The following is a 61,863-nucleotide window of genomic DNA, read 5'->3' as shown; positions in this document are numbered from 1 at the left end:
TACCTTGTATAAGATCCTTGGATCCAGGGAGGCAGGGACAGTAACTGGAAACTCCATGAACATACAGCCAAGTTCTCCTTAATTTGGATAGTATCACCTTTAGCTGGGTGGGACATAGATAAAAGCGTCTATCCTAAAAGCAAATGGGCACACCAGGAAGATATGTTCCATTTTTCAGCACTATGCTGATGATCAGCTGAGTAGAGCAACCTTCCAGAAATGTACAGAACAGCAACAGAGATCAAGGCTCACTGGGACAGTTCACTGAAATACGCATAATCTGTGATTTCAGTAGTGAGTTCGAGCTAACTGCCTTAAGCACAGCCCTACTGCTGCTGTTTGTCAGAGAGGTGTCCCTTAGAGTACAAAGAAACCATAAGCTATCTAAGGTCACTACCGAGGAAAAAAAATCATTTCCTGGTAACACAGAACACAGCACACGGCTTAAAAATTCACGTAGGCAGAAGGAACTGCAACATTGCTTGATACATCTTGTAAGAAAATCAACATAACACCTGTTCTTCAGTTGCTTTCAAGAAATGTGTTGGTCTCTGTCACTCTCTGCCTTGGAGGTTAACAGGCCAAGGTTGTAGACACGACTCTTCTGGCACAGCATCCAAGCTGGTATCCTTGGACACATCTATGTGGATGAAGTGAGAATAGCCTCAGTGGCTCTAGACGCTAGATTACAGCGGACAAGCAGAAAGAACTACCAGGTCTCGGGCCCTGCTGAACTCAGAACTGCTGGACAGGCTGGCAAAGCTCCTAGCTCCTTCACATCACTCCCCTCTTCCTTCCCCTCCCTCCCCCCTTTTTTTAAAACATTTTTCTTTGCTTTTTCCTCTTATTTTGGGCAATGCAGATACCTGACTACACCTGCATTCCTATAAAAGGAACAGAGTGTCTTGAGAAGATGCTGCTGAAGAATTAAAAAGGGCAAATTGTAAATATGCTGACCAAGGTGACAACAAAGCACCGTAGGCTAGCAGAAAGATGATAGCCAAAAAGACATAGCTACTTTGAAGGCAAGATTTTTCCATACTGTCTGCATTGTAGGAGATCTCAAACCACAACACATTTCTACAAAAATCTGAGACACCAACAGAGCTGGTTGCTCATTAACAGTCCAGTTTATTCTACCAACTCCCCCAAAGTCCTCAAGTCCATGTAAAATAACTTTCAGAAAAGAAACAGTCATCTACTTTACTGTAGTGGTATATGAAGAGATTTAAGGAAATTTACTGCTCCGTATGCTGCTTACTGTGGTGGACAACACTTACTGCTGCATATTTAAAAAGCAAGGAAGCAAACAAAAAGAACCCCAAACCACTGCTCCAGCAGGCTTAATAAGTGGTAGAAGATAGTTTTGTAGAGAGACTGCTTATAACCAGATCAGAATTTCCAAAAGAATAATAAGCCAAAAACATTTTCATTTTGCGGTAAAAGTGAAGTCTAGACAACAGTATTTTTCATGATGTTTATCCTGCATGTAGCAGAGAAAACATTAAAAATTCAGCTTTTTCCAACAAGAGAACAGCTATCAGTAGAGTTGGTCTGTATTACAGGAAGTTATTTTTGCATGATCAGTATAAGACAAAATCCCCAGGCTTCTATCTGACTCATGTCTGTCAGTTCCAATGCGCTATGTGTGCACGCATATATATACATACACGTGTAAATATATATACACACACATATGTATGTTTTGAAATAAAAATCCACACAAGGCAATCACATGCCCTTAAGAAGCTGCTAAATTGCAAGACTACTGCTGAAACAAATTGTCAAAGAGGAGAGAAATTTGCCCGATAAGCACAGAGATAAGAAAAAAAAAAAAAACAAAAAAAAACCCAAATTTTAGGTTATTCTCCTCTTGAGAATTAAGAGAGGGAAAAAAGAAAGAAAAGAAAAAAGAAAAAAAAAAGATAACTAATCCTTTTGGAGGCCAAAAAGTGTTTCCATTAGTCATTCCAGGTATTACACTAAGCCTCCAGGTCCAATCAAGCAATTCTAGGTTGAAAGCCAACGGGAATTTTGACAGGCTAAAGAATAATACTACATTCTCTTGTCTGTATTTCAAATATACCTGTTCCCAGGAGTTGGATGCAGGATGAGAGATCTAATATATACACCTTAGCTGTCCACAGATTTCTAGAGAAGAGACTATTAACAGTCATGGCAGCCAGGCACGTGAATACAAGTTGAGAATTACATTTTAGTCTTTAATAAAGACAATCTAGTTATAAGACCTATAGGTCAATATGTCTTACTACTGAAAACAGACAAAGGGAATAAAAAACAGAAAACTACTCCTTCCCTCCCCCTCTCCTCCAAACTATAAGCTAAACATCCCAAACAATACCAGTAAGGAAAAACATGCAGCACCCTGGACAATGCAATTTTGCTATGGGACAGTCTTTGAGGTCTTTGGTCTGTGAACACTCCCTTTTTAACATTCCTCACTGGAGTACTCAGTATACAGTTTCAGAGCTACTGTCCTTTCCATGCTTATTTATGATTATCTTCTGGGCTATATAATATTAACATAATTCAAAAGTAAAATAGATTTTAGGAATGCAATATGATTCACTTAAATCCTACTAATTCCTTCAAAAATATTTAAGTTGGGTTTTATTATTATTTTATTATTTATCAGTAGAGAAAATTAGAAACATTGTTTTTATGTGTACATATAAAAAAATTAAGAGTTGTTTCAAGATATGTTCAACTCCTGTAGTTTCCTCAGTATTTAAGACCAGGATACATTTTTATCCACTGTCAAATCTGAAAATCTTAGCTAAATTAAGGTATTTCAATCCTCAGGTGAAGTAAGTGCATATCCAAAGAAACAGAAAGTCTAAGATACCAGCAATATACATGACTGTAACTGCATGGAATCACTTATGAAGCACTAAAATGATCTTAGCAGGAGATTACACTCCAAACTCTGGAGAAAGGCAGAATCTGACAGGGGAAAATTCCTTCCTTACCCATTTTGTTGAAAACCCATGTTGCCTCAAGCAACAGATCAGCCAGGCATCTAGCCATGACACTTTCTGATGTAAGTACAGGTTCTCATGAATGTGCTCTACCCAGCCTTAGGAGATTGTCTCCACTTCTAAGAATACCTAGCTACATTGTGCTTAGGAAGTCAGGTTAAATTTGAAAGCTGAAGCAATGATTACCATTGGCTTAAAGCAAAACTGGAAGTATTATGAATGCCTCAAGTCATCCACATTTGATCATTAGCTCCCCCCTTCCCCAGGTCAAGAATTTATCAAAGAACCTAGATGAAAGTGCATCTCAATAATTAAGACAAAATGATGATGTAGCTGCCATCTGTCTGCATAAGCTTTTCCATCATTTGACTAAATTCTTAGCAATAGGCTCAAGACGGATATCCAGCTGAGTTTTTGTTTTGTTTTAAAAAAATCTGCCACTATGTGAAAAAGATATCTGAACTGTTTTCCATTACCAGTGTGTAAGTAGGCATACTGATCAAGGTACTGCTTTGTTTATTGAGAAATGCTTAAGAGATTTAATTCAGGCCCTCGTCATAGAAGTATTTTCTAGATTCTTAGTTACACAGCTTCAAGTCTTGGCACTAGAAAGAGAATGCAGGACTTGAGATAGCTGCCCTACTTCTATTGAACAGTCAGCTTTTAATACACCAAGGATCAGATTAGCATCCATTAGCTACAGCAATGCACAGAAATAATTGAAATTGTTATCTGTAACACCTTTTCTCACTCCTCTCTGGGTACTCTGACTCTTTGACTTACAAAAAAAAATTTGTTCTTGTTTCCCAAATACATGTTGCCTATGGGGATTAAAAATACATGAAAACCCCCGAAGAATAACCCCACCACAGAAACCACATAACCTGTAACACTGTACTGACTTAAATGGGCAATTTAGTAGAAGGTTCAGAGTCTTTCCTGATCAACACATAGAATCATAGATCAGTAAGGTTGGAAGGGACCTCTGGAGATCATCTAGTCCAACCCCCCTGCTCAGCAGGGTCACTTGCAGCATGTTAGACAGGGTTGCAGCCAGGCAGGCCTTGAAGATCTCCAGAGGAAGAGACTCCACAACCTCTCTGGGAAACCTGTGCCAGTGCTCCGTCACTCTCACAGGGAAGAAATTCCCCCTCACGGTCAGGCAGAACTTCCTGTGCTTCAGTTTCTGCCCATTGCCTCTTGTCCTGTCGCATGGGACAACTGAAAAGAGTTTGTCCCTGTCCCCTTGACACCCTCCCTTCAGGTACTTGTACACGTAGATAAGATCCCCCCTCAGTCTTCTCTTCCCCAGGCTGAAGAGACCCAGCTCTCGCAGCCGTTCCTCACAGGGCAGGTGCTCCAGCCCTCCGATCATCTTTGTAGCCCTGCGCTGGACTCTCTCCAGTAGCTCCATGTCTCTCTTGTACTGGGGAAAACAGAACTGAAAGCAGTACTCAAGATGAGGCCTCACCAGGGCTGAGTAGAGGGGCAGGATCACATCCCTTGACCTGCTGGATAATCTGCAAATGAGCCAGCATGAGAATTTCTTCAGAATTTGTTAGAAATTCAGGTACTTACACAGGAAGCCTCCTTCCTATACAAGTTAATTGCCAATAAATATAATTTTGTATTGTCCACAAGACTGGAAAGTTTCCCTGGAATAACAGTTTCACTCAGCTAAGAGGCCTTTAGCAAAAAAAACCCAGCAACCTGTCCACGTAGCACAATCTGAATGTTAAGCATCTCTTGAAGCTTGACTTCATAAGTTACATATACTTAAAATCTTCGCTACAGAACACTTTCTTTTTTAATATTCTGAATGGATGCAGTTGAGCATCTTGTATATTCCTTGACAGACAGGTAAACCTGTAATCTGATGTCCTTGCAGTATGGCTGATCAATAGTCAAATTGCTCTAATGAAGATGACACAGTAACACCCACTGTAGTATTTGACCACTGCTGACAGAAGATGGGAGATGTATATACTTTGCTCACTGCTGTCACTGTAATTCTAATATGACTGAATTAGGCCTAGTATATCGTCTACAGAAAGGCATAATCCTATACATGCTTTCTACAAAACATAACTAGGGCAGGGAAGTTGGGAAGTGAGAAAGGGAGGCAGGCAACAGGGGGATGAGTTGTACCCAGAATTTGGTTTTAACTTTCAGTCATTATTTGCCTGATCCAAATTCAAAGAGCTCTATGGCCCTGTCAGATCAGGTGAACAATCTTGTTCTTCGGGGAAGGAAAAGTTTTCTGAACTGATTCTTACAGCAAAACTAGTTCTATCTTACTGCTTTACAGCCAACTAAGTCTTAGGCCAGGGCTTTCCCTGTGTATGTTTTTTTCTACTAGTTTTTTCACAAGTTTAACTATGCACTACGAACTTTTTAACGACTTACAGGAGAAGCCTGCTCTGCAATGTGGCAATTTCATTTCAGTTTTGGAACACTGCCACCACAGGTTTCTGCAAAGTAGTAGTCAATAACAGAGCAAGAAACAAATACTCAGTTATGCAAGATTAAAAAAAAATAATAAAAAAAAATTGCTCTTTTAGTCTGGAGCTTTTTACCTTCTTTTTTTGCGTTACAATAAAAGTGGTTTTGTGATTAAGACATTGGTCTGGGATCTTAATAAATAAATAAATAAAACACACAACCACAAACAATTCTGTTTTCAAATCCGACAGACTGCATGTGCCACATTACATAAATCATCTCTTTCTGTAGCTCTATAAGTACATATACACACAAATAAATTTATATCTAACTATATAACCATTAAAATGGGGACTCCATAGCCAGATCAAAGGAAAGTGGTAATTTCTCCCTCCTGTACAAAATAAAGATCCAATTTAAGAAGGATGTTGGTGAATTTTTAAAAATATTTTTGTGAGACTTTTCACTTCCTTCCTGAAGCCCCATCACCTCTTCTGTTTAGGATTAAAATCTGACTAAAACATTATGAAATCTATCATGATCACTTCCAATTATTTTCTGTCACACTGTCAAGCCAAGAAGAAAGTTGACTTCTTAAGCAACCATTAGGGGAAAATACAATGAAATCAATTCTTCAGCTAGCTATGCTAAAGAAATAACTCATTATCATATTCTCTACATATAAAAAAGCAGGTTTCACAAACTCCAGCCAGCTTCTGCAGTGAATCCACTTTAAACAGCAGCATATTAGAAACTTGCTGATAAAATCACAATGAAAATTTCCTCTCCAGTGACAGCGATTAAACCATTTACAAACTGTTAAGCTTGTAAGAAGTGCCATCTTTCCTCCTACATTCAAGTAGTTCTTTCTTTCAAGCAGAGTGATTAGAACTAGGTAAGGGACGTGTTATGTGATCTACTGCATGAGAGTCCAGAGTTCAGCCCTTCGTACCTCCAAGCTAGCATGAAAGCAGCACATTTCCAAACTGATTCTGAATCAATTTCTAGTACTGTTACTCATGGTAAAATTCTCTTTCAAGTTATCCTCTAAAAGTACCAATTAGAATTACAAAATTGGTAAAAGAGTACACAAGATTACAAAGCTTTGGTATTTAATAAGTTCCTTTAAACACAAAGTAAAAACTGAATCACAACATGCAAATTAACTTTCTTCTTAAAAAAGAAGAACATTCTGAAACACAGATAAATGAAGAAGATTCAAAAGAGTAACATTTTCTATACCATCCAAGGAAGTTATTGCTCCCACTAGTGAAGTTCTGCTTCTTTTAAGTATGGACATCCCTCCAGCCTGTCTTCTTTCTTTACAGCTGCATATGAAGTGTGCTTTCACTTTGTTCCTTTCACATTAACGTAACAAACAGTGCTAAGGAACTGTAAAAATATAGATACAGATACACCACGCAAATACTAGACCTTGCTATTAAAATATGTCAGAAAAATCTCTGGATATTCCTGCCAGTTCTTTCACATTGAGAGATACGGACCTAGCATCCCACTTGGCTCTGCGTTAACTAGCCAACTTGTTAACAGATGTCCTGTGAGCCTAACATTAAAACCCACATGCTGCAGAAAAAGAAAGTACAAAAAGTACTAGTCACAAAGTTCTTCAGTCTCCCTTGCTAGCTAAGTTTGTGGAGCCTGCTGCAACTAGCTTGTAAACAGAGGTGAATAGATGAGGTTCTAATAGAAAAGTGTAACTCCAGATCTGAAATTAGTTACTTCTGCAACTTTAAAAAGTAACAAAGTGGCATCTGAGACTTTCTTAGAAGAACATTAAAAGCATAAGCCTGGGGGGAGGGGGCAGGGAAGAAAAAACAGCATCCCCCCCCAAAAAAATGATCCCATCAACTCTTGCAAGATAGAGTCATGTCCAAGAACTAAAACCGTGAGTATGCTGTTCTTTGCTGTTGCTGCTGTGATGGTGGCTGTCCTTGTTGTTGCTGGAGACGAACTTGCTGGGAGTATGGATCCTCAAGAGATTTAACAAAAATAGTTGTTTTAGGCCCCGTCTTCCAAACAATACCATTTGAATCTATTACAGAGGACTCTACTGTAATGTTATGGGTGCCAAGTATCACAAAGTTTAACAAAAATTGAGTGCTGAAGTAGTCATTGTGTGGTTCCACCCTCTGTTCCATTTCATTGGTCATGTTGTCAATAGGAATCTGAGAACACAGAGGGTTAAAATGTCATTTTATATAACTTCTTTTAACGGGTTATCTGCTCTCCAGTCAGAGAAAGATTGTTATCCTCAATTTTCCTAAACCAATGCACATGAACCAGTCTTGACCTATTTATCACTGATGATTGTGATGTGTATCTACTAACAGAAGCAAGATAGCCAGCACCAAGTTTTTTTTTTTTTTTCATTGAGTAATCTAAGTCTAGACTAACATTAGACACTTCTAGTCATGTTATGCCTTTAGAAGTAACCGAGTTTTAAAAACAAAAGAAACTCTCACAAAAAAAAAAACCCAGGCCTTTCATTAGATATCACGTTAGCAGAACCTGAACTTCAGACATGCCATCTTTGATAAAACTTTATTTGAATTTACTATGCATCTCCTCAGGTGCTATTTATTTTGCCTGAGTTCCACAAACAAACAGAAAAACTTGACACAATTAAAAAGTTCTGGGGGCTAGGCAGTAGGGAACAACCTACTTCTGCCTTTTTCTTGAGAGTTCCTTTGCTGTATACTAGGTTGAATTTTTCTGATCTCAAGTAGATTCCTACTGACTTGTTCTTATCATAAAATTCTTTTTTGTTTGGTATAAAAGTTGCTGCTGAAAAGGTGCATCAGCGTACAGCTGGCATCAAAATCCCAGATCCCTTCCATGCCCTAAGCCTAGCTCCCACTGGTGCCTGAATGTCGGCTCTCAAGAGTGAGAGGATTACAGAACCATCCATTCATTTCAAGCTGAGAATTCTGCTAATCTATAAAGCCAAATAAAAGAGCAGGAGAATACAGCAAGAAAGCTTCGGACACTGTCTGGCTCTATACTACCCATACCTTATAGTCTTGTCCGGATTTGCTCTGCAGCACTGAAGATACGTTTAAACAGACAGACTGGATTTTACGGAAGAGGCCTGGTTTAGAGCCATGCTGAACCACTCCTTCCACCTTTAAAGCCAATTGCTGATTGTTCTGTACTGCAATAGGCTCTGCAGGATTCCTTGGAGATGGGGATAGAGCAAGCTGTAATACAGAAAACCAGACAAAAATGTAATCCTAGGCCTTCTGAAAAGCAAAGGCAATTCACACATGAAAGGAAACAGTTCTTTCCACAGAGGGGTTTAGTATGGAAACTAGCAGATGGAAACACAGAACTTAAAGCTGAGACTCATCCCTATAACAGTTAATAAGGACATCAGCAGTACCAGACATGGTCTTTACATCTGTTTCATTAGTATACACTTTTGAAAGGAATGAACAGTCTTCTATAAAATATAGACGGGTAAGCTCCAAACATATTAAGCTGAACAAAGTAGTAAAATGTATACGCGTTTAAAATCTTAAAGACTCTCACTTCTCCCAGAAAAACAGAGCACTTGAGTTCATGGAGAAGTCTCCTATTCCACACCCCCTGCCCCCGAAGATCACATATAGCCATTCTCACCCTCCCGACTGACAGTTATTACAATTCTCTTCCAAGATAGTAAATGTTTTTCTAAAAAAAAAAAAAAAAGGAAAAGAAAAAACAATACAAACTGAAAAAAATGCTTTCCCACAACTAGAACGTTATCTAACTTTGTAAACGCCAAATCAAGAGAATCCAGAGTCGGTCAGTTTTTTACCTTTAAAGCTCTTCAGTCAAACTAAATCCTATTTGCTTGTCCAAGTCACAGAGTTGATAATAACAGTTAATAATAACAGTTCTTAATAACCTTATGTACCTATTATTCTAGCTGGTCCACACAGGCAAACCCAAGTGCTATTTGCAGTTAAGTGCCTTCACTAAAGATGCCCATCTTTGTGCCTTTAGCAAGGCTGTATCAACCTTTGATCATGAAGTAAAGATTCTATGAATGGAAATTTTAAACCACATTCGAGCAGTACTTACCTTAATGCTTGTAGATTGCAGTTTTTGAAAAAAGTATCTTTGAAATGAAAGGGGTACTTTCAGCAAGGCAATGACAGCACTGCATAGACAAGCTGTATGCTGTAATAAATGGAGGAAAACCAAATGAGAAATCTTTTATAGCACAAAAAAAAAGACATTCTTGAAGCACTAAAACTGCAGTAATTTCCACTGAAAGACTGGAAATACATAGTCATGAGATAAGAGCCACTATAATGAGAGACTACTTTAAGCCTATCTGTTTATTTTCTACCCTTTAAGAAAAAAATATTCTGCTCTGCAAAGAACCAGGCAGCTATGGAAAAGCCCAAATCATTCCTGCTTTAGTCTAGTATGTTGTTAAAATTATCAGAGCAGTACCTGCTAACCCACACCATCTTCCTCCTCCTCAAACCACAAAAACATCCAAAAAAACAATCAAAAAAAAAAAAAAAAAAAAAAAAAAAAAAAAAAAAACAACACTCTCCTTCTCAAAAAAAGTGAACAAGACTGGCATCCATCACTGCTTACAATGATTTAATTTTAAGCCTTTTGTCTATTTTTCCTTCCGTACTATGGCATACCTTCTTTGCTTGGATGAAAAAAAGTCAACACCATTGCAGTCAAGGAGCTGCACTGGTATGGAACCTGCGATGCTAAGTTTACAGGGTTTTACATAAGTCATTTTCTACACAATTTGGAATTGGTAAGGACTGCTGAATTTGAGAACAGGGCAAATAGAATAGTTCATATGTTATGGGTATCATCAATTTCCATCAGAATGGTCTTCAGCTTTACAATGTCCACTAACAGTAAAAGAAGACATCATACTAGCACTGTAAAAGGAGAACATTATCAGCTTACTGTTTGCATTCAGTACACTTTACATTATGTTGTCTGATGACCTGCATAGATAGGAGAAACACTATACACACAGATTACTACACTGTCAACAGCTCAGAAACTGAAGCGAGGCTAGTGCTGGACTCTCCAGCACTGCACGTTCCGGGATAGAATTCCTTTGTAACAGCAAAAACTAACAGAATACATTTCACTTCTGTTGAACCTAAGTGCGGCAAGAGATCTGACAGAGACTTGATATTACTTTTAGGTATCTTGACCTTTTTCAGCATCTGCTATATTCTCAGTGTCAGGATTTTTAAACATTACTTTTCACCAGACCAGTAAAGTTACTGATTTTTACGGATTTCGTATGTGTTTTTTTCTGTGTGTGTGTTTTTTTGTTAAGTATCAAAGTCTTCTTAGAGACTACTTGTGCTTTTAACAGGTTATGTCAATTAGCCAAAACGTGGTCTTCGGTTTCTTGACCGCAATGGATATATGGAGGTGGTCAGTATCTGGAACCTTCATCTATACCCTTAAAAGCTGTTACTTGCCAAGTAAGATACAGGAGCATATTTCCTGTTGAGGGATTCCACTTCCTCCAATACATGGTTAAATACAGACATCATTCTTCTTTCATATTCACTCTCAACATGTGCTGTTCCATTTGAACTATATTCTTGGAAACTAGAAAATAAAATACATTTGTTATATCTAGCATACTCCCCCCAACACAGAGATGTTCACTCTCAAACATGCCCAAGACCATCCTCTATTACAGCTTTAGATCCACTAAGAAATAACTCTTTTTTTTAAACTGTTTACTCTGTTTCTCTATTTTTCCACTGTAAGACTTGTTCTTTACGTTTAAATCCTTCTTTACATGCTCTGTCATGCTCTCTTGCACTTGAAGCAGTGAGAGAGACCTGCTTAATTGCCCTAGCTTTTATTTATCTGCAGTTTATAATGTTTTAAAAAGTCTCACGACTCATGAGAATACCAGCTAGAGCAAGCTCTAAAATTTAGATTTCCTAGCTCACAATCACGTGCTTTGAAAAAAATGTTACCTCCTAGACACCCAACTTTTTGAAGATCTACAGCTTCATATTTTTTACAGCTGTGGTTAATACACCTTCTACGATGCTTAATTCATAAGGAGTAGAGCAGAGTCTCTTGGGATGTCCACTTCTACTCACAATCACAAAAACAGACATTTAAGGAGATGACTAGCTGTATTATCTTCCATTTAATCTCAATCTGGAAGTTTCAAAGACTGACTCAACTCACAGTTGCTTCAAAGTGATTTTTGTTAAGGGGCAAAAGTTATTGTTACCAAAGTGGGTGGATTTACATTAAAAGATTAATTTAATCTAACAGATATATTACCAGAACTCTGAAGGAAACTAATGTGCACATGATAGCACAGAACAGTGGATACAACAGTTAACATAGAATGACACAAATTAAAATAGTAATAGATAAATAAAAAATAGCAATAGATAATGAACAGTAATAAATAAAATTTTCTGATCTCTTAAGAGATTAGAAAGCTGCTTTTATCTTTGATGCAAATCAGTATTTAAGACAAGTCCACCATATCTCTCTCAAGAGCACAATGAGTAGAAAGAGTAGAACCTGAAAGACAATCCCTACCCTGCCAGCTACAACACAGGTACTCAAGCTTGCCCAGAGTAACACTGCAAGGGTCCCTTGAGATATTTTCTGAATGCCCAGGCTTGAAGCTCCAACTCTTTGAGAATAAATAAAAAACAAAAGAGCAGAAAGTTAAATATCAAACCTACCTTGCAGATTCTGGATCCAAGATCAGGGCTTCTATTGCATGTGAAATCAACAGGCAGCTTTGCTGTTGTCTGACATTAACATTAAAGATTTAAAAGACTTATACTTGGTACCTAAAACAGGAGATCTGATACTTCATTACTGACCATTTTCCTTAGTTCTCTAGTTTTCATAAAGTAATCCTACAGTCACTATTCCTTTAGTAAGTACAGGACAAGAACTACAAGAATCCCAAACTTTCTGAACAAGTTAGGACTCAAAACTCCCAATAGCATAAAGTAATTTGAAATAATAGCACAGTAATACTTATTTCTAAATATGTTTTAGGCAGTTCGTATCTGATTTTTATGTTATTAATTGCTTCAGTATTACTTTTTGTCAGCCTTCATAGAAAATAGGATGGTTAAGCTTCATTCTGCCTGCACAAGAAGGAAAAGGGAAGTAGACAAAGTCTGAACTTTTGAAAGGATACAATTCTACATTCCTTAGAGTTGCTGAGTCTGCATCAAAAGATGACTGATACAGATCTCCGTAACGTGTAGCCAAGTTCCGAAATTCCTCCATTGAGAGTTTCATCTACAGAGACGATATTACTAGTCAAGAAACAAAAAAAAAACAAACGTGCCACCTCCCCCTGCCTAACCATGCTATAACCTACAAAACTGAGGGAATAAGACAATATACCTGGCAGAATATGTACAATTCCTACTTCTTCACACAAACAAAATGCACCAGAGCTACACAGACTTATGCATGCTTTAAATCGCTATTTTTCCTATAACAAAACATAAATATACCCCTTATGGGTTTAACTCACTCTGTCCTCCCCTCCCTGCCTCCCCCCCCCCGTGAATGGAACTGCTCTGTCTTTCAAAGACTGCCCACAATCCCTTCTTGAAGGATACATGCACTTCAGGAGCAGACTGCTGTGGTATTCCGTACTGTCATACCAAGTCAGCTGTCAACACTTACCAAAAGAATATATATGTGTGTGTGTATGTATATATATATATATATATATATATGTATGTATGTATGTATGTTGCAGTACAATCTTTAAGTACATCTTCTTCCTTCTAACTAGCGTAATCACAGTATCTGAGGTGTTCCAAAGCAAGATGGAAAAGTTTTGCTTGTTTGAGTGTTCTAAGTGGGTTACTACATGCATACCTTTAGAAACTCTGTGTGCATGAATACGCACAAAAACATGTGCATACACAAAACGTCAAAACAAGGTCTGCTACAGATATATATATTCACAGCCACAATAGAAAAACAAGGCCTACTATTTAGCAAAACAATTTACTGCCACTTTTCACTTGCTATCAGAGATGAATTTTGTTTCTCAGCAGGTATGCCAGAACCAAAACAAAAAAAGTGGAACAACTTTCACTGTGAGAGTGATGGAGCACTGGACCAGGTTGCCCAGAGAGGCTGTGGAGTCTCCTTCTCTGGAGATATTCAGGGCCTGCCTGGAGGCAACCCTGACTAACATGCTCTAGGTGACCCTGCTGAGCAGGGAGGTTGGACTAGATGATCTCCAGAGGTCCCTTCCAACCTTACTGATTCTATGATTCTATGAACAAATACATGCCTGGTTAGAGATGCGCCCACATCTTTGGAGATCATTTCCTGAGGTCATAGCAATTGTTGTGGCAATAGCTGGTGGTGGACTTGTTTTGAGGCTGTTGCAGGTACAAATGAGTTGAGAAAACGCTTGCAGAAGGTCAATCCTGAGTTTCACAAACCCACACTGAAAGCTCAAAGGATTAAGTGGCGTACTGGCAGCCTGAAACACAGTAATAAGAATGTCTGGAGTGGAGGTCAAAAACAAGCATAGTAAAATATTTTTGCAACATCATTGAACTGTCTCAGACAACAGAACTCTTCAATTCTAAAAGTCATTTTTAAAAACAAAACAAAAAAAAACTCAAGAAACACCTAGCATGTTCTCCATTTAAATTATACTCAATACAAAGGACATAGAAGTTGAAGTAATTACTAAGCTGTATTTCAAGTGCATCAGCCTTAAAACAAATGACACTAGGTACTACAACAAAATGAAGGCACCTATTTCCTCTTTTTCCCAAGGCCAACTCATCAGGTTTCAAATGCCAGTAGCCCAGACATTCCTCACCATAAGAGAGAGCATACTGAATTGCTGGACAGACAGAAATAGAAGGATTGAAAAGGGGATTCTCTGTATTAGCCAGAAGAGAAAGAATTGGCTGAAGTGAAGTAATCTGCATCAAGCAGAAGGGATAAAAACCTTTGACTTTCCTGGAGCTGTGAAATGGACAGGAACATTACAAAGGCAATGAACTCTGCATTTGATGATGGCAGAGACACAGTTCAGTGACAACTGAAAAAAATTAAACAACAGAATGCCAAGAGGGAAGATATGCTGCTATTTCACAGGACTGTAATGTCTAAATAACTGTGTTTCCTAAGAGCTTATCTCATTCGCATAAGCATCTGTGACAGCTTGAGACACTCAGGAGGGGAAAAACACTAGTCAAGCCAAAATTAATTACTTATTTTTTCTTATACTGACACTTCCCTTGAAAAACCTCTCTCTGCCAATCCCAGAAAAGCCAACCCTACTAGGACCTGCTGTTACTCACAGAACTGGTGCATGATATACTTACGCACATAATTCTCATTTCTCATCAGGAAAGGGCACTTCTGGAGATAAGAAGTTATAATCCTTCTCCAAAACCCTACCAAGAGCCATTTTTTTCCTGGTGTGAAAGCAAACAAGTTTATCTCAAAACATCGCATGTCATCTGAGAACTACCCTGCTATTGACTAAAGTGAGGAAACAGCCAACTACAATCATTTTAATTAAACTACTGAGCTAGATTTCAACCTAAGAAATGAGACTATTTCATCACTTGAGCTATTCAGTCCCTCTTACCACTTTGCTTTCCTTTCTCTAAGGGTATATATATTAAAAAAAAAAAAAAAAAAAAAAAAAAAAAACGGAAATCGTTTAAAAGTTTATTCTGGAAGGGTCGTTTCAAAAATCCTCTGTGGAAAGGACCTCATTGTACTGCAACTGCTCTACAGAGACTACACGCTTTATAATATAAAGAGTCAGTACTTTATATCAGAAAATCCAGACTCTTTTAGTAGCACAAATTGAGTGGATTCTTGTAAATGAAAATGCAAGCTTGCCTCATTAATCTTGCAATTTACGTTATCTTCTACCCATACAGCCATGGACAATAAATGAGCTGCTATACTTTGTGTGTAAACAACAGAAACTTCTTCAGCTTAATTAAATTCTTCAAGTAACACCACCTTTAACAGCATATTTAGAGTGAGTGCTACTTAATGCTCTGTTCAAGTTCTGTGTCGTCTCTAGATCACCTATAGTGAAAAACAGGCATAAAGCTTCCAATAAGATACAAGTTCTGGGCCAGAAAAATTGTAGTCCCTATCTCAAAACCTTTGGTAACTATACAAAGAAGCATATAGTAAGATGGATGGGAACTGTGGCTGATACATTACATAAGAGAGGTTGTGTGAGTGGGAGGGTGTCATAAAGTGTGACTTTTTTCAAGTGGTGTAACTCACAGGAAAGAATATTTTGCATACAGCAATGCAAGAAGGATGTATACTAGGAAGAAATTGAGTAACTTTCTGACCAGATGAGATACCGTCTGCACATTTCATCACCGCTAAGCTGAGCTGAAAGAACAGCTGCAGCAGATTACCTGGCACAGTATTTCCAGCTTCAGAGTGGATAACTACATAAGCTTTGTCACATGTACAAACGGTCTGCAGTGCAGGTTAGGCTCTGCAGTACTTACAGTGCTGACTCATGCTCTACAGTGAAGCCGAGGCAATGGCAAAGTTGACTGTAAAAGGGAAGAGAGAAGGCAGAAGTCTTGAGCGTTATCATGCACCCCCTAAGATACTTTGCTTCTCTTTGAAATACTGAGTTCTCTAGATGCAAGCAGTTGTCTCCTTTTACAGCAGAGACAAACAAGGTTAGGAATTTGTCCAGAGTGATGCAACAAGTCAGCAACAGTCTACAGTAAAACCCAGTTTTGTCTTCTCCGTTCCCCTGAAATCTGTACTTACTTCTCTAGACCACAACAGCCCACAGGGAAGTGCTTTTCTGGATGCAATACCAATGCAATATACAGGATGTGAAGTCAGCGTAAGAGATGACGACAGTAATACTTCAACAGGGGGAAAAAAAGAGACTATGGAAAGGCTAATTAAATTACTGAATCACAAAATGACCTATTCAAGCAAATTATTTTTCTGCCTATATTAAATATTAACATCTAATCAGATGGGTTTCCCCTCCCCTAGTCCTTTAGATGTTAAGAGAAATCTTGACATGTTGAATTAAAAGCCTTATTCACTCAGCCAACAAATTGAAGACAAATACTTCAGGAATGATGGAGTTTTCTCTCAAAGGATAAAGGCATGAAGTTCATGGCCTTCCTGCTGATTCAAGGCAGTTTATTAACAAACACTAATACATGAACTGTCTTGACACTGACAATCTTGGCAATGGCAAAAAAGCAAGCAGCTTCACTCACAAGACATACAAAAATCCACATATAAAGTCTGTTTATGGAAACAAAAATAAGAAAGGAAATATTCTGTAAAGCTGGATCATCTCTCGTTAAGAAGCAATTTCATCATGAGAACTGAAGACCCATGTTCATTACTGCCTTGCTCTCCCTTCTCTTCATCCCTCCCCCATAATTTCTAGCTAATTTCACAACTTTAGATAAGGAGAAACTATTTCCTTAAAGAAGGTACCACCTGAATTCTGCTGACCTGAAGAGATTGACTTGTCCTCCCTCCCCCTACTGAACTGGTGTTGCCTTATATTAGTTAGGATTCCTTAAGATCATATTGTCAAATACAAGGCAACAATAATTCAGTAGGGGGAGGGAGCACAATTCAATCCTTCTCCACATCTCAAAAAACTAGCAGCCAGTTTAGACAAATTCCCAAAGTTTTGTTTAGACAAAATCTAGTGACAACACTTAGATGGTCAAGACAAAGAGTGGAAAAAATTAAATATCATAATTAAAAAAAATTGGCAAATACCACCATTCAACTAGTGAAAGGAGGAAGCGAAAATGAAAAAAGGAAAAAAAAAAAAAACACACCAGAAGAGAGATCTAGCAAGTCATACTTATGTATCTTAGCCACAGGATATTCTTTCTGAAGATGCTATGGATTACAATTAGCTTTCCCTTGTAATTCTTTCAAAAAGTCCAGCAGAAGCCAGACAAACTTCAAAAGGTTGAGTGGTTTAAGAACAGAAACTGATCAACTCTGCTATAGTATACAGACTCAAAGTAGAAGATCTGTGCTAACCGTCAGTGATGCTATTCCCTTATGATAGGATTTTAAAGCTTCAGCAATGCAGGAAAGTGCTGAACTATAGTTGTCCTCTTGTAAACCTGTCAGACACTGCTCTGCATGGGAGAACTCCTTCAAACTGTTCAGCCAGAAGTAGAAGTGTTCTGAAGCCACCTGAGTCAGCAGGCTTTGATAAAGTTCCCTGGCCATGTCATGGTTGCCCTGTAATGACATGAAGGTTTGGAAAAGGGGACAAAAAAGAAGGCTGTGGGTTTCTAAGTAACACATACAAGTAAGAGAACAACCCTAGAAATAAGTAAAAGCACAGAGGCTTATGCCATAGACATAGCAGCCTGTTTAAAGTTTATTGACACAACACAGCCCAATAAGGTGAGAAACAAATATAGAAGTTTGCATTTATTTTTGCTCAAAACACAGGACATAGATAAAAGCATCTCCACAGTAACATTAGGTTGGACACTACCCAATGAGGCCAGAGCTTAAAAACAGGAGCTCTGTTGGAGTTACCAACATAACAGTATGCTCCGATCTCTCTGCAATGTGTACCTTCCCTGTCTGAAATTACCCCAGTGTCTTGTGCTATAAAACCTACACAATTCCAACACCAGCTGCAACTTTACTGGAAGGGAAAGAACAACAGTATCTTTTACTTCCTTTCTTCACATTGAAGAAGAGAAGTTCATAGCAAGAGGAGCAAGAGGGCTGGTATAACCTCCCAAAGATCAGTCAGTTAAAACAGATCAGGCACATGTTCAAAAAACAACGCCTCCCCCCGCCCCCCCCCAAAAAAAAAATTATTGCTTTCTTCCTTCTCAAATACTTCAAAAAGACAAATGGCTAGAGAAGTCATCCTAATGGAAAGACTGCCCTTGAAAGGCATTTAACTGAATTAGCATTTATCTGAATCAAGGAATTAAGACAGAAAATGATATATTTCTTTCCCCATTGGTTTCCTCCCTCTGAGCTCTGCTTTTTTCTTACTTCCTTCTGTTCAAAGAAATCACTAGGCTTCCTTTCACCAGACCAAACCAGGTACTTTCACTTACCATTCTGGAAGCCTGCCTGGCTATCCTGTAGGCTGTCCATCCATTAGAGGTATTCTCAAGCTGCTGTTTGATAACAGTTTTGATTTCTGGAGATAAAGCTTTCTGACTGGAAACAAATATCACCGTGGCAAGAGAGACCTAATGAAGAGCAGAGGGGTGAGAAGGAAGATTGTAATGCAAGGAGGAAAAAAAAATATCTGTTTCCTAAACTATCAAAAATGATCTGCTTGATTTTGGTCTTGAAACTTTATTGAAGACTAAATGTATATTTTAATGGAAAAAAAAGTTCTTAGTCATATCTTTTAAATATTTATGGCAACTCAAGTATTTCCTGTAGATTAAAGTCAGACTTTCATTTAAGGAATCTTTATTGCTGCCCTTAACTGGTATTTTTGAACACTCCAAACTGAACTAACAGCGAACTTATCATTTCTTTCTTAAAATTTAAATTCGTTTCCAAATAGACACAAGAGCATTTTTATCTCTTACACTATATTAAAAGTCATGGGAGACTATATATAAATTGAGATATTAACTGCCATTTTGTTTTTCTAGAAGGATTACTTCTGCAGAATACCCCAATAATTTCAATAGTTAGGTTTGTCTAAACAGTGCCATCTGCTGGAAAATTTGATGGAGTATATTACACAGTTCATCTATACGAGCTATGAGATTTTGATGTTGAATACTAGCATACATAATTAAAAGTTAAAGCAATACTCAAAATAAAGCTGTAGTCTGACACATCAACTTGCACAAAACAAACAGCTTAACTACCTTTCTGAATAAAAGGCATCTACAGTACTTTCCACAGACTTTATTTTTTAAGGGTAATTCAACAGAATAAGGAGGTCTTACCAAGAGTTCTTGTTTTTTATCTGTGGCAGCTCGTCCAATGACTTTATAGAGGTCCATTAGGTCTCCTAGCATCCCATCTGCTAAGACAGGCAGCTGCATGGCAATAGCTGCTAAGCAGTGGCACATGAGAATCCGAGCAGCATCCTGGGCACTGTGCAACTGGGTCAACAGGGATTCAACCACTGACTGGCTCAGGTGGGGACGACACTTGACCAACTTCACCATACAAGTCAATGTGATCTGTAATTCACATATATCAAGACACAACAAACATAAGGTCTACCTAAAACACTCAAAACAAAAAACCCAGAGACACCTAACTGAAAGTATGATTACAGAAATACGGTATTTTCAGAAGCATGTACTGTACAAAAGATGAGATCTTCTAAGAGCTCAGGCCCCTGTCCCTGAGCTCACAGCACAAAAACATATCACAAACTCAAGAGACGGTACTCTTCTTTCTCGTATTAACCTTTACATATAAATAACTGGTTAACATTACTTTGACAGCTTATGGAGTAAAATGAAACAGTAACAGTTCATAAAAGCATTGTATCCATGTACATTGTGTCCTCATCTCCAAAAATGAGGTTTCTCCCAAGATTCTCTTAGGCTTCAAAAATAGTTCCATCTCATTTTCAAGTCCATGTCCTACTACAACTGTTCCTCTAACTGGAAGCTGTCTCTCCTTTTCCCCCCTGTAACAATCAGCTTATTCTACAACTCCTGAGCAGAGTTGTGTTACAGCTGTGCTCAGTTCCTCTACGACTCTGAACTCCTATTACTTCCAGAGAATAGAATAATCTTGGTTTCTGTCCTGACAGTACACTATGCTTCCATCAAAAAGGAACTGGTGCAGAGTGTTCTTTCTGCTACGTAAGCTGTTACTTTAACTTCAAGCTGTGCTAATGAAAAATAGCATTACTGTCACCTTTAAGGTTGCTTGAGCTCCTGGACTGTCATCTTGACTACAAAGAACAAGAAGGGACTCTAATCCAAAAACTGCATCTTGCTCCAAAGGCAGGAGATCTAATGAAAAGAAACAGATTAAGTAAGTCCTGTCTTACAGTTTCTGATCTTACTCAATGTAATGCTTGCACTGGTGTTGCAGTGATGACAGACATTTCCTAGCACTTCTAGCTTACCTTATTTTGTTTAGAATCAATTCTGACATTCTGTGTCTCAGGGAACTACTCTATCATCATGCCAACTGTGACATTTTTAGATTGTGCATAAAACCCTGGGCTGAGACTTTCAAATGACACATTACTCTTTTCAACAAGTTTTGTGCCAAAAGTTCTCAGAGGCAAGGCACTAGTCTACAGCAAAGGTAAGACAAGCGTTTATTTAGCAGGCATTCTACTATGCCCATTAATTTTCTCTAAATTAGAAGATGAGGGGATCTTCACAATCATTCATGAAATCCGAGAGAATATTTTCTAGTTGATTACAGTCCCCATCCCCCCTAACCTATGGGAGGATCACGGTAGCACAGGAAGAGTTTGCATGTAAGATTAGTTAACATGTGCTAAGTGCATAAGCCTGACTGTAGACAACCCCATTCCACTGTTTTTGCTTTCAGTTACCTTTTTCCTGACAAGAGGCTGATATATTGGTCAGAATTCTCACTCCATGAGCTGCAATGCCACGGTTATTATGGTAACAGCATTCTTGTGCTAGTTTTACTAAATCAAATGATCTTGCAGTTGTAGCAGCTGTTCCTAAATAAGGACAAGACGAATGGGAACAGGAAACAGCACAGTCAATTATACTACAAAATCTTTTCAAGCACAATTCCGCACAAAATCTACATCAACTTGTTTTTTTTAATTTCCTATATCTTCATCCTATCCTCTAACACAGATACATACACACACACATCTTCTATATACTTGAATCTCCCTTCTTTCTTGAGCAACCCACACTATACAAGTTAGACATGAGAAAGCATATGCAGATCTAAAGCCTGATATTTCAAGGGCTTGGAGATCTTAAGATTATATCCGATTAAGAAAAGATAGCGAGCATATTAACAATTAAGATGTGCCAGAATGACTGAAGAGAACGTACTAGTTTTCTTCATTTCTGCAGTCCATATAGATGGGCTTATCATACTCATTAAGGAATCTGGCTTTCAGAAGAAAAACAAAACTGAAACAGTTTTATCAACATCTTAAAAATGTAAGGAGCAGGACTTCAAAATGTCTACTTTATTTCTCCAGGATACACTCACAAGGCAGAAGGTTCACCTGCCACTGAAACAGGTCATTCCCACAGAAGTGTTACATGGCTTCATTGTGCCAGGGTAACATAGCAGCTCACCCTCATGCCATAAAGCTTCCGCTACATAGCTGCATTTATTCATGCTCAAAAATAATGCACATCCACAGTTTCAAAGCACCTTAAGCAGAAATACACATTTGCCATTCAGGAAGCATTAAAATTTCCCCATTTTATAAACAAAAGTTGAAAACTCAAAGGTAAACAAAACTTTCACATAGCAAATTACACTCCCTCTCCTCTCCCGCCTCCCCCCCCCCCAAAAAAATGGAAATAGAATGTTAGACTATGATTATTCTTCATGATACAAAATATCATTTCAAGTTGACACACAATGAACACAATCCAACTCTCAGCCAGTGTTCCTGAATTCAAAAATACTTTAGAAATATATCATAGTGTTTAAATTCAAGCTAGTATAAGTAGATAGCCAATCTATCAGAAAAAAAAGCTAGAGATAGTAACTTCATATAGTTTTCTTACCTGGAGCACTGCTGAAGTACTGTTTAATGGCAATGGTCCCTGATAATGTGGAAAGAACAGACAGCATGCCCAGTTTCAAGCTGTCATAAGGAGTGTGAAGAGCAGATTCACAGAGTGCCTAAAGATCAGAAGAAGGGAGAAGACACGAAGCGAGGAAGCATCATAAGCTATCTGTATGTAAAGGTTTAGTTGCATTTGCCTGTGAGAAGTTTTGAGAATCAAATTCTTACCACAGAAAACACTATACCGAATAAGTTAAAAGTTGTTACTTGAAGAATCAGTTTTAGTAGACTGAAGACATGGCTTGCCAGAAAAGTGACAGTGGGTCCTGTACATTAGCAAACACCCAGTAAGTTATTTATTGGTTAAAAATAACAGCAAAAAAAAATTGATCAGGTCTCATTGATCAAATGCTGCAAAAGCTTTTAAGACAGTTCTCCAGTCTACTAAAGGCATATCGAGTATTCTGCTCTATCTTCTGTGGTCCCATAGAGTCACAAAGACCCTACTGAATATGAGAAAATAAATTAGAGACAAAGTCCAAACTACTTTTGTCCTTTTCAGTACACCTTTCTGGATGACTTACTTTGCAAATCCCTTACAGACACTCTCAATGTTACAAGAGAACACTAACACATACTCAATATTGTAAAAGGAATGAGAATATTCAGTTCTGATGCTTACTATCTTGAATGAGCCTGTCAGATAGAAAAAAAATATTTTCTTACTGTAAACACGCCTACTACATTAGATTTGAAAAATCTTTTAACTGAGAAAAGGCATATTTTCAGTAATATTTGGCTAGTTAGAGTAACCTAACTTAAGGATATGGAGATGCGTATTATTCCCTCCTTAATCTCCCCAACTTGTTCTTTTAGAAAAGAATTCTACAACTCATCAAAGTTTTACAATAAAATTTAGCTTAAAAATGTGTAAACCTGAATATTTTCTCTACTCCATGTATGCGGTGTCTTATTGGCCAATAACTTTAAGTCTTGGATTGCAAGTCTCTTCACAGCCTTCCTGGGGTCATTCTTCAAGTATTGCAACAAAAGCTGGACCTATAACAAGATAAATTCATTGCTTAAGAGAAGGAGATGCTACTAGAAGGAAGTCTTTCCAAAAGCACTCGTGAAGAAATTTTAGGCATACTCAGCCATGCAAGTGAAAACAGTTGACTGCCATCATTCTGCTCTCCTTGTTCATGTACTCTTCTCTGCTCATGAACCTCATGACCTAACAGACAGTTAAGAAAGCTGATTCAGCTCTCTTAACTAGCAAAAATACTATAAAGCAACCCCAAGAAGCTGTGTAAACAGTTTATACTACCCTGATTAGGCTACTAGCAAGTATATAGAGCATTCATGGGATTTGAACTTAGGTGTATGCACAATCTGCGCTCAACATGGATAGAATCATAGAATGGTAAGGTTGGAAGGGACCTCTGGAGATCGTCTAGTCCAACCCTCAGCGTAGTCCATACGGGGATTGAACCTGCAACCTTGGCATTAGTGGCACCACGCTCTAACCAACTGAGCTACAGCAACTCAAACACATTGTATATGCCTCAGTAGCTGCCAAAAACAACACAAACCATTTATCTTGAATAAAGTAGTACTTAAAAACATCTCCTCTATTGTGTTCATTTCCTGTAGATTTCCAGGGATGGAACAGTGAGCATACGTGAGAGATCAGGAACACATTAGCTTTGGTTTTGTCCTCCATCCCCACTCTCGCTACATCACTTAAAAGCAGCATAGGCTGCTCCAGAAATAAAACCTACAGCTCAATGCCTACTGCCATTAAAAAGTACATCAAGTGTTTCAATGCTGTTTTGGTTGGCTTAGATTCAGTACTATCAAAAGCATCCTTTGAAAACAAGAAATCACTTGTACCAAGAAGTTTCAGACAGATCGATCCTGTTAGTCTAACAGTAACAGACACCAATCTTGTAGAACTATGGAAGGCTGAAGAAAGGCCAATAGATTTTCATGACTACTTTGCAAGGGTAAGTTTGATGAATCACAAGTGTAAGAGTGTCCTGATTTGCTGTACAAATCATGCCCACAAAGTACATTATCAAAACATAAAAGCATTATATTTTTCCATTGTACTTTCTCAGAACTTGATTTATAGTCCTGAATTATAGCAATAGATTCATATTTCTCTGAGTTCTTTAAAAACTATATTTTTAAATGCACTCTACACTGTTGAAATATTCATCTGTCTGCATGCAAGGAAGGTGAAAGGCACTCCCACCACCCAACAGCAGTGAGAAGTGAAGCCTGGGTTTTTCAGGCAAGATGAAAAGTTTTCAGACTACAAAAAAGTAGGGATGTTTCCTTTCCTAAATGCTAGCTGATTTTCAAGAAAGACTGGGTATAAGGTACAAATGAGGATTCAGATGTTTGATGGGATTTTCTGGAAATGAGACGAGAGAGAGCAAAATATGAACGTAGCAGCAGTTTTTAGGGTACTCTTTCTCTATAACACATAGAGGTGACCAGCCTAGCACATCCATCTCAATTTACTTCCAATATCATCTAGGATATGTTTTTTTAAACTTGTTTTGTACTTTAAGTTGAAGGAATGCATTTAAGAATTACCTGTTTAGGAATATCAACCAAAGAGGAAGCAGCAAGCAGAGTAAATGTGTGCAGAGTAACAATGACCATCTTGGTAGAAGGGTATGATGTTACAAGCTGCTGAAGCAGCTGCCGGGAGCTGGAGGCCAGGCTAGCATCATGATGCATGTGCTGTAGAATAGGGATCAACTTCAATTTCAAGTCCACAGGTGTGGCTAAGCCTGTAATATGAAAGAAGATGCAGCCAAAGCATTAGCCCTTTGTGCTGGCTTTTGGCAGACACTGAGACATACCATATGCCTATGTTGCTATCACTGTTGACTGCAGATTGTGCAGACTCCTGATTTAGTTTCAAATAACCTTAACACTACCTAGCAGCATAACCACAGTAGTAACAAGTGCTTTCAGAGGTCCCTGGGAAGGCAGCTATTTGCTATGCTGCAGGTAATACCCCTATTAACTCATCTGAAGCCACCATATAAGAACCAGACATTGGATTACTTGTTAGCTCATTTAATTTCAAAACTGGAATCATTTGAGGATAAGGGCAACAGTACTCTGGTAGTATTTACATATAAATAATGAAGAATTTTCAAATAAATTAAAGCTTTTCCTTTTATCATTCAATATACACATATACCTTGAATCATCTCACTGATCTTGTTACATATTCCTGCAGCAAAATCCCTGTAGAGAAAAGAAAGTATCAACTGAAATGAAAATCAAATAGACCATCAAACATTACTTACTGATTTTTTTTTTTAAACAAAGAATGTTTGCAAAGACTTAAAGTATTTTAGAAATGCAGGATGTGGGCATGATCAAGTGATAGAAGGGGAACTTTTTCAAATGTGATGACATCACAAACCAATATATTTAATTTCCTATTACATAATTTCTGTATAATAATTTTTGATAGTCTTAAAGTCCGCCCTTCCACTTGCCCTTCCTGTATTTGTGAACTCTTTAATAGTACTTCAGAAAAAAAAATCTGTTAATTTGAATTCAGGTTTCCTACAATACCTTTGTTGTACTTAAGTAAATGCTTTCCTACAAATGACATCACCAACACTACAGGAGAAAATACTAGGTTTTGTGAATGATGGTGTCAATGGAGTTTCCATTCTCCATAATATGAAAAACTGAAGAATTTACATCTTACTTTGATTGTGCAGAAAAGTTAGCAGCAGCAAATATAGCAGCTTCAACTTCCACATTATCATGGGAATCCAAACTCTGTCGAATACTGTGATGGGCATTCTTCCTTTCTGGAATTATAGATGCCATGCTGCCTAACATCCTACAGAAATAAATCACAGCAGAATCAGGAAGCACAGTGATTACAAAGATATGTAAGATGAAACTAGGAATGTAAAAGACTTTGTTTGTATATAAATAAATGCTCTTTCATGTCTATGCCAGAGATAAGTGAGTAACAATAACAGGCATATAACTAAAATTAACAAATATTGCCATATGGCTTCTGTTAGTGATTTAATAAAACTAATTGTATGTTAGTACAATAACTGCAGCTTGAATGGGCATAGTGAAAAAAGTTTTATCACCAAGCGTTATTATAGAATTAAGAGTGTAATTTGGTGCTGGGAACACTGAGTATTTTTAAGGTGCTTTTAAGTTCAAGCTCTGATATCAGTATGACAGATTTAATGCTAGAATGTACTAATGGCTATTTTCATACACACATGAAGTATACCTTATGAGACTTAAGATCATAAATTGAGTAGTCTCAAGGGATAAAAGAGCATTTAGAGAGTTGTTTCCAACCTTTCTACCCATCTTCCCACTAAGACTGCAGAAGTAGATAACTGGCAAATATCTACAAAGTCAGATATGTTAACCACGGTAAGAAAACAATGTTTTCAGAGTACTACCATAACCAAGTAAGCAAATATCAAACTTTCATCACTTGTTTCTAAGATAATTTGCTGATCCACAATAAGGTTGTTACTGGTAATGATGTAATCCTTTTTGTGTAACCGCTAAAAAAAAGGAATAAATCAAAGTACCTATACTTTTATTAAGAATACCTCGGAAACATCTTTCAAATAGTCAGAATCAAGTATAATCCAATTAAAATCAGAATGGATACAGACCTTTGACTGATGACAATTTTAGCAAGATTTATACATTTATACACAGCTATTTAGCAATAAAATTCCTGCCCAGACACAAAGTTTTGTTTTAACCAACTCTTCTTTTGACATGCTCCTTACTGACACTACTCAAGGAGGACAAAACTGATCAACTAAAGATTTTTATACTGTTGAACCAACAACCACTTTAACCTGTGTTTCACTTGATGTATCTTGTGAATTGATGAACAATTGAAACATATTTGCAAACTGAGCAGATTCCTGAGGCTTCTGCCAGTCTGTCAACGCAGCCTTTCACACTACTCAGCAGGCATAATCTTATTTTGGAATACAGAGCGGAAACTATAAGAAAAACTATAGATGCACTACAGTCATATATTTCTGAGACACTAGAACATCAAAGCATAATCTCAAATAATCATGTTAGAAAAAGGAAATGGATGTACAAGCTAATTAAAAAAAAAAAAAAACACCTCTCCACTGTTAGTGGATTAATCATCTCTTTTATAAATACATACCGGAGTGTAATGGCCCGAGCAACTGGATCATTGCTATGAATTACTGAGAAAATTCTTTTCACAAACTCATCCACATTTAGGATCTTCTCTAAGTGCTTCTCACTCTGCTGGGTAACTTTGAGCACACACAGCCTCAGGAAGTTGTTTCTATTAGAAAACACATGCTTATATTTTTCAAATTGTATTATGATAGAAATTCAAAAAAAAAAAAAAACCTAATTGTACTTTAAGCAAGCAAAATGATTACTAAAGATACTTCAGTTAATTAAGAAGATGTCTCTAGAGAAAACTATATTAGCCTTCTGAAATATACTAAGAAGAGAATATTAACACACTATTTCTGTTTTACAGAACAATTAGGATCAAATTTAGGCCTGTCTTCCAAGGAAATTAACCTGTTGATATCAATGAAAATATGCTCACATGTACACTGTGTTGTATGCTAGAAAAGTGCATCAAGAATCAAGACATGAAGTCTAACCACCTTTGGCAGGTGTGAGTGAATTTCTTTTCCTTCTTCTTGGTTTAACCTTATAAATCTCTGTTAAATGAATTGAAAAGCAAATTTCTAAAATAACAATATATGATTTTTTAAAGTTATTACAAAGTAGTTCTAATTCTGCTATATGCATCATTCAGGCCTCAGGCACTTGGAAAACCTATACACTGGTCTTTGCTATTCACATCATAGCAAAGCAATTTCCAGACTTGAACGTTCATTTATTTATTACTTTTGATTTGAAATATCCTTACAGGGATGTATTTGCATCATTGAACTTAAACAAGTTAGCAAGTGAAGAGATGAATCTTCAGTTCAGGACAAATGGCAGGAAAAAAAAATGTGTCTCTGCTCACAGCTGCTTAAGTCACTAAGGATGGTGCAGATAAGCTTCAAGCAAGTGCACCCAGTCCTCCAGAGAAGAGGTATTGGTGTGTTATTGTCAAGGAAGCAGAAAAAAACCAAAGCTGCCCAGACTGCAGTGCAGCAAGACCTCAGGATACAATATATTACCACAGGCCAGAGATTTGAAGCATTACAAACCGACTGATACTACTTACCCAACTCTGAAAACATCAGCTAGCTTTAGGAAAGCAGAATTAATGAGAATAGGGAATGGATATTTCTGGAAGAGCCTGGGAAAACGAACGACAGCTTCGCACTGCTCCCCAAGTTTGCCAGATCTGAGGCCTGTGTGAGACAACAGTAATTACTGCGGAGACCGGGGCTCTTCCACGCCCGTTGGAGGTAAAGCGCTACGGAAGGGAGCTCCCGGGACCCGCCCTCGAGGGAGATCGGAGGGAACCGCCGGCGGCCACGAAGAACGGGCGCCAACGGCGCCAACGGCCGCCGCACGTGCCGGCCGTCACGTGACGGGTAGCCCCGCCCCGCGCGCCCCCGGCCCCGCCGGGCGGGTCCGCCTCCCGGGAGGCGACACCAGCCCCCCTCACCGCCCCCCCGCGGCCGCACCTTTGTCGAGCTCCATGAGGGCGGAGTTGGCGTCCAGCTCCTGCTCCCCGTAGCCCGCATCGGCCAGGAAGGACTTGGCGCTGGCAGCCATAGCGACCCCCCCACCCCCACCCCCGCAGCCTCCCCAGCCGGCCGCCAGCAGCGCGCCGCCCGCCCCTACCCACACCGCCCCTGCCACCGCGCACGCGCAGTCACCCTCCCGCCGCTTCAGCTCGGAGGCGCCTGAGCAATGGCGGCATGTCTTGTGCGCAGGCGCCGCACGGAGAGCGCGGCACCGGGGGCACGGCACTGCGCGTGCGCGCCCCCAACGGCCGCACCGGCCGCGGCCACGCCGGGCGGCTTCCTCCCCGGGAGCCGCCGAAGGCGGGAGGGGGGCGTGGCCTCGCGGCCCGGCCCCTCCACGCCGCCCAATGAGAGGCGGCGGGGCGGGGCGCCGCGTGCTCCGGCTGCCCAATGAGGGGGCGAGGCGCTTTTGGCGGGTCGGTTGGGTGGCGGGAGTTGGCGGTAGGAGCGCGCGCCGAGCGTTGGCCATGTTGTGCCGCTCGCTGCTCCGCCGCGCCTGGGCCGCGCCGACCCGTGAGTACCGCACCGCACCGCCCCGCGCCCGCGCGGCCGCCCCGCGGCAGCCCTGCCCGGCGGCGGGGTCGCCGCCCCTGCCGCTGCCGGTGCCCTTAGAGCCGCTTTGTCTCCCCGCAGGTCAGGCCGCGGCGTACCCCCTGCAGCACCTCCTGGACAGCTACCAGTGCAGGCGGGAGGATGACCACCTGTCTCACGGGGAGGTGGGCATGCCGGTTCCTCCCTTCGGCTGCGCCTTTTCTGCAGGTAAAAGCTATTTTCTGAACGGCCGTTTTAGGGTCCCGGCTGTGGGTACTGCGCAGGCACGTGCTGGAAGCGGGCTTTTTTCTAAAGTCTCATGACTTGGTTTCACAGTTTCTTGCTGCCTCTTTCATACAAACATGCTTTCTTACATCCAGGAAGAAGCGAATTACACGGTCAGTTATAACAGATAAACTTCTAGGCCAGAAAAGACTTGCAGCTTTTTTTTCAGGAATTCATGAGATGAAGTGCTTGTCCATTAAAGTAAGCTGATAAGAGTGTAATTGCGTGTAGATGTGATATAAATCGGATCATGGAGATCTTATATACCCTAATGGAAAACATTCAGTTAAAGAACTAGCTGCAAAGCGTGTATTTTAATGGCTTTCTGTTTCAGCTTTGTCCATGTCTAGGTTTGTCCTCTTGATGTACAGCTATGACTAAATTAGGCTAAAGATTTGAAAAATTGGGCTTTGTGCAAAATACATAAAAGCTGGAGAAGGATGAAGGAAAGTGAGTGGCAATCCAGGAGCAGGATCTTGCCGCTAGAGGTCCGTCTAGTGCTTCCCTGTGATAAATGGGATGAATGAAGTAAGCTTGGGAGCATAGGTCTTTGGTCTTTAGGTCAAAACTCTCTCATTCACAGGAGGAGTTTAGTACTAGCATGAGCTTATACCTTTCCCTCAGTTGCTTCCTGCTTTTCCAGCTCAGACCCATATAAAGCACTGGGGGTTGTGGAGGGTGGGTAGTAATGATATGAAACAGGAACTATCATAGCTGCCAAAAGAGGCTTTTTATGCAGGAATTGGCTCTTTGAGCCACTGGATCTCCTGTATATAGTAATTCTTGAATGGTGTGTCTAGAAATATTGCAGACAATATTTCTGCATTTTGCAAATGTGAACTAATGTGTAAATATTGTTTATTTTCACAGTAATCTATTTGTTCTGTACTCTGTTAAAAGTGTTTGTGGCCCTTGATGGAGAAGGGATGGTAATGAATTATCTACTTAATACACATAAATTTCATTTTCTCTCAGCCCCAGATTTGGATCATGTCCTGGCAGTTGCAAATGAAGAAGGATTCGTAAGGCTGTATGACACTGAAGCTCAATCTAGCAGCAAACTGATCTTTAAGGGTAAATATTACATAGAATATGATATTTATTTGATGTGACGAATATATGATATACTGGAACCAGAGAAAGCTTCTTCTAAGTTGTTTAAACATAAATATGGACAGTACTTGCATCCTTTCGTATCCTTTCATGAGTGTTGTTTACAACAGTGTGAGAATATTCTTAGATTAGCAGTACTAAATGAATAGTTCTATGTTGCTTTTTATGCCTAAGGCAAGCTGTTGACAAGTAACAAATTTTCTGATTTCAATGTCTGATGTTCTTTTGCATTCTGCAAATGGCTTTACACGGCAATGCACTGAACTCATCTTGACTTCTCTTTTTCTTGTCAGAATGGCAGGCTCACTCAAATGCTGTCTTTGACCTTGCCTGGATACCAAGGGAACACAAGATTGTAAGAAGTCTTTTACCATCTAACTTTATTTTTAACACTTTGGCAACTTGCTGCAGAGAATGACTAAAGCCTTTTATTCTTTCCTTTGAAGGTCACTGCTTCAGGAGACCAGACAGCCAAGGTGTGGGATGTGAGAGCTGGAGAGCTTCTTGGCATATGCAAAGGTCACCAATGTAGCCTCAAGTCAGTTGCTTTTTCTAGGTTTGAGAAAGGTAAATGTTGACGTTTCCTGCTCCTCTGTTTTTCCTCTTCTTTTTCCCTAACACATCAATACTTAGGAGAGTAAAAAAGAACTTTAAAAACCAACGAGCAGTGACCTAGTCAATGAAGCAAAACTAACTTGCTGGAACTTTTTTTAGGAATAGAAGCTGTGTTCACTGTTAAGCTTTGCTATTTTCTGGAGAAAATATATTATTATATTGCATATATTTATATAATATTGTATTATCATAATTTATCTTCGCTTTGAGGAAGTTGGAGTAAAATTAGGGCCTTAGGTGTCAGATCCTAGTGGGTGATCCAATGCTAGTATCTGCCCATTTCTGGTCTTGGACAAGTTTAAGACATGGTATTGGAATAATTCAGAAGCATGTAAACATTCTTTTCAAAAGCAGTTCTTTTAGGAGTAGTAGTAGTAAGGAAAGAGTAGGCAGAGTAAGGAAATTAGTCAAAAAGTGTTGCAGAAATCAGACCTCAATTCTGCATATCTTGCATTGGCATCCCAAGTGTTGCAGCAGAGAAGCCAGAGGCACAGAGGTAGCATTGTACTGGATTCAGTTAATTAAATTAACACTTTTGCATGCTAATAGTTTTCTCTTTTTCTCTCAGCTGTCTTCTGTACTGGAGGCAGAGATGGAAACATCATGGTTTGGGATATCAGATGCAACAAGAAAGGTAACTGAACTTTGAGATATGTATCAGAAGGGTTGAGTATCTTGTGCAAGAAGTAATACTCAAATGTTCTTGTTAGACTGAAGCTTTTGCCATTTTGTAACAGTATCAGATTTGCAGCACAATCTACATGCTGTCCTTATAATATGCTGTGTATCAGAAAGGAGGTGCAAGAAGCACAAAATACGTCCTTGGGTAGGACACCACTGAGATAGATTGGCTGGGTGATTGTGATTAGGGCAGAGACATCTGGAGGGATGAAGTGAAGTTGAGAAACCTTTAGCCAGAGTAGGAAGGAGAGCAGAAAGCACAAGAGCAGAGGAGCTTGTGATTCCTGGGAGCAATTGAATGTATTATGGGAATACCTGCTAAGATCAGAGTGAGCTACAGGGCTCCTTCTGCTCCTCTTTCTGCTTGCTGGAAAAGGTCTGTCTTTTTATTCGCAGATCATGCCCTTAAATCTCTTCTCAGTTCCCTGTTCTGTCTCCAGCAGTTTCCTGGCATGTGCTGCCAGTGTGTCTCGTAGTTTCATCTCTAGCTCTTGAGCCAGCAAGTGAGGGAAAAGGGAAGCTGCACATGATGGGAGTGGAAAGTACAAGGGGGAAAAAGTAGAAAAGTCACCATCTTCTACGACAAAGCTTGCAAAGTATTCAGTTTCATAAAGTGAGGAGTACAGGACAAAAGGATAAATACAAAATGAGGAAATAGAGTGGAAAAACACTGGAAACCTTCCTGTGAGTGTAGTTCTGCTCTGGATGAAATCTGCTGAACACTCCTAATCAGGATGCATACTGAAGGCTGCAGGGTAGCGATTTCCAAAAGCAATTTGGCTGTACCAGTTTTAGCTTCAGTGGCCAACTTACACTGACCGCTGTAATTTTGTGTAGCGTTAAGTTCCTGTTTTCTGTTGTATTCTTCTCATCAGGATCACATGTAACTAACAATTTTTGTTTTCAGAAGGCATTAATGATATTTGAAGGTCAATCTCAGCCATTTTTTAGGAAGTTTTCCAAACTGCTGCCTGTTTAATGAAATGATTGTAAGATCATGTTGGCATGGAAGCTATTAATTGAAATGTCTTTGTTTTCTTTCAGATGGATTTTACAGGCAAGTGAATCAAATCAGTGGAGCACACAATGTGGTTGACAAGCAGACTCCTTCAAAAACAAAGAAGAAGAAGCAGAACCTGAAAGGACTTGCTCCTTTAGTGGTAGGTATCTAGGAGACAAATAAAATGTTGGCCTCTGTTTGGAGGACAGTGTTATGCATACTAGTCTTCCCAAGAAATTGCAAGAGACATCTGGCTTAAATATGGTAAATGCTTCAATTTATTTTTGTAGAGACATATTTTTGTGTCATGGTCGCTTGCTGTAGCTAACTTCAGGCGCTGTTTAATTGTCTAACAACCCACATCATTGAAAGCCATTGCTATATATACATATATGTGTGTGTGTGTGTGTGTGTATATATAGCATATATACAGCATATACATATATATATATATATATATGTGAATGCCATATGAAAATATATATATGTATTTTTTTTTTCCAGAGAGGAGAGATGGCCAGCATTTCTTTTTTTTGGGGGGGGGGGAGCATTCAAATTTTTTTCTTCCAAATTGACCATACAGATGTCTGCCTCACTGGAGTAAAGTCTGGGTTTATTTAATCTATTAAGCCTTATGATGAAGGCAGCTCTGGTTATTGTCAGCAACTGAAGGATATAATCTTAAGGTTCCACTCAAACACTTGCCATTCAGTGACAATTTCACTGGTGGAGAGGTTTGGAGGACTGATGTGTCATGAATGGCATCTGGTATTCCAGCTTCTCCTGCTGTAGTGACTGGGGAGCATGAAACTTATTCAGACAGTAGAGAGAAACCAAGAGAATTAAGCTAGTTCTAAAGGAAAACTCAGTCTGGCCTATGGCCAAGAGGAGTGTAGATTGTCTCTGGCTGAGAGGAGGTTTCCTCAATATTCATTTGGCCTTAAACTAAGAAGCGGATCTTGCTGACCTTGAAAGAAAACAAACAGCTTTTTCTTCTCCTTTAAGGATTTCCAGCAGAGTGTAACTGTGGTGCTGCTTCAGGATGAGCATACTCTTATTTCTGCAGGAGCTGTTGATGGGTAAGGAGGGAGGATGCACATTTTTCTGTGCTGTTCTGCATGTTCTTTGTAGCAATTGGGAACACAGCCCTCTGGCTCACATTAATCTTCTGAGTATTTTGGGTTTGCAGCATGTTGTTTTCAAGCTTTGCAGGTGACATTGACTGTTCAATTCAAATCCCAAAGCTCCTAAAAGCCATACTTAGGCCCTGATACTCTGGCATACAGGTACATGAGATGTCTTCTGTGACTCTTGCAGGAAAGTCAGCTCTATCTGACAACTAAAAAGAACTTTTAACAGTACTGATGGTAACATTGCTTCTAAGTAAGCTCTTCTCTAGAATAGAAAGAAAAAGTTGTGTAGCTCAGAAATAGATGGGCCCCCCTCCCTTCTCAAAGGTACAGGGAAGCAATGGCACAAAGAAGTTAGGAGATATTTCTAAGATCAGACAGTGACCCACAAAGCTACAGTTACTACGAAGTACCTATATCAAATCAGCGGAGCTATGCTGCCAGCTTGCGTTACCTTAGCGGTATGCTGCTTTTCTTTCTTACTGGAGATTGCAGCACTGGGACAAATTGTGCTTATGTGGTAAGAGTTTGTCTGAGCATCTTAGCTGTGGAGCTGAAGGAGAACAGTTCATATCATCTCTATCTATTCTTATGGAGTTATTGGACCACAAGTAAACAAACTGTTGTTAGGCAGTGAGCTATTTTGGGACATTAGTGGGTGGCTGGTGCCTGGATATGTGTAGGCATGCTTGGGAATATGTTGCCTCGAGTCACAAAGAATGCATTCTTTTAGGTGCCAGATCTGTTGCAGCATCTTGGAGCTTGAGCAAACTGCACCATTGATTAACATGGAGATTATCCACTTGGTTCTTGATTTTTCAGCAGGCTGCAAGTAGTCAAAGCCTTTCTGGGGATTGTGATTCCTCTGCCTACAACTCATGACAGAGGCTTGCTCCTGGAAAGCAAGAAAAATATTGAAGCAATTGTCAGAAGTATAAAGGCATCTTTGCTATCCTTTTTACCTGAGAAAAGTTGACTTGCAGGGTCATGTTGTATTTTGTGTTAGTTACAGAACATAATGCTGCCTCCTTATCTATACTCAGCAGAGCAATTGTTTTGCTTTCAGCATGTGTCTGCTCTAGTTTTGCTCACTTGTGTTTCTTATCACTGGACACTTCTCAGCAATGAGCAATCTGTCTTTCTGTACTTCTAGAAGGCTCTACCACCACTGCAAAGCAGATTTAGAAGCTGAAGACACTTGTACTTTTATATTTCAGTGTGATCAAAGTATGGGACTTGCGCAGGAACTATGCCACATATCGTCAGGATCCAGTGCCATTCAAGTCTTTTTGCTACCCTGGGACCAGTACTCGCAAACTTGGTAAGTTGTTGGATAATGCATTTGCCAAAGTGCAACTTGAATCTGAGAAGTACTGACAACCCTATATCTTATCTCTGTGGGCAATTGTGTATCAGACTGACAGGTTCAGCAGGATTTTTTCATTGCCAATACTAAATTTTTAAGTTGAAGACTGAAAGTGCCCCATTTCTACATCATTATACAAAAGATTTTAAAAAGTCTATAGACTTTAACAGTGTATTTTCAGAAATGGAGCTGAAGGAATAATAGAGCTCAGTAGCTAGCATTTAATAATTTCAGTGCACAAGTTGAAATCAGACTGAGCTCCTTTGCAAAGAGAACAGAAGGGGCTGGGTATTTACAACCCAATCTTTGAAAGCTGAGCAATACTTGAAGCTGTTTGTTACTATAAACAATGGTGTTCTTGTTTTTGCTGCTCTATACTTCTTTGTATCTTAGCTCCTTACAATGCTGTGATCCACTACAGTAATTCCAGATGACTTGTCTAATCAGCTATCTTGATATCATGATTGGTATCACACTCAGGAAGATGAGGGAAATTCTCTAGGAGCTGGCTATGAAATAACTTACTGGCAAGGAAAGATTCTTCTTAATCTTAAATCACTAACAAATTAGAGAACAGCTTATTAAACTGAAGCATGAAGGTTTCTACTAATTTTAATTTCTCTTGCTTCAATTGGATATTCCTGTTATGCATTTGTAACTATCAAATAACTGCTTGCCTGTTGTCAAGGTGAGAATTTTCTCAAAAATTCACCCTGAATTGCCATGAGAAAATGTAGATATTGAGCTAGAAACTTTCCTTCTCTAGCAACAGCTCTGTCAAACAAATAAATTCTCTCAATGACAATCTCTTCTGTCATGGAAATTCTTTCAATTCTTTCTCTCTAAGCATTCATTTGATTTTTTTTTTTCCAATAATGGTTTGTACAGAGTTATTTCTTACGAGGAACTTCTGACTTTGTCTTTAGGATATTCTAGTCTGGTTTTGGATTCCACTGGTGCTAATCTGTTTGCTAACTGCACAGATGATAGTATCTACATGTTCAATATGACAAGCTTAAGGACCACTCCAGGTAAGAATGATATCTAGAGAAATAGCTGCAAAAAAGAGTACCGCATACAGCAAGGTACTAAACTTACCCACAAAACCAGGCATATTTAAAATCTAGCAGCAGGCAGGCTGGAATAGTGTTGCATGGATACAGACCTTTACTTCAAATATGGTCTTGATCAGTAATGAAAACATTTTAAGAACTGCAGGTGATTTGGTGGTACAGATACAAAGAGCTTATTCTCAGCCTTGAGAACTCATATCATGTAAACCAGCATTGTAATTGCCACTTGTTGGAACCCTGCTTAGCAGTTCTCTTAAGCAGGCCAAAGATACGGACTATCTCATCACCTTATAGACTATAGATAATTGGCAGTGCTAGCAAACATGTTACGGAGAGTAACAAGACAATTTTCTCCTTTGTAGTGGCTTGCAGGGACAGCTTGAAGGCATAAGAAACCTATTCATTCTCATAAGTCTAAAACTGTCTGGAAGGAAAGGCATCTTTTACAAGAGCTGTTCATATTTAGCAGTTAGCCACACAAGTAAAAGTAATAGCATAAGAATATACACAAGTGCAGATACTGATTCACTTAAATTGAGGCTAACAGTAGTTTGCATATTGACACTAGTTATCTTGTAAGGAATGGTTATATCCAGCTGTTATACATCCAAACCAAGTTTAAATCTTCCCCTTACTGACAATCTGATTTTGTTTTCTTTTTCAAGCTCTATTAGATGTGAATTCATGTAGACTTGTCAACCAGTGTGTTATATTCAGATATTTTAAGATATCACCCTCTTCAATTTAGCTTCTGCAGCAGATTTCTAGGAAAAAAGCATCTTCAGCTTTTTAGATTGCTTCAGTTCTGTATCTGTGACCTACATTGACAAGATGGGTTGCAAACTTTGATGCACTAAGCTGCTTTGTCATGGGCCAATGGATGCTTCTCAGAAAGCAGCAGATCTTATTAGATGCATCCCAGTCAGACATATGATTTAGTTTCCACTGCCTTTTCTTAGTCTTTCAGTTAATTGAAGTTAAATGAACAATGCACCCTTCTGTATGCTCTTCAGGAGAACAGTCCGATGGGAATGCTTCCAAAGCTGAGAAGTAGTGCAAATGTTAAATATTAATAGACCAATTGTTGGTTTTAACCCTGGGTATCACTGCTGAGCTGTGGAAATACTCTTACTGAGCTGTCCCTCTGGGAGAATGGTTTCTCTCTAAAGCACAGGACACTCTGCAGTCTGCCTCTTGATTTAGTTTTTGCCCTGTACTGCCCTGTGTGTAATGGATAAAATCTGGAGAGAAATCTTGATTCACACAGCTGGATTAAAAATGTGTGAATTTTCAGAATGGTTGTGGGAATGGTGTGCTGTTCCTCCCGCAGAGGGCAGCACCAACCTTTGGGTTGGTGTGAGCAGCTGGGGAGGATGCTGGGCCTCTTTCCTTGACCGCAGCTACTCTTATCTAATATTGAGACAGCTTTAGTTTGAAGGAGAATGTGAGGAAATCATTCTGTAATAGGACGTGCCTGTAGGCTCCTCTTAGGAGGATACTCACTGCTCTGTAACTACTGCGTTGAAAGAGCTGCAGGTAAAGATCAAAGGGTCTTTTGGAATCTGGCAACTTTTTGAAAAACACCAAAAGCAGCCATGTGGTCTCTGGTTTGTGAGTCACCTTCCTTGCCAAAAATACTATGGAAAAGGGATTGGATACCCTCCAACCATCTACTAAACTGCTGCTTTCTTGCTGCAGTGTCTTGGATCCTGCAATATTTGTGGTGTCAACACTTCTGAACTTCTTATGCCAGGGCTGGTAGAGGACAAGTCAGTCACACGTGGTGCTAAATTGGGAAACTTGCCCTTTCTACCCTGATAAGAAGTCTGGATGTAGTGTGGCCAAGTGCTCTAGATCCACATTCAGCTCCTGTGTTGGCTATTGGTGCTTCCGGTTCTTACAATACGAAGAACGGCTGCTATTCAGGGTGATGGCTTCAAGGCTTTAACAGGTCAGCTGAAGCATTACTGAGACTTTAAAAATAGGCAATAGAGAAGTGTAGTTGGCATAGTGTATGTTTTGTTGATGAAGTAAAGGTGCTAGCAGCAGCAAAAAAGCAGTAGCAAGTGCCTTTGTTGCTTTAGTGGAAGTAGGCTTTAGCTATGTCTTCTATGTGGCCATTCCTGTTAATTTAGCAGGAGCTGTTAATTTGGCAGGATTGTGGCTACAGGAAGAAAAGACAAGAAATCTTAGCTAGTGTGCTGCTGGGGTAGTCCGGATGATGTCTTGGCCTGATATGGCCTACTGATACGAATGGACAAAAGCTTTAATAGAACGGCCCCTGGTTATTAATGCTATGGAGAGAACTGTTATGGGAAACCTGCTTTGTATCAGAAGCTACAAGGGTTCCCATTGAATAATACTTCCTGCTGCCTGGTGACTGGGGCTCCAAGCCCTAGAGCAAGGGAGCAGCATAACCACTTTTTCTAGAGGATATGTGGCTAGGCAGGAAAAGCCTGTAAGATCAGCCCTGCTTATGTAACCAGCTCCACAGCTGTGCATTGAGGGGTACCTTTTTTTTTATTTTTTGTCTCACAGTGGCCGTTTTCAGTGGACACCAGAATTCTACCTTTTACATCAAATCCAGTGTTAGCCCAGATGACCAGTTCCTGGTTAGTGGTTCGAGTGATTGCAGTGCGTACATCTGGAAGGTGAGATGCTTGGGAGAAACCCAAGTTTGCAGCTCCAGGCTGGCTACCCAGAACTGCTTTGCTCTTTCATTTCATTTGCTTTTCACGTTCACATAGGACACTCCCTGCCTCCCGCTCCTACTTAACGCAGCGTGAGGTTAGCTCCTGGCATGTTGTGCCCAGAGTGTGTTGCTGTCAAAGCTCGATGTAACTATTTAATGTAAAACAGAGCTAACCTCCTGCCATCAATATGTCTCTCATCACTGCTGCTTATTGCAAGTTGCAGATCTTAATCTGGTTTTAATGGGCATTAAAATCCTCTTTCAATCCTGTTGATTCAGCCAGCTATGACAAGTAGACAGTTTTTGGTTCATATTTAGCAGTGGAACGCATTAGCAAAAACCTAACAGTTTAATTGTCTTAAAGGCACTCTTTTTTTCCTTCCCTTTTTTCCAGTTCTTGCTTCAGACATAGCTTTTTCTCATGCTTAATTTACAGTAGTTAAACCCTTTGTATTACAGCAAGGGCTCAGTCAGAGCCTTCAGCAAAATTCCAAAGCACTGTCTGACAGCTGAGAGGCTTAGTCACTTGGCATCTTGCGCTGACGTGCAGGAAATGCAAATGTCACAAAGTTATTAGCAGAGACCTCAGAATGAAACATGCTTCGAGTTCTGTTCCCCATAATTTACAGCCATATGAGAACAGAGTGGACTTTATATCTGAAGAAAAATAGGTAGAAATGTGGGTGACTTTGTTTCAGATATTTTATAATTTTTAGGGTGCTGACTTGCTTACCCCCTTTTGTGATGAGTTCGAAAGCAAAATACAAACCTCAGAGCAGAGGGCCACTCTGCTGTGGTTGTGGTTTGAGCATGTAGTCTCTTTGATTCTGAACTCACTGTTCTTGTGAGTGGCTAGATTATACTCATGCTACTTCTGAGTAAGCAGTAGCATGGCTAGTGGTGTAATTGTAGCCTTCTTAATGTTGTGAGCTTGTTCAGCAAAAATACCTGTGAAAACTTGGGTTGTGCATCTTGCATTCACATGCTTTAGTATTTTCCTGGAACACAGACTGACCTGGGCTAGGAGCATTCAAGGACGTCATAACATCTTGAATTTAAGTAAGCACATTTAAAATGCATTTGCCTACAGAAGACTTTATCGCTATCACATGTGGGTGACAGATGTTATTGCACATTTAGTTAATAAATCATCCGATGATCATCTTTATTTTAATCCCATAGTCATGTTAGAAAGTGGGACTTTCAGGGAACTCGATCTCATTTCAGATCTGTCTTATCCAGAGACTTCTTAATTTGTTTTAAATGAAGGCAGGTTTTACAGAGACTGAAACGTGTCCGTCTCTTCCAGGGATGAGCACTTATGCTGTGAAAATATGTGGTTAGATATTTCATGAGCAATTAACAGGTAATGTCAGAAAGAACTTAACGAAAAGTTCTAGGTCTCCATATTTAGAGAGGAATGGAAGGCAGAGCAAAGACGTTGTCCACCCAGATTGTTTCTTTGAGGAAATCTGGCAGCAGTGCTAAGTTGCACTGGGTCAATATTTCCCAAAGAAAATGCTGAATGGACAGGCATGCTGTTTCAGTCTATTCCACACACAACAGCACTTTCAGGCAATGAACATTTGCTTTGTGCTTTATTTTATTTTATTTTTTTTATTACTAGTCTGATTAATGAACTGACTCTTGAACAACCCTTTGTTTATAAAAACCAATGAGCAGAGAAGTTTCTACAAAAATGGTACAAAGCTAGCATCCTCTGATTCCCTGGAAATAGAAAATGTCCTTTATAGATATGTGCTTCCATAGTTCCATTCTCCTTTGTATCCTCTGGTATGGGCCACTCCAAGGTGATTGTATGAAGAAATCCTTTGGTCTGTTCCCATGTTCAGTTTTTATGCTTCTATATCATCTGATGCATGAAACTATATGCACCACTTCATCCTGAATCTTGAAGATGGATACAACAGCTGTTTAAATGAGGAGGGTAACTGATAAAGCTTTATTTCCTAGGTTTTTCTACAATTTCTCATTTATTAATAACCCTAACCTCCCATCAATATCCTGTCAAATCAGGCAAAAAGTAGCATGAGTTGAGGCTAATCCTGACACGTGCAGGCTGGCCAAATGTCTTTGGCCAAACAATGGATACTGCTGTAATTATGCCCACTTTACATTGTGGGAACACAGTCTTCACAGTCTCCCTGGTAAGCGTGGAGCTGTTTCAAGATCAGTGCTCTTTTTCAGGTGTGGACCTGCTGGCCAATTTCATCCAAAAGTTGAAGTAGATAGATGGGTCCCCTCATTGCAGAACGCCTTGCTTTCTTAAGAAGCAAGGTTAAACTAAAGTTTCTAGACTCTTCATGACATAAGGAAATGCAAACCTAGAAGTTTTTGCAATTCTGTTTTTTCTAGCACCCAAGGAGAAAGATGCACTTTATTGATAATGTAGTCTGGCCTCTTTCTCCTTCAAATTCTGATGACTGCATCCTCCTTTTTTTCACAACAGTGTAAATTAGGTATAATTGGTTTAACTGACACTACTGTACTGCGAAACTAGTGTGAGTGTAGAATCTGGCCCAGCAAGTGTAATTCTCTTTCTCTGCTTTCCTATCAGCAATCAATGGCCACTAGACTGCTATTGTGTCTGTTATACGTGTATAGCAAGACTGCTATTAAATGTAAATGAAGGTGTTCTCTGCACCAAGCTCTCCTGCAGTGCATTCTTTAAATAGAGATTTAGTTTCCATGGTATTGCATGTTTTGGCAGAGGAGGGAATACTCTGAACAAGGCATTTAGTAGATATTTAGTCAAGTGATTGCTTCTGCTGTGCCAGGAAAAAGTGGCCTATTATGATAAACCTGTTTATATCAGAACAACTTCAAGATTTTGAAGCTTCAATTTCAGCTTTGCAGGCTTTTACAGAAGGGGATCCACAAGAGAAACTTGTGCAAAAACCTGAAGCTTTCCCTGATGTCTTGCATCTTCCTTTGAAATCTATGTGCAATATCTCCTCTTTTCCCACACAGTAAAGAATCTGTTCATTCACTTAGTCATTTATGCAAATCCTCCTCATAATGTCACATCAGTAATGGTAACTCATAGCTTCAGAAAGCATTGCCTGCTGAAAGCATGCAAAACTTGGATGTAATCTGTTTGTGTGCATTTGAGTGTGTGTGTATGTTTTCTTCCTCAGGCCAACTAATGCTAGCTTCAGCTGTATCTCTCACTTCCGTGAGCTGCAACTGAAGATTCATAATAATACTGCAGAATAGGAGAAAGCTTTTTATGAAGGCTATAAGAGAAATGAGGATCAATTTAATGAACATGTGTGCTTTAGGGAGCTTTTTATGATCTCTTGAGAGGCTCTCTGATCCAGTTGATTGCCTGGAAGAAGTACTGCCACTTGACAGCTACACAAACACCAATTCTAAAGCCAGTGAAAATTCATCTATTGGATTTTTCTTTTTTTTTCTTTTTTCTTTTTTTTTTTTTTTTTTTGATAAATCATTGACCTAAGATTGGGACATTTGTAAAACAGCAGCAGAATATATTTGCCTATTCTAATTCAAAGTAGGAGTTTCCCAAACCTTTAAGCATCTTACCTAGAACAGACAGGGTTACTTAGTGCAATAATACGCTTGCATAGTATGTTGGGTTGACAACTCTCGAGGCAGAAGTCCTGCATGTAGCAGAGATTAAACAAGTGTTTCCAGGGAAGTCAGTACATCTCAGTGCTGACCAGCTGCTTCACCTCTAGAAATGAAACACAAACTGATTCTGAGAGCTCAGTCAGTCGTTACCTGTCAGAAAAGATTGCCCACAGTGCTTGTTGTGAGGAACGTTACTCAGGTGCCTCTGACAGTCCATGAGGTATTGAAATGAAACCATGGACTTAATATATGAGCTACTGAACAACTGTCATGGCGTAGCTAACCTTATTAATGTCATCCCTATGAAATTAATTCCTTCTTTTCATTAAGACATTAAATCCTACAGAGAACATAGCCTTTCCACAACTGCAAAGAATACAGAAGCTGCGGTGATTTCTGGGAGAGTGTGACACCTCCCAAGATACATCTACTGCTGAAAAGAAGTTCTGCCAGTAAAGGAACGGGGATTTACAGCTGGGTTCTCCTCTCAGCTGTAATGGAATATGATGACAGGCTGAAAGCATTTGGTTTATCTGTGTCATATAGAAAAGACAGAAAGTATTCATACGCTTCACAGGTAGCCTGTGAAGTCCTTTCTTACTAATGTGTATTAGGCTGCGTATCTTCTGATTTTACACCTTTTTTTCCCATGGAATTTTTAAGGTTTCTGAGCCCAGCCTTCTTCCACGGGTACTACTTGGTCACTCTCAAGAAGTTACCTCTGTTGCTTGGTGTCCTTCAGACTTCACTAAGGTTTGTTTTCTAGAAAATCGTCTTTCCTGTGAAACAATAGATGTGATGTGACAACATCTACTTTTCAGAATTTACACAGTGTTTATTTTTTGGAAGGATGTTCTTAGTTAATAACATCCAAAAATGTTCAGTTTGGGGGGCAGTAAGCCAAAGTCATCACATGAATAAAATATATCAAAACTTTTTATTATTTTCAAATAATTCGGACTATTTGATAAGATCTCGTAAACTGTAAATGAGCGAAGATGTCTCCTCATGAGAGCTTGTTACAGTAACTCTAGGAGACAAAACTGTATAGCTATTTCTTCAGGGCTTTCATAAGCTAACAGCTTGTTTTATGGTTCCATATTTATGTCTTCCTTACCTGTCTGACCACTGGTATATGTATCATTTGTACAGAGTGGCAAGAAGTTTTGAATGTCCTTTCAAGAACACATGGATTCTTAAACTGCTATTTTTTTTTCCTAAAGCTGATCTGTTCCTATGACAAAGGTTTGTCACAGGAACCCATGGTGGAATTGGGTCAGGAATTATCCACTCAGTATCACTAAAAGGAAGAGAACTGTGACAGGAAGCTGGTCAGCTTAGCTCAAAATGAGAAATAACCCCGAAAAATCCTAGAAAGTGTCTTAACAATAGCTAGAGTTTCTTTCACTAGACAGCATTAAGCAATTCAGCCACTTTCCCTAATTTTCATTATAGCGCCAGGGCTTCAGAATAGCTTTGCAGTGCAGGAGACAGGAGTCTTGCATACAAGTGTAAGAAGAATTTTTCTAGTTGTATAGGGTGTGCAGGAACACATGAACTATCATTTTAGATTAAATCTGTGGTATATGTAGCCCAGCATCCTGATCATGATGGTTTGGAAATGCAGAACAACATAGTCTTTAAAATCTTTGTCAATACAGGTAAGAAATAGTTAGCTATCATACAAATTCTGAAGCATGAAGACAAATGAAAATTATAATGTTAAGAGAATATGGGAAGCTTGGAGTGATTTGAGAGGCAAAGTTGCTTTCTGTAGGAACAATATTGATGTCATAGGGGTCAGAGTAGAGACATTTTCCTGTCCAGATTACTATGAACTTTGGCCACAATATTTCCTTTTTCTTGCTGCTAATTCCCAAGTGAGTCACTAGATAATTGGTCCAAAGAGAACCATAAAAGTGTGGGATAGACAGGTTCTGTTGCTTCTCTGAAATAGATGCCATAAATCATTTTGGAATGCAATAAACCGAGCCTGGAATATAGACTAATGTTTCTAGCAGTGTTGATTTCTCTGCCAGATACTGCTAACATCAGGGTATGTAGAGATAGTGCTCAAGGCTAGTGCAACAGCCTTCCAATGTCACCTTTTCAGTGTGTTGCAAACGTTTGTCCCCAAGCAGAAAAGGTCGTGAATGACAGAGGCAACACTAGATGCAGGTGCAGAAATGTCTCTATTTGTTTCCAGTTTCTTGGAACATACAGAGTGGGGCATGACTAGGTGACTTTTTTTGTCCAAATAGTTGAAATTTCAAAATACACATCGGCCCTCCCTGAATAGACTGTCATCTGTCACAGAGCTATGCTAACGCAAATGATTACTAGGGGCTGAGACTTCTCTAGCAGGAAAAACGTAAAGGCTTTTTGCCTGTGAGGCAGCCTTTCTCCTTTAAAACCAGTATGTCTGATACACCAGTGGAACAGGATTGTGTTGTCTGGTTTGTTTTATGGGCAAATCCTGTCCCCCCCCCAACGATGGTTTCACCCTGCATTTACATTGGCATGGTGTATCAGGTTCTAGTTCTGTTGGCCTGTGAAACACTAGATGTAGCCTGGTTGCTCCAACAAACTAATTTATGCTGTAGATTGCCACCTGCTCTGATGACAACAGTGTGAGGATTTGGCGCTTACAACGTTGTCCTGAGGAGGAGAAATCGACATTCAGCAAAATCAACTTGGTAGGCTGGGTTACTCAGAAGAAACCAGAAGAACAAGGTGGAGTAGGTAAGGACCCTGGGGTATCTTGCTCTAAATTTTGGGTGTTCTCTGTACCAGCAGAACTTCTGCCTGCCTTCAATTTTTTCGTATTAGTGAATAATTCGTATCACCAGCCAGATTCTCCTACTGGTAAGTACCTCTACCACCAACTAGAGGAGCTAGCTAAAATATCTTACAACTATGCTGAAGTCCCCATGACCAGGCTGCATGGCAAATATGTATCAATACAGCTTATTGGGCAGCCAGATCTTCACTGGGCATCAGCAGGGTAATTGATAATTGACCAGCTAAAGTAGATGTCATGCCTGCATGAACTTCTTTAATTGGGAGAGCTGGAACACAAAATCACAGGCTTCAGAACTGAGTCCTTGCAGCTCCAAATAAACAGGATTTTGTTATTAGCTATTAGCAATACTTTTTTTTTTTTTTTAATCACATAGCAGCTGAGAGCAAGAAGGACACATGCTTCTTTGAATTTCATATTTTACCTAGTAAAGAGCTAGTGGCACATATACAGCCCTGGAACTTTGAATTGTTTCCTTGTGCCCAGCAGACGAATTCAGCACAGTATTCTTTGTTGCTGCTCTTGCGGGTCATTTTTCTTTCTTAACTTCACAGGGTCAGAGGTACTGACTGTCCTGTACCAATGGCACTCAGTAAAAAGACTTTAAAAATACCTGTAGCCAATCGCCATGTATACATAATGTTCCAAATTAATCAATAGCATTCATCCATTCACCTGTTAAAGCTAGTTAATAAATACCATACCCTTCCAGAAAGCCTAGGAGATCAGATAAACCATGCAGCGTATTTCCAAAACTAGCCAATCTGGGCTCTATTACTCAAAAATATCTAAGTTTAGTCTAGATCATTCTGAAATATAAATACAAAGATTTCCCAGCAGGAAAAATCAGTTTGGTGTATATACAGTGTTGCCTCAGTTCTGAACTGCTGCTCCTCTGCAGAAGAGAAGGTAGCCTCTGGACAGTACTGTAAACCAAAAGAAAGGAGCCTTGCATCATAGCATTACTTTTGACTTGTCTGAAATTTGCATTATGTTATGTCAGTGCAAGTGAATGGAGAATAAACTCTCTAAAAGTGAGGTACGATGAGCTGCTCTGTATAGTAGCTCCGAAACTAAGTAGAAAACAGCTCTGCAGCATCTGTTGATGTGACTTCCTGTGTTCCACCTATCTTTTCAAGCCACTCTCCAAATGAATTTCACCTTGGCTAACGCAAATACAGGCTGAAGGTCTCCCAGTCCCCCTAATGGGATAACATTGCATCTAACCTTTTGCCGGTGAATAACAGTCTTGCAGGAAGCTTGCAGGACAATAGAAAGGAGAGTGCCAGGTCTACTCCATAGCTGGTAAATTGTTTGTGTGAGTGCATACACCCTGCTTCAGAGAAGCCTGAGAAATCACTTTGTGTATTATTTTCAGCAAAAGAGAAGTAAGCCTAAGTCTAGTCTCGAAGCCCAAAACCTTAAGTAGTTTGTACACTGAACTTTACAAGTCAGCTTTAGCAATTATACTAGGGGGAAAAATGCTTATTTCTCCTTGTTCTTGCTGCATTAGAGCAGGAAGAAGAGGAAGTACACAGACCTTGCAAACACAACAGCAGGCTTCCTGCTGACCTTGGCTCTTGAACACAAAGCACGTGCTGTTAGAATATAAGAGTTATCTGCAGAGACTGATTCAGAGCTGGCAAGCTGAGTACTATTTCAGACCTGCTGGGATGAGGCCTAGGTAGTTCCTCGCCCATTTATGTGGAACAAATTATGAGGCTGAGGCTGTGTACTGACTGTTGACCTATATCACGAAGTGTGGCAAGTAGTTTCCTTTTCTTTGGAAACTGTTTTTGTGGTTTCACTAAATTGCACTACTTTCTGTATATTTTTGTGTAACAAAACTTCTGGAGCTGGCCTATATCAGAAAAATTCATAGCTCTTAAATCTGGAGGTTCATAGTGTCCCTCTAGAAAACTTACAGCAGAAGGGAGAGAAAGCAGGAAACATCTGAAATAGCTGCTTTGATGTTATGCAGGTGGACTACAGGTATTTACAGTATTCATTGCAAAGAGGCTTGTGCATCCTAATGGAATGGCAACGTAAGTGGAAACAGCTTGGATCTGGCTTAGTACAAGCCTGAACAATGCATACAGCCTTACAAAAAAGCCTGATCTTTATGTTCTGTTTTTAGGCTTCAGGGTATAGTTGGTTTGCTTGTCTCATGGTGTCCGTCCAGCCCTCCAAAACACCTTTACTTTCCTCCCCCCACATCCATAATCTAGTGACGCCACAGTGTAACTTTAGACTGTGGCAGGATTGAGAATGCTCATGTCCAGCTGCTCATGTCCAGCTACTTATGCCATATTTCTGCTGTATGAATTTGTAGATGGTCATTAGGGATTGAGAGCTGCTGAGCTTGCTAGCTTTCTTCTTCCTCTAAGAGCTCAGATTTTTAAGTGCAACTAATTATCCAGCTGAGCTATTGTCTTGTAAGAGCTCATTAAAGTAAAGATTAGGAGAACCAATCTTGGCAGTGATGTTCTCTTCATCCAGTTGAAGCAAGTTGTTACGAAACAGCACATTTCATCAGGAAACAGGCCTTTAACTCTGCTCTGGGCTTCAAAGTGATTTGTAATGGGATCCATTAATATGGAATCCTGTTCAGTTTGTTCTGATGCACCAGTACTAATATATATAAATTTAATTATAGTAAAAGGAAGGATCAAAAGGAGGTTCATATCATAAGTAGTCAGGGTCATGTAGTGGTCACTTGACAGGTTACTTGTGAGAGTCTGGCATTTAAAAGAAATGGCAGGGCATTCCCACTACACTTCTCACTGTCTTTATGAAGTGCTTTACAGTATAACAGCTAATGCTGAGGATTAGGAATTCAAATTAAACTCCTAGTATACAGAAAATGTTTAGAGACCTTGTGCTTATCAGCAGAAATGTGTAAGGTAGCTATTGTGCTATCCTTTTCGATTGCATCACTTCAAGTTAGGTGAACAGAAAGCAGGCATTTAATAGACCCACTAATGTATTATCTGCTGGAGGGTGATAAGGATTAAAAACAACAACAACAACAACAGAAAAAAAAAACTAATATTGCTGTAGACCAGGATGTTTGCTACCTGTGATTTCCACTGTTACTGTCGAGGTCCTAATGCCCCACTTGTAAACCTACCTATGAACATGAAACTACTTGTTTCATGTTTTAAGAAGCTACTGTTTTGAAAGCAGGGGCTTTTACACAGTAGCTATTGAGCTCTAAAGCCATTGTTATACATTTGTCTGGGAATCAGTTGTTTTAGAGAAATGCCTTAGCATAGTGAGAGATTTTATTTTCTTTAGAATTTAAGTCCTTGTACAGGCGGTAAAGAATTTCTCACATTTGTCTAGGTGGGATAAATAACTGGCTACAATCTTTGTACTAATATAGCATCACAGAAATTTCTCTAGCAAAAGGGAGATAGGATGAAAGCATGTCCTTCCCTGTTCTTTTTTATCATAAAATGTACAACTGTTAACACCTGACTAGAAGCATTATTCATATAGTAGGATATTCTTGTATAAGGTTTCCTCAGAGTTACAAGTAGCTATGGGACCTGCTTACAATACCTTTTGTCCCTCAACTCAGTTATGAAACCATTAAAGGTTTTAATTAGGAACCTAATCTTGTCCTCAGACAGCTTCTCATAAGAGAGCTATCTGGACAAAGCTTCTAGGAGGGCTAGATAAACTTAGCAGATTCAAGACCTATTTTGTCTATCCATCAGTCTCTTGGCTGTAGTTCACATAAGCAGTGCTAGTTACAAGAAGGATAGAAGACAGACATCAAGTAAGCATTCTGTTTTAAATTTGCCAATATGATACAGTATTTTAAATAGGACTTGTGTTAGTTTAACTGAAAGAGGATTTATGCAATCTGTAAATCAAAAGGTATGTCTGAGAAGCAGGGTCAGTGCTAAATCCAGAATCTCTTAGCTGGAAGGGCTGTCTTTAGTCTGCTGTTCTGTGTTCCTCATTAGACTACTTATTTCTCCTCTTGCAGGTCTACCAACCAGCCCACAGACTACTCCTGCCAAGGTCTTTACAGTGGGCAACCCATGTATTTCCTCACCTCGTGCAGCTGCCTGTGCTCCCAGTTATTCTGGAGATCTTCCTCTTTCTACAAACACTCCAACAGACTCTCTCAAAACCCAAATGGCCATGATCTGTACACCGGCAAAGCAGAGCAGAGCCAGCCCATGCGCTTCTCCCAAACTGATGCCTTCCACCAAAATGTCCATTAAACATTGGGTTACTAGGACTCCAGGCTCTTCTCCTCTAGACATGGGAAAAAAGGCTCCTTCTCCTAGGAAGGCCCTGGCAGAAGTCACACAAGGTCTCTTGGAGACGGCTTGCACTCCTAAAGCAGCGTACTCACAGTTTGAAAAGCGTGCCAAAAGAAGGCTTGATTGCAGCAAGGAAGATGACGTGGGGCAGAAGTGTCTGCAGACCTGTAGCTGTGTGACTGAACTGGACCATGTAGCTAAGAAATCCAAGCTAAATTTATGTCATTTGGCTGCAGGCCAAAAAGCTGATGAAAGTTCTCTGAGTCTGGCCGAGTTGGATAATGATCGTGAAGGCTCTAGCCACAGCCCAAAAGAGCCTTCTTTTCCTGGAAGCCCTATTAATCCATCAGGATTTAAAACTCCCCCTCTTTTCCGATCTCCTTGCGGGAAAGGAGCTGACGTAGTAGATAAAGAAAATAGTTCACCTGAAAGAAAAAACTGGCTGTCTGTTCTGGGAGAGAAGCTAAGGACTGGCAAAGCTGGCATCCCGAATGCATCAAACAGCCCCCCATCATCTTGTAATCCCAGTGCAAAACGACAAGAGGCAGCAGCAGTGGCCACTTCACCAAAAGCTGTAAGTAGAACAGTCAGTCACAGTGGTATTGAAAGAATTTGTTGCTAGTTACCACTCTCTCCTCGTCTACATTTAGTTCTCTCCTACTCAGGCATTTCAAGAATTATCTGATCACTTTGATTATAGACAAAAAAAAAAAAAAAAAAAAAGGGGGGAGAGAGAGAGAGATGATTTCTGGCCTCAATAAGTCCCAATACTGATCTAACAAGCACACTAATGTTTTCATCTACTAATCTCCTCCATAGAGAAAGAGAATTTCAGAACCTTTTGGTCCCTCATCTGAAAGGGACTTAGAGCATTGAAAGGAGCTAAGAAATCCTTGCAGTCCCCAATTGGATGTTCTAAGGATGAAGCCTTCATCTGAAATAAAGCTCTGCTCCAAGAAACATAATAATGACAGCACCTTTCCTGGCAGATGTACTGTTTATATGTGTTCACTGTCATATCTGTCCATTTATGTTACTGCAAAGTCACTTCAGCATTGGAAGAAAGAGCTAAATTTTATTCTAGCCCAGGTAGCAAAAGAATTTGTTACCCACGCTAAAACTGTAGGGCTAAATTCTACCTTCGATTCCTTCTGTTGAAAACTAATAGAAAATGAAGGCATTGCAGAAGAGTCGGAGGGCAGAATGTGACCTACATAATCCTGCTTTTGATATATGAGAAGCTCATCCTGAGATCTGAAAGTTAAGCTTGTAAAGCAGTTAAAAAGTTGGCATGGGAGGCTGAAGGTTTAATCTGCAAACTGAGATATGATTACATTTTTAAAACAAGTTCATCTGTTCTCTGAAACCAGACTCCAAATCCTACAGTGTCTATAACTTAGATTCATATTTCAGTAAATCATATGTAAATTTTTGATCATCAGATTTCAGTTGCACTCTCAATTGAGTATCTGATGCTAGAAGTTGTTGCCATGACTAAGGGTTATTTTGGTAAGATATCTCCTGCTTTACTCGATTTCATCTCTTTCAGCATTTCTGTCAGATGTGAAGTGGGCAAGCCACTACTCCTCACCTTTAAATCATGCATAGAGTTTGAGCTCTTAGTATTGTAGTTTGACCAAGAAATCTTGGTTATAATAAACCTAGAACTGCTTGTGCTTGATGCTGTACATATTTAAACAGAAGACAAAAATTACCCTGGAGAGAGATCACTACGGAAGAATTTTATTTCTACCTGATATGCTTTACTCAAATCTCAGGATGCTCATGGCCTGTGTTGCATGCAAAACCTGACAAGGTGCTTAGAGTGCCACCAAAACTATTTGATCTATTATATTTTGGAAACCTGCAGCTCTATCGTCGGCTATAGATGAGCTCAAACCGCGGCCAGTGCTTCTCCTAGGGCAGTAAGGCAGCCTCAGGTTTTAGCCAATGTTTCCTGTAGCTACTAAGCTTCTTATCTATGAGACAAACAGATTATAGCAAAGAACCTCTCATTTAGAGTCTTATCTGAGGGGCTAAATAAACTGGAGCAATGATGGAGGGGAGACTCCTGCAGCATACGAAGTGATAATCTTAAAAGATTTCTTCATACTGTTTTTTCTAGGCTGTAACCACTTCAGTTTCCATGAGGAAGATCTGCACATACTTCCACAGAAAGCCACAGAATGACTAGAGCGTGCGGCAGTTGTACCTGGTGGATGTTGACACTGTGTGGTATCAAGACCAGATTTAGCAACACTGACAGAGCAATGCACTGGGATTACACAGCTTCTTGTCAGACCTTAATAAACACGGATTTTATTCTCCTGTTTTTAAACCTGTTAACACTTGAAATCAGCTGAGCATGGAACACTTACACAATGCTTATGGAGATTCATGGTCTCTTAGTGAGTTCAGATGATGGAATATTCAATACATTTTTTTATTTTATAAAGAAAGCTGAATATTTTTCACATGATGACTGATAAATTCCAAAGGCAGGAGCATATTCGCTGTATGTTGCTGACAGGCATGTACAGCTTGTCAATTCATGTTACTAATCTGCTATTGAAATTTTCTGTATTTACGAATCCTGCAAAAAGTCTTTACACCCTCTTGAATAGCAAGTGTTAAGAGTTTTTGTGGAGAAGCTCTTACTGGGGGTAGACCTGAGCCACTTTGTGCTGAGTGGTATTTCTACAACTGTTCCTCTAGTACAGCAGTGACTCTGATTTTGGCAGGAAAGTTATAAATGTGGCTTCCTGTAAATACAAAAGACTTCTAAATGCCCAGTGTATCTGTCTCCATCTGATGGCACAGCTGGTGATTATAGGAGACAAAGTATAGTCAGGTATGTGATGCCTGTACTCCTCTTGCCATCTCCTTCCCTTTCAGTCTGAAAACGTCTGAATTTACAGACTTAGCTGTTAAGGCTTACAACCTGTCACCTCTTTGAAATAAAGTAGTGGCAAGGTGTGTTACAAAGGGTTAGTTTAGTCTATCCTAAATAGACTTAACAGATAGTTGAGCAGTGCCCTCTCACAGATGCAGCCTGTAGCAAAGGTGCTAATAACTGTTTATAAAATAATTCCATAATACTTTTCTAAGCAGCATTTATAAAATAGTATTTTGTAAGTTTGGGGGGCACTTGACATTTTAGAAAGCACTTGCTAGTTTACATATTAATAATAAATACTTTGCCATCTGTAAGTCATCATTGATGCTGATAGAAAAAGATCACTAACTTAAATGAGGTCACAGTCCTGCTGGCTAATGATACTAACTCCTAAGTCATAGGTTTCCATAGGAGTAGCTAATAGGAGATCCACATCTTAGACTGGAGCATTTAGTCTTGCTTCTGGTGTACCAGTTCCTATGAACGTCTTAAAAAATAATCTCTGAATCCCTGTAAAGTCTTCATACTGCAAAAGTATTGAGAACTGAAAGGGATATAATCCAACTAATTCATGTTTTCTATCTGCAAATTTCACATGTACTCTTCAGTGCCATTGAGTAGTATGGTAGCTGAAAGGGATCAGGAAAACATTTTGCTTTATATTTTATTTTGTGGACTGTATTCTGCAAGAAAATAAACAACATGGGAGAAACTGGCTTTTGTGATAGTTCTCTTATACAGCTGCAAAGCAAAAATAAGCATGCAGTGTGTTTTTTTAAAAAAGTGGTTATGAAGTTTCAGCTTTTGGCTGGAGCTAGGGTATGAACAGGACCAGAACAGCTTTCAGACAAATTTAATTCTGTCTTAATTGTAATTAATCAGAGCAGTTGTGTATGGTTCCAAATGTCTTACTTAGAGCCTGTTTTCCCTGCAGGATTCTTCCATTCAGTTTGTAAGTGGCAGGTAACAGAGTAAGCAGATCTGGGTACTCTTGAAGTACCTGAGATTCTGGTCAGCAATTTCAAAAGCAATGGGATTTCATGTTCTTCCATATCTTTTGCAGTATTTTCCTACTCCAGAAATGTCCTACATGTAAACTATTATCTAGAGTGATAATCATTAATGGGCAAGCACTTGGATTAATCATCTTGCATGGACCTATGAGATTCTTCTTCCTTTTAAATTGTATTTGATTAGTAGAACAGCTTGTTTCATGGACAACCAGCCATAATTTCTTTCCTATTAAGCTGAGCTCAACTTGTCTGAGAGTCTAGGAGAAGAAACGGAAACTTATTTCCTATGGCCAAGCACCTTGGTCTTATAAAATCATGACTGCAGAAGTTTAGAAAAAGAGGCACTGATAGGAAACCTACATTAAGTGGTTTAAGGTAGCAAGCACCACCTTCACCTGCGACACGTGCTGAATTAAGCATCAGGAATTATGCCCTTAAGGACCTCTTGTGCTGAGCCAGCAGGCTGTATTTCTGAACTATTTTTTAAAGGATTGCCAAAAACATTACTTCGTGTTTTATAATCAAATGAGATATTTTGAGATATTATTCCAAACCCTCTCTCTCTCTCTCTCTATATATATATGTATATCTATACATACATATATATATATATATATATATATATGTAGATCACACTTTATGCATCTTGCAGAGTTTTCCCTGCAGATGCTGCTGCTGCAGGTGTCTCTGCCCTCACTGTTTGCCTTCTGATTGCCACCTAGAGACCTGCGTCTGTGTGTACATGCGTGTGTGTGTGTGCATGCGTGTGTGTGTGCACGCACGTCTCTAGGGATGAGGACCTGGAAGAGCAAGGATCCAGGACGAGCTAATGCACTGACGTCTTGTGTGTGCAAGGCCAGCTGCTGGACGGATCCCCGGTGTGCAGGTACCTGTGTGTGCACATGTCTGAGGGAGGTAAACCTCAGTTTATCGTTCTATTCCTGTTCTTGCAGGAGGTGCTAAATAGCCAAAAAACAACAATAGTCAGATGATCTCCCTGCTCCTTAGGACTGTAAAGCCAGTTACACCATACATTACAGCACTAGCAAAGTAGGCCTGTGTTGACAAGAGTTTTGGCAAATATTGGTAGATTGTATTACCGAATTATTCAGTGTCACCATTATTTTTATTCTGCTAATTTTCTTGGATTTACTGAGGGAGGAAAAGAGAATGTACGTGGTGAGATTAGGGAATTGATTGGATTCTTGAAAGCAGCATGTGACAGAAATAAATCAAGCCCTGATTTGCTTGAGTAGACTTTGATTCGGTGTAGGTAGCTGATAACAAGGTGGTAAGTGAAAGTTAGAAGTGTTGCACCACAGGAAACCAGTTGCTTGCACACGGGCAATTTTAAGAAGTGAGACTGAGGTAACAAAGAGAAAACTGGCATTTGCAGAAGTAGGCAAGAAAAAAAAAACAATCCATTTAAGAATAAAACTAAAAGAACAAAGTACATTGCATAAGAGGTGCCATTAACAGGAGAAACTAAATGTCACACGTTTGTTACTTACCTAAACAAAAGAGTAGGACTTGGAGGGCCACGTTCTGCCCCCCTTGTGTCAGACTCCCATCTACGTCCTCTAGGGCTTTTTTTTTTTTTCCCTCGGTGAGCTGGGATAGTTGTCCGTGCTTGCCAGTTCTTTCAGATGAAGACAGAATATGAGTTTAAAGGCCGTTCCTGGTCCTTCTGCATGCTGTTATCCTGATTCTGGAATACGGAGCGCCTGGTCTGGTTTAACCTAGTATGCTTTTGGAAAGCAGTCGGTTTTGACAAAGGATTAAGATGAACCAGAATAAGGCTTTCTCCTTTTGGCATTTGCTTGGGGTATCTGCTCTCCTCTCTGTTCCAGCAGTGGGGCTTGGTTTCTTGCAGTGCTGGTAGTTTTATTAAGAGCCACAGCCAGGTTTAATGCCTGGTTGATTTGTTGTCGTGTTGCAATACTGCATTGGTTTATTTTTCAGCTCACCAAAGTTCCCGCTGAATTCAAGTCATCTGTGTTTACAAACACTTTATTGTGTACTAAAGCTTTTTCCCAGGGTATGAGCAGGACCAAGGACTTGCAGCTGAGAAATTTCCCCATTATATGCATTAGAAAAGCGTTAGCCTAAATGAGTAATAGAAATTATTTCTGCTCCAGGAAGCAAAATGATGCTAAACGAAAGAGAGAAAGCGAGAAGACGGTTTATATGGAAACACAAGTACATTCCCTTTTGCCCGAGCCAGCCGAAGCAGACCCTGCCCTCCCCGCCGGCCGTGCGGCTCGCTGCAGCGCGCGGCAGTGCCAGAACATGTTCCCACAACCTTCCAACCCGCTCGGCGCGGGGCCTGCTGCTCTCCTGGCCGTGTTGGCGTGCTCCACTCGGCGGCGAAGCGCGGAGGACGGTGGTAGGGCAGCCTCCCACCAAGCACACGCAGCACAACGCAGCCTCCGCTGCACACAGGCTGGTTTGCCGGTCGCTCTTCCTAAAAACTAGATTATTGATATTTTATCCTTCTGATCATAAGGGTGTGAACTGGAAGATGTGTTGTTCCTGACCATGGCTCCGTCTCTTAGTAATCCCATGTTATTCTGGTTGACAATGTGAGGTCTGCATCTAAGCGAAGCCCTTTGCAGCCTGCCTTTGCTATTGCGTAAATAAAGTGGCTCATCTGCTGCTGAAGACTAACCACTGCTGGACTGAAACAGGACACCTATTTTAACTGTTTAATTCTTTCAAGGAGCTTTGACCCTGACAAATATTTTCCACATTAAGGCCTAAGCCATGGGCTAGAGCGGGGATAGCTGTAGGTGGCCAAAATCTGGAACTGACCCTGTGGAGACCCACAGAGACAAGCGATGAACAGGCATCTTTCATGCCAAGGTGACCTGCTGAGGACACAGCACGAGGGGAAAGTGTTCACTGGTGGGTTAGCTCCAGGTTTGGGAGACACATCCCCCAAGTCCCCCAAGGCAGCCAGGGGAAAATTTCTATTCAGGAGCAGAAGATGAGACAGTTTGGGTTTCTGCCGCCCATGGCTGATGTGAACTCCACGGACACAGGCCAGGCTCTGGCATTTGTGCACCAGCAAATCTCCACTGATGCTGGAGCTCTGCTAGTTTGCACTAGCTGAAGGTCTTGCCCACAGTGTCACAAGTTTTAGATTCTAATTTCGATTTACTCCCTATTTCCCTACAAGGCAAATATCACCTATCACCAGGCTGTTGGCTGAAGAGAGAGTTGCGTTACGTCTCCAGTTTCACTTTAAAAAGTAAAAGCAAAACTTAAGCATAGTCCTTCCAAACTGCAGTGTCAAAATACATACCAACACTGTGCTGCAAAAATATTTGGAATGCTAAAAATAGGTTGGCATTTGAATAGCTGTTGGAAAGGGAAACATTCCTACCCAACGCGAGCGCGACCAAAGCTGTTTATTTTACATACTCTTATTTCCAAACAGAACTGTCTTAGCACACAGAACTGTCAACTCCCTGTAGGGTTTTGTAAGCCCAGGTACCACCTTATGGCAGTTCCCAGCAGAAGTGAAGCTGGGTTTCCACTGCTGTCACCTGTCTTCCTGGCTAGACCTCCAGCTCAGGCATCATCATCATCGAACTGGAAATTTTTTTCATTGAAGGAAACTATGAAGGTGATTTAATGAGAACGAAAATCACAATTCAGTTCAGCCCCAGGAAAGAAAACACTGGTATCTTCATACTGAAGCCTCTGATATTCTTCTGTATTATTTCAAAGGCAGAACTTAACTGATTTATCTAAACATCAGAGAGAACAAAGCATGAAAACATTCACCACTCTCTCAGTGCCCTGTGTTGATGCACTTGCACTTTGCTCATTTTCCACTACTGAAGTCATGCTGGGGCAAATCAAACATTAATACGTAAGTCTCTGCAGTGTCCTATCACAGCAAAATAATGGTACCTCAGAAGCACTTTTTCCAATTGAACTGTAAGTACCAATGTATTTGTCAAACTTCGTCAATCAATATTCACCTTTAAATATGACAGACCTACAGCACAGCTTGTGAAAGCATTGCAAAGAGCCAGAGCACAGGAGAAGCAGAAGTCCCGTATTACAGAGAGGGGAACTAATGCCTAAAGGAGTGATGAAGACGGTGCCGTGTGAACCCAGTAGAAATGCGAAAAAGCAGCAGATAAATTTTCTTCCCTTTTTCTTGTCCAATTTAAATCTCAAACCTTTTGTACTATGTTATTAGCAAGAAAGCGAACTGCTGCCGGTAGAGTTTGGATGTCTTCTACAGTACTTGACGTGACTGCATGTGTGTGCTTCTGAATAAAATGGCCTTTGCAGCAGATGACTGCAACAGCCAGATTCACACTTTTTCAAGGCAAACAGCTTCACCTGTGCTCTTTCTTGTCTGTACACCTCACTTAAATTGAGCCTGGCTTTTTGATGGCTGCCTGAGGTGGTTTCTCTGTGTGCTGGGAGAATCTCCTCAAGAGGCTTGCTTGCTCTAGAGCGCACCAGAGGAAGGTGGGGAAGTGCACTGGCCAGGGAAAAGATCAACAGTGCAAACAAAAAGAGCAGTTTCATCCTTCTCAACGGTGTCTCATGCAACTCGGCTTTCCCTGCGCGGCTTTGACGTAACCACGTTGCAAGCAGGCAAGTAGGAAACGCAGCAGCACACAGCCCCACCTCGAAATGCAAAGGCTGAAACACCCACAGGAAAAAGAAGGTGGTATGCTTGCTTGGCCATAACATACAGCAAGTTTTCCTCTGCTGTGCTGGTGATTTTTCAGTAGCCTATTGCCTTCCTCTATCTATCACTTACAGCAGGAAGCTATGGTCCTTGCTCAGGCCTAACCACAGACGTGTTTTTGGCTTAGCAAGCCTGCGGATGAGCCATTAGATAAACCAGATGCCTCTCTGTGCGCTAGTTCACAGCTGGCACAGCTGGAGGAGCAAGGGCAGCAGGGTGTTCGTGTACCTGCTGGTGACTGCAGGACACAACCCGAACACTGCTGAGCGCGGGTCCTGCTGAGCACGCGGACACAGCATGGTCCTCTGCGGGTTACCTGACGTTTTTGTGTCTGTTTCTCCTCATTTTGAATGAGGCTAAATCTTTCCATTTAAATTAACGCTGGTGGAATTGGATACTTGCAAAATGCTTTAAAACTGCTCCATAGAAGGCCATGCATCCCCTGCAGATGCACATTGCTGGGCTGGGGTCCCGGCTGGCAAGAGGAGAGAGTACATCGCCCCCAAATCCAAGAGCACACTTGCCGGCAGCTCGCCCTCGTGCTCGGAAAGTGCTTTCGTTCGCGGGAGCTGCCGCTCCTCGCACCTGCCGGGGTGCAGGCGGGAGCACGGGCTCATCCCTCTCCCCTTCCCTCCCCACCGGCGCCACCAAGCACGTTACCGGCATGCGAGCAGGGCTGGGAGACGCCGCTGCGGGCCAGGGCGCCGTGCCCGTGCTGCAGGCAGCCGGCACGGTCAGTCTTTCCACTTCATAAATATGGTAACAGAGTTTGCATGAGGTCAGAGCCAGGAATAAATTCCATTGCTCAAATAGGAGCGAGCTAAGTTTCATTCACCCGCGCACCCTTCCAGCTCCACGTCAACGCCGTTTGCTAAGGGTGACCTATTATGGGTGACCTCAAAGCTGCCCTGGAAACCAAATTCGCTTGCTCTCTCTCTTGCAAGCTTGCAAAAGCACCTCTAGCACAACCGTTGCCCTCGCACGCCCGGTATGTTCCCTCCCGGCCAGGCACGCTTGCAGCCGCACAGGTATAAGCAGCATGTCCAGCCCCTGGACCGGGCTGCCTTTTCGGTGCCTGTAGATCTACGGCTTGCTCTGCCCACCAAAGCAGAGCGTGGTCACCTGGGGGCTGCGCAGCCCTGGCAGCGCGCGGCTCGGTCCCTCGCAGGGGGCGGGAGCCTGCCTAAGGACTTCTCTTTGGCTCAAGGAGGAAAACCCTCTTTCGTGCATCTGGAAGTGGCAAATAGGTTCAAACACTTGTCGAAACCCAGCAATCAGAGACTATGCTAATACGTGTGCAGAACAGACAGATTTATGGCATCACAGGGAGTTTTTAAATCTGGCGTTTCAACAGCTCTGAGCACTTGCCTTTTCCACTTAAAAAAGGGAGCGAAAGAAGGTTAAATACGCCGTGTGTGTATGCTCAATGCAACAATCATATATTAAAGAATCATTAATCTCTCGCTGCTACATCTTTCCCAGATCACATAGGAAAGACTTATTTGGAATGCGGGAAACACGCAAGGGTTGTGCAGGTTAGTATATCGTGGGCAAATGAGCTGTCTCCCTGCACAGCAACGGTTTGCTGAACACGAGTGTGAAGGAAAGGGAAAGGCAGAAACCTCTTTTGCCCAGAGTTGCTAGTCTTCATGCAGTTCTGCGAAAGAAGTTACCTGACAAATACAAATTGGATTTGAGTGATGAATCTGCCTCACTTCTGTGCACCAGTGTTTGAGATCTGATGGGATTAGCCCGAAAGCTGAAGCTGTTAGTCCTTGCACACGCTCATCTCTGGTGGAACAGCTGAGAAAGTCATCTGAGGTCGTGAGGTTTTGACGAGGGTGGAACAAACTGTAATACTAAAACAGCTTTCTGTATTGCCGGACAGCAGATCCTATTGGACAATATGAGTTCAAAATCTTAAAGCTGTTTAGGTGAGAGAGAGTTAGGTGGCCTCATCTTCATACTGGTTTAGATACCTCAAAACCCCCATTCTCTGTCTTTGCTATAGAGAGGCGTGAACTCGGTAAAACTTAGGTTGCTCTGTCCTAAATTATTTTCTGTTCATCACTTTAATTTCGATGAAAGGTGAGAATGTGCATATACACTTTCTAAAAATAATGTAGAATGTATATGTGCTTGGCCACATGCTACTTGGAAACCCTTTAGATTTGGCTGCTGATATGCAGAGAGGTGGGTAGGTGGCTTTCTTCTTTCTTTCTTTGGAGTAATTTGGGTGCTTTTCAGATCTACAACACAGAATGTCTCAAACTCACTATCTCATAATCCTGTCAGAGAATAATGTCATTCTTCTGCTGTGATACATGGATAAAGAGGAAGAAGTTGTTTTCAGAATGGAAGGTGGTATCATTTACATCCAGGAAACTCTAGCATTGAAAATTGACCTCTGAAACTGATAGTTCACTACAGAGAAAAAGCTACTGTAATCCCAGCCTGCAGAAGCAAATTTTGAGACCTTTCAGAAAAACTAAGCAAATTACATCCATTTCAAGTTCTTTTCACATACACTACTAAATCTTTAGTTGTCGTCCATATATGCACCACAAAGAAAGATATTTCCTGCTCTCAGGAACTGTCAAATCTAGGTAAAGACTGATGAGAGCATAACACATTTTAGGTAAGCCACTTACATATTTTAAAAGTATCCAGTTAACCTTTAAAACATACCTGCAGATTTACCAGGTACCTAATTGCTTTGAGCAAGAATATGTTTTTCCAATGTGCATTAAGGATATTTGCTGATAGCTTTGTGCTATATTCCTTCAATATCTCTTTGGGGGGCCTCAAGCCAATTTGAAATCTGTTTTCTGTTTATTTTCATCTCAGCCTCCCTCAGTGACCACATCATTTGCTCATTGACAGGTGCACTTTGAAGGCTCTATCAATATGATTGTTTTTACTTACAGACTATTCAGGATCTTCTTCGATGCCGAGATGATGAGCATCACAGAGCGCTTGTAAAGTAGGCTAGCAGCGTTCGCATCTGAGGAAGGTGCTAAGACAGGAGGAGCTAAGGATCTCCATATATCATAAACACAGTTATCTTCAAGGGGTGTAAACATCCATGTCTGGCATGGATGAAGGCTGGGAATTGTGGT

At 40.2% G+C, this 61,863-nt stretch overlaps 2 protein-coding genes across 3 annotated transcripts; one reads left to right on the top strand and one right to left on the bottom strand.

The window, feature by feature from the left end:
• Positions 1-6,534: 6,534 nt before the first annotated feature.
• INTS7 (integrator complex subunit 7) lies at positions 6,535-28,965 on the bottom strand. Of its 2 annotated transcripts, XM_062573577.1 has the most exons (20): positions 28,875-28,965; positions 28,466-28,595; positions 27,407-27,553; positions 25,937-26,074; positions 25,415-25,461; positions 24,796-24,995; positions 23,128-23,250; positions 22,190-22,307; positions 21,013-21,147; positions 20,358-20,455; positions 19,427-19,666; positions 18,569-18,706; positions 17,517-17,723; positions 13,759-13,953; positions 12,637-12,740; positions 12,167-12,235; positions 10,919-11,051; positions 9,525-9,623; positions 8,474-8,659; positions 6,535-7,627 (listed from the first exon to the last, which is right to left on the bottom strand). In XM_062573577.1, the coding sequence occupies exons 1-20, from the start codon at positions 28,963-28,965 to the stop codon at positions 7,340-7,342; spliced, it is 2,886 nt and encodes a 961-aa protein (XP_062429561.1). In that variant the 3' UTR covers positions 6,535-7,339. The 2 variants fall into 2 exon arrangements, with proteins under 2 accessions (XP_062429561.1, XP_062429562.1); XM_062573578.1 differs by lacking the exon at positions 17,517-17,723.
• Positions 28,966-29,404: 439 nt separating this feature from the next.
• On the top strand, positions 29,405-53,710 carry DTL (denticleless E3 ubiquitin protein ligase homolog). Its single transcript, XM_062573576.1, has 15 exons — positions 29,405-29,450; positions 29,571-29,696; positions 30,729-30,827; positions 31,160-31,221; positions 31,313-31,433; positions 32,050-32,115; positions 33,207-33,322; positions 34,168-34,241; positions 35,510-35,613; positions 36,585-36,689; positions 39,270-39,382; positions 43,702-43,791; positions 45,642-45,780; positions 49,836-50,692; positions 52,244-53,710. The coding sequence occupies exons 1-15, from the start codon at positions 29,405-29,407 to the stop codon at positions 52,310-52,312; spliced, it is 2,187 nt and encodes a 728-aa protein (XP_062429560.1). The 3' UTR covers positions 52,313-53,710.
• The last annotated feature ends 8,153 nt before the right edge of the window (positions 53,711-61,863 follow it).

The sequence above is a fragment of the Rhea pennata genome, chromosome 3 (assembly GCF_028389875.1).
Source record: "Rhea pennata isolate bPtePen1 chromosome 3, bPtePen1.pri, whole genome shotgun sequence".
NCBI lineage: Eukaryota > Metazoa > Chordata > Aves > Rheiformes > Rheidae > Rhea > Rhea pennata.
Note: the sequence above shows the minus strand (reverse complement) of the source record. Positions and strands in the feature narration are given on the sequence as shown.

Excerpts from the sequence above, each read along its gene's own strand:
- DTL (XM_062573576.1), top strand. The coding sequence starts at position 29,405 with ATGTTGTGCCGCTCGCTGCTCCGCCGCGCCTGGGCCGCGCCGACCC. Across the intron at positions 29,451-29,570 it reads CGCCTGGGCCGCGCCGACCC|GTCAGGCCGCGGCGTACCCC; the intron begins GTGAGTACCGCA and ends GTCTCCCCGCAG. Across the intron at positions 31,434-32,049 it reads TTTTTCTAGGTTTGAGAAAG|CTGTCTTCTGTACTGGAGGC; the intron begins GTAAATGTTGAC and ends TTTTTCTCTCAG.
- INTS7 (XM_062573577.1), bottom strand. The coding sequence starts at position 28,965 with ATGGCTGCCAGCGCCAAGTCCTTCCTGGCCGATGCGGGCTACGGGGAG. Across the intron at positions 20,456-21,012 it reads AGCCTCTTGTCAGGAAAAAG|ATCTCCTGCCTTTGGAGCAA; the intron begins GTAACTGAAAGC and ends TCTTTTCATTAG. Across the intron at positions 11,052-12,166 it reads TTGGATCCAGAATCTGCAAG|TTTCCAAGAATATAGTTCAA; the intron begins GTAGGTTTGATA and ends TTTATTTTCTAG.